Consider the following 72,089-nt stretch of genomic DNA (forward strand, 5'->3'; position numbering starts at 1 on the left):
AGATTTTATGGGGGGGAAAACACAAGCACTGAGACTCCCTCCCTCATTCAGCATTATTGGAATGAGAAACAGTTAATAACCTTCAGCTGTCTTTTTTAAAAAACCCTACCGATAAATGTGTCTGAAAGGTTACAGTTGGCCGTATCCATCACTACGTAATGCAGCAGCAAGAACTGTAATACAGCCCATTTTTTATTGTAGCCCAAGAATTCTGGATTGAGTTCATTAGGGACACCACAACAATAATAACACAAACATAAAGCAAAACCAAGCAAAACAGAAAGGCAGGTTGTAGCTTTTAAACCTCAGACTGCTGAGGAAAGTGCACGCTATTAGAAGAAGAAGAAAGTGCACACTATTAGCCCATACATTAATCTGCTCCTGCCAGCATTTGCAAAACTGACATGAAGCACTAATGCCATTTTGCCTGTGCAAAAACTGTGAATGTCATTGCCAAGGGATCATCTTAAATCACATCCTTTTGCTACACGCTGATCTGAACAACGTATGCTTCATTTTGAGGAATGGAATAGATGAGCCATAGCTTTAACTACCCTACATTAGTCAATCAGGTGACTATAAAGAAGAAACATCACCCTGTCTAAAACAACCCCTTTGGAAGGGGTTTAGGCTGTTGGCAGACTAAAACATGCAAATCTTGATCATGTACCAGGTCAGGCTAAGACAGAGAGAACTGAGAGGTTGCAGCTTTTTCTTGCTGTTACATTCTCTGAGTCGAGACAGGGTTAGGGTGGACAGAGAAAAAGCAACCAGATGACCACACGTAAGCCAAAGAGCTTCTCCAGCATAATTACAGTCAGTGCTTAATTTGTACAATGAGATGTGCTAGCATGTAAATCCTAGATTCATGGGGAGCAAGTTCTCATTCAGCAATGTACCCGCTTAAAGGCGGTACCCATTCCCATCTATCCTTCCAGCCAAAGATACAGGAAAGTTGGAGTCTACTCATCTACCAGTCTCTGGCAGCCTTGAATCTCTGAATTGTTTCAATTCAAACTTGAAAATAGCAAGGGATATCTGGAAAATTGTTCTTTAGCACTTAATGAAATAGAGGTTACAGTAGGGGCTGTGTAAGAGGCCATGGCTTCATGGAGCTCCATACACTCAAATTGTTTGGCAGTTTTTTAAAAATATAAGATTAAGAGGCATAATCTACACCTGTCCCACCTACCTGTGATTCCCATGCTTTCCCTTAGCTTCTTCCCTCTGGTATTCCACATCCCCATGTACATGCAATCCCCTCTTAGATGACAAGGCTGGAGCTGAGATAAACAGCCATTGTGTTTATATGACTCTGATGGAAACTCATGTGTGTGTTCTAAGTCTGAAACCTCTTTGAGAGAGCAAAGATTTCAAGGCACCATTTCATTGCTAGCTCACACCATTATCAAACAATATGCTGTGTGTGTGATGGGACATTATCCACAAGCATAAGGCGGATACATCAAGTGATGTCCATCTCTTACTTCATTTCTTAAGCTATAGATTATGTATGGTTTATATGCACAAGCCCTCTGACCCATCACCCCTGAGATTGCCAACTTAATTAATTGCTTGAACTGCTACAAAGTGACAGTGGTCCTGAATAGAATCCCTTCTTTATTTGGACATTTCACCAGAATAAGTAATATTTATACTTGAAGGAAAGACAATCCTTAATACAAGACAGCCCCCTTAAAAAGTCACACATACACACAAATGCTATTGGACATAACTGAAAGTTGTAAGGAAATACAAGACATACCCCTCTTTTATGGCATATGGGGGGGGGGGGGAGGGACTAGTCCTGAATTTGAATAAATACTATAAATGGACATAACTACACCCCTTTAGAGTACTGCCTTTTTCTAGATTTGCTTCTTTCCTAGTAAGGAAAACTGTACTTTTCTTCCAGGATAATAGTTTCCTGGCCCTGCAAAGTAAATTGTTAGCCTTAACTAAATATGCAATAAAACTTAAAAGTAGGGATAGAATTTTCTTTGAAAGGTGCTGTAATACTTGGTATAATAACCGCAAAAGCAAATGAATGACTGTTCGTGTTCTATATATTTTCACATAAAAGGGTGTTCCTTCCAAGGTCATTACAACACCTTCCCCATCAATCAGAGACATGTAGACCTGTGATTTTCATTTCTTGAGTTTTGATTAATGATCGCATCACACAGAAGCAGACTATAGTAGAAGGATAATGTTATGTGATTCAGCTGATTATGTATTAAGCTATTAACAGAGTTTTAATAGGTATTCGGAACAATATGGTTAAGCAGCTACTGACAACCACAGACAATTACCTAATTTTGTTACTCTTTGATTTTTACACACACAGAATAAAAGGTGAACATTTTTTAAACCTTCTCACTGCTAATAAAATATTGGACAGTAAGAAAACTATCCCATTTGTTATCTCGGAAGAATCCATTTGAATCATTTCGAAGATTCAACCACAATTGCACTCAGGTTGTTATTGAAAAAATACCTTCCTCCTACATATTCACTGTATTCACGATTTTTCAGGTCTTCCACCAAGTCCTTTTTTAGGTCCAGTGGGGCAGATTGACTAAAATGACAGGTTTCTGTCAAAAAATCGAGCATCAGCTCCCCCTTTTCGTTTCCTTCAGTAAAACAATCTGTTATGTCCATCGTAGATTGAAGGTCATATGATTGATACTTCAGTCCAGCTGCATCAAGTACCTCTTCAACATCCGCAGATGAAACATATAAGCAAAGATCATTAAGAGGTAAACGAGGGCCGTATTTCTTCCACAACTTAGACCAGCTACTGGTTCCTGGCAAATAAATCACATAACAAAGTTTTAAACAATGGTTCATGCCTTTCTGAATAGTTCTTGAAAAACAGAATCCCCAAATCCCGAGACACATTTGTTAGGGTTTTATGAATCATAGAATCATAGAGTTGAAAGGGACCTCATGGATCATCTAGTCCAACTCCCTGCACTATGCAGGACACTCACAACCCTATCGCTCATCCCCTGTAACCTGCCACCCCCTTAAGCTTTCATAGAATCAGCCTCTCTGTCCGATGGCTATCCAGCCACTGTTTAAAAATTTCCAAAGATGGAGAACCCACCACCTCCTGAAGAAGCCTGTTCCACTGAGAAACTGCTCTGTCAGGAACATTTTTCTGATGTTTAGATGGAATTTCTTTTGCATTAATTTCATCCATCTAGGGCAAGAGAGAACAACTCTGCTCCATCCTCTATATGGCAGCCTTTTAAATATTTGAAGATGGTTATCAAATTTCAGTCGTCTCCTCTCCAGGCTAAACAGACAAGCTCCCCCAACCTTTCCTTATACGTCTTTGTCTCCAAACCCCTCACCATCTTTGTTGCCCTCCTCTGGACATGCTCCAGCTTGTCTACATCCCTCTTCAACTGTGGTGTCCAAAAATGAACACAGTACTCTGTTTGATACAGCCCACAATCCCATTTGCCTTTTCAGCCACCGAGTCACATTGTTGACTCATGTTCAATGTATGGTCTACTAAGACTCCTAGATCTTTTTCGCACATGCTACTGCCAAGACAAGTATCCCCCATCCTATATTGGTGTGTTTGGTTTTTCCTACCTAAATGCAGAACTTTACACTTGTTCTTATTGAGATGTGAAGCAGCTAGAGATTACCCATTCACAGGGCAATATTAATCCCCACATTATCCCCTGGTGATGGAAGATCATCATAGAGTCCAGTGCTTCTCTCGTCTTTCCTTTTGCTTCTCTAGTTGATGCTGAACTGCCCACACCCAGAAGCATTCCAGCATGCTAGCCAACATTTGCAACAGAAAGCCAGCACATGCAATACATTTTCCCATACAGTTGAACCTTTCCTACCCAGAGCTACCCAGACCTCCTTGTCTCCGCCGTGATTCCAGTCTCCCCCTCCTCTACTGCTCCCACCCAGACACAACCCCCCCCAACCGTCCATTAGGTTGTCCTCCATTTCAAACAAACAGGAGAGGAAGTCTGCATTGGCCCCTTTTCAACCCAGCCCATGGACTACCTGGAAGGAGAAAGGAGAGAGGGACAAATACCATCACAATATTCTAGTATTACTATCCTTGGGTTGCCTGTCAAATAAAATTTCAGTGCCTCTACTGCCCAGAAGATGACCAATGCTTCACGCGCTATTGTAGAATATTTGGTTTTGGCTGGGGTAAGTTTACAACTCAAGAACCAGATAGGTTGCTCAATTCCATCAACCTCCTGGGCTAACACGGCTCCGATCCCAGAACCGGATGCGTCCATTTGCACAATAAAAGGTTTATCAAAATTGGGATTTTGCAACACTGCTTTTTTTGACAGACACCCATGAAGATCTTCAAAGGCCCTATTTCTTACCGGAGTCCACTGTACGATATTACGTTGTGTCTTGGCAAGAGTATCCATAAGGGCTGCTGCTGTCTTGGCAAATAATGGTATAAACCAATGATAATATCCTACGAATCCTAAAAATGTTCTTTTTGTTTTTGGTTTTACATACGTTTCTAAGTGTACTACATTCTCAGGTACGAGTTTTAATTGACCATTGCCAACGATGAAACCTAGATTCTTAAGTTGCTTAAATCCCAACTTGCTTTTTTTTTTTGGATTTACCACCAAGCCGGTTTTCTGTAAAGCGGTTTACATGGCTTCCAAATGTTGTAAGTAGGTGTTCCAATCCAGGCTGCAAATTATAATATCGTCTATATAGGTGAAGGCGAATGAGCTACAGTCCTTTAAAGTAGTATCTACCAATCTTTGAAACGTACCTGCCGCTCCATGGAGACCAAAAGGCATCACTGTAAATTGATATAAACCCCTCAGGGTGGCAAAGGCTGTTTTCTCTTTATCCTCTTCTCTCAACAGGACTTGCCAATATCCTTTAGTTAGATCCAATGCTGAAATTACCTGGGCTCTTCCTAACTGGTTCACTAAGTGTTCCGCACGAGGCATAGGGTAAGTTTCAAACTTAGCCTTAAGGTTTACAGCCCTGAAGTCCACACAAAACCTGACCGATCAATTTGGTTTTGGAACCATCACTATTGGACTCCTCCAACCACTCTGTGAGGACTCGATAATTCCTAAAGAAAGCATCTCTTCTACTTCTTTTTGCACCATGGGCTACTTTTTGAAAGGAATGGGTCTTCATGGAACCCTGACTACTTCGCCCGGTTCCATTCAAATGGTATGTTCTAACAAATGGGTCCTACCCGGAATTTTAGAAAACAGACTGGCATGTTTTTTTTACCAAAGTCTGTACGTCTCGTCTCTGTTGGTCTGTCAAAGATGAGTCAATGTGAGGGAAGGTCTCATTATCTGCTGAGGTATCTTGCCAAGGAGAGATCCCTTCTGATAAATGGCCGGCTATTTCCTCCATCTCACATTCTGCCTCGGGACAATTGTACCAGGCTTTTAAATGATTGATGTGGATACGTTGGGGTCCCCCTTTTCCTGACCCAGGTATTATCGCATAGGTTACAGGGCCTACTTCTTGGACTACTCTGTATGGTCCCCTCCACCTGTCTCCATTAGTCAAACCTAATCCACATCTCTGGATGAGCACTAAATCTCCTTTTACAAACTGTCTTTCCCAAGTTTTCTGGTCATAGTATATCTTCTGATATTTTGGGGCAGCTGCCAGGTTGTCTCTAGCCTTGGCTCTAAGCCAGTCCAAACATTCCCATAGCTCTCGAACATATCTTTGTGGCTCTTGTCCTCTCGGGGGTTTCTGCATCCATTTCTCCCCCACTAAATCTAGCACCCCTCTTGGTTGTCACCCATATATTAGTTCAAAAGGGGAAAATTCGGTGGAGGCTTGTCGAGTCTCCCGGATAGCAAAAAAACCTGGATCTACATATAGATCCCATGAGCCAGGTTTTTCATAGGCTACTGCTCTAAGTTTATTTTTTATTGTTTGATTCATCCTTGAGCAGTTCACCACGGGTTCTCCTGTGCTCACCCATTGCAAAGCCTCATGAAAACATGGGGCCTCCCTGCCTAATAGCATGGCATAAGGGAGGTGTGATACATTAGCAACGTCCAACTCCCAAATTCTTCTCAGATACGTCACTTGTACTCTGACTACTGGAAATTATTCCGTATGCCCATGGCCAATTATTACACTGCCCACAGGTAAAACAGGACCCTTTCACACCAGGTTCTTTGGTGCGGGTTTCCAACTTTGGATCTCCCACATGCACTGTTGGAGTCCCCAGGGTTGGTTTTGGTTCACCTCTTCCTTTGGTGGCCCACAGGGGTCTCAGGGAGGAGTACACCGGTACTCTGGCTCTTCCTGTCTTAGCCACTGTTGGGGAATTGTTGTTTGACCCTTTTGAATTCGAAAGAGATGTCCCCGGCTTGGAACTTTCCTTTCCTATCTCATGTGATTCAGCTGCCATGAAGGCTTCTAAGAGTTCCATAGCTTGCGCTAAAGTGTTGGGCTTTTGGCAAGCCACCAATGTCTTATGCATTCTGGCAAATTCTGGAATAGCTGTTCCAATATTAATGTGTCCATAATCTGTTTTTCTGCCTCTGTTTTGGGCACCAGCCACCTTTTCGCTGTGTCTCTTAACTTGTTCACGATGACTCGAGGTTGAGTGCCGGTTGCAAACGTGACAGCTCTGAATTTTTGACGATAGGTCTCGGGAGTAATCTCAATACTGCTTTCTTCAACACCTCATAATCTAAAGATTCCTCTTTGGGTAAATCTTTCAAAGCAGCTTGTGCTTCACCTATTAAATAGGGTCTTATGATGTATTGGGCAGCTGACCATTGGGCAGCTTCGGCTGTGCGCTCTAAACCTCCTCCAGCTCCTTCCGCTCCGCCTCCTTCAAAGCTCTCCGCATTTCCTGTACCACCCTCTCTTGGACAGCTGTCTGTTTTTCCAGGATGTCCTGCAACACCCTTGATTGATGCTCTATAAGCCATTTTCCAAATTGTGTGAAGTCCATTGGACTGTCTTCCGATATTCTCTCAATTACTGATCCAGTGGAAGAGGTTTCAGAGCTTTCCTCTTCCAAACTGTTGGTAGGGTAATCAATGTTTTTCTCTGCTCCAATGCGAAACTTCACAGGCGGGTTCCACCCCAGTGGCTTCGGTAATGAAGGGCGAGGCTTACTAACGGGCCTATCAGTGCTGGCATTCTCCACCACTTTGGGGTCTTTCATTGACCCTCATTGGGCCACACACCTCTCAGCTGTTGTGCCTGACTTCTCCGTCGCAACCAGGAAACCATGGGGGCCAGAAGACTGATATAAATGCTGTTTATTCTTCCACCAACTATCACAAGTGCTCTGCTGTCTTCCCCCCACCTACTTCCCCTCTGTGTCTTTTATTTCCCTCTTTGACTCCTCCCCTGCTTATTTAAGCTCCGTGGGTTATGCTCCTCCTTCCTGCTTGTATCTCCATGTTCTAGCTGGTAACTCTGTGGCTTTTTGGGCAGCTGCAGTTTCAGCCATGGCTTGACTTTCTCCTTCTTCTTGCCTGGGCTGAGTGGCTGCGGCTTGACTTCTTTGTAATTGGAGCTCCTTGTCACCTCCGTGATTCCCGTCTCCCCCTCCTCCATTGCTCCCGACCAGAAATGCACATAGTTTTGTATAGGTGTGGGAGGCATTGCCATATGATATTCCAGATGCCCTCTAGCGTTTTCATGGCAGACTCAATACATGGTGGTTTGCCATTCCTTTCCCCAGTCATGACCGTTTTACCCCCCAGCAAGCTGGGTACTCATTTTACCAACCTTGGAAGGATGGAAGGCTGAGTCAACCTTGAGCCGGCTGCTGGGATTGAACTCCCAGCCTCATGGTCAGAGCTTCAGACAGTATGTTTGCTGCCTTACCACCCTGCGCCACAAGAGACTCTCTTCTAAAAGACAGAAATCTTTAAAATGATCCATGAGGATAAGGACATTGAGGCTGGGTCATGTCATAGAGGGTTTTGTGAGTATAGGTAAATTGGCAGCTGAAGTCATTTGGTAAGAATTCTTGTAACTTGAGTCTTTTCTCCTCCTGCTGGTAACAAACAAGTGGCAACTTCTGAAAAGCTTTCACAAAGAACCTCAAGCATATAAGGGCAACCAGGCCGCCTCCCAGTCACCTTTACTGTGGAAAATTTATTGTACCACTGGAGAGATCAAACTTGGTGCCATGAAGAATATGCATCTGGTAGAGAAAGAACAACTCTAGTAATTTTAGGTCTTATTTGTTCATGCTCAAATCCTGCGATAACTAACTCAGAAAACAGGTTTACTCAGCAACCTGGCTATTAACCCTAGCTAGGGTGTCAGAAAAGTCTGGGTTTCTTCTAGCATTAAAATCTCCACATGGGGCAATGTGGAAACTAGGGAATTAGAGGGCTAAAGTTTCAAAGGTGGTAGACAGAAGTTCCCAGAAGTTCACCATACACTGAGATTTTAGGCATTTGGGGAGGAATATAGCCGACCTAAATAAGAGAACCTATTAGTTGACCTTGGAGCACTAGGACCTGGATGTAGTCTTTCCAGAACTGCACATTTGCATTTAAATTAATTACCAACCCCCTGCTATCTTGGCCTTGTGCATATGTTTTAACAATTCCAAAGACATGGTAGCCCTGAAAAATAGGAGGGGCAGACTCTGTCAACCCTATGCAGGAACAGAAAAAGATTCAGCGTCATGTAGTTTGTTCCTCCACATCAAATTCCATAACGTTAAATGTAAATGTCAATTGGATTTCTATATAGTTTCTAGCCATTTAGAACACAACAGGCGAATGCAACCGGAAATATCACAGCAGCTTAATATCTATTCTGTAGAAGTTTATGAAACATCATAGTTCTCTAATAAGGAATGCCCTTCTATCCAGTGTATCTGTGATGCTCTGAAATATGAGCTGCCTCACAGAACAGGGAACTTCTGGCAACTTTGGGCCCGTCAGATTGCATCCCATAGTGACAAGGAAAATATCCTTGTAAAGATCTACTAATCCAAGGTTCACTGATAAGACCCAGTAGAGAAAAATATATTAGCAGAAGCAGTGGGAAGGGCACCCAGGCTAATCCATTTCTTTGGTACCTTCAGTGGCACGATTCAGCATTTCAGATGTGAATCATTTACAAAAGGCCAAAGCTACCAACCCCATTAGGTAGGAAAGCGATAAATCTGAGTCTAATGAGGGCTTGCTGAGAAGTATGACCGCAAATCTCCTTTGCTAATAAAGCCATTTGCCTGCCTTTTTGGAACGCACTGTATCTTTAAACAATTTTCTTTCTCAAATGCAAACACAAACACAAACACAAACACTCCGCCCGTTTAAAATTGATGCAGCACTACAAATGCGTGCACCCCCCTCCCCCCAAACCGGGTGGAAAATGAATGCAGAAAACTAATTGCAGAAAATGTGCTGGTCTCAGTGTTCTGTGACTCAATGCCATTTCTGGACTGAAGCAATTATACACTACCTGACTGACAAATTATTATAATCACTCCCTGCAGATGCAACATATGGAGCTACTTTTTGTTTTCCAAGACTTTGTTGTAAATTGAATGAAGAAGTAAATGCGCGAGTGGAGGAGGTTATTATCTTAAAAATAACAGGACATAACTCTTCGTGGCTGGCCTGGTCTTGTTGACAAGGCATAGGTGGGAGGAACCGAAGCCCCTGTATGGTGGGCCATGTTGCATATCTGTTTTGGCCTTTTTAGGATCCACTCTCAATATTTTATTAACCATCCTTTTTTGTGTGTGCAGATGAAATTGCATTGATCACCACTCACTGGGAACTCCCACCTGGACAAGCACCACTGGAGGGGAAAAAATAGTACCAGCGACAAAAGTGCAACAAGGAATGCTTTGATGGATTGTGACTCTGGCTTTTATTTATTTCCTCAAGGGGAGGATTATTTCAAAACCTTGCTGCTTCCGTTCCCTTCCTGATTTTTGTGGTGCAGTTGTTTTTGATTCTTTCAGCCCCCCCCCTCAACTGTCTGCTTTCTTTAATAGGCTCTCTTTGTTATCCAACAGCTTGCCTTTAATTTCTGTTTTGCTCTTATTTTCTTCTTTATTATTCATCTTGGAGCTGCAAGCCTACATGGGGAATTTCTCCCTGGAAGTTGAATTAAAACAAATATTTTCTGAAGAATTTGAGATTTCTTTAAAAATAATCTGTTTTAATCCCTTATGGGAAAGTTTGCCCATCACTTATTTTTTGTGATGTCCCGTCCCTTTCTCTTCAGGACAATCGGGCTGGGAAGTGGGGTGGGGATGGAATCCTCTTTTTTGGCTCTACCCTATTTCGACATCACCTTCAGCCTGTGGGTAGCAGAGGACACGAAAAGGATGATGTGTGCGGTTTTAAATTGTGTTTATTGTACTTTTATTGTTATTTTATTCGGTTTATTGAATATTTTATTGTTGCGAACAACCCCGAGTCCATATGGGGAGGGGCAATATAGAAATTAAATATTACTGAGTTGTTATTATTTAAATCCCACTGATTTCAATGGGAAAGATTTAAGCAGGGACTGAACTCTCCCATTAAATTCAATGGGTCTTGAAAGTGTTTAAATTTGGCAGGTTTGTACTTTTCAGATTTACAATAGGCACTAACCCGATAATGTAATGTTCAGTTTTCTCTGCTCCCTTGGCACTGCATCCAAATGAATATATAAATATCACATCCTCTCTGAGACTGATGATCACACAAGTTCCTTTTTCAGGGTCTCAAATAACCAATGTATGATGGTATTCTAACATCAAGCAAAAAAAAGTCAGTCAGCAGAAAAAACTAGACTGCCAAACAGCACCACAGAACATCGCTGCAGCTCATAACATAATGCCATGTGTAGTCAGGTGTTACAGTATCTGCAGTTCTGAAAATGCATAGCAGATTAATGAGTCCATTAGTGGCAATTGAGCTCCATGCATGAGTTAGAATTTCAGGTCCTGTTTGTAGCATTTGTTGTGACATTTGTGTGCGCGTGTGTTTTATGAGGAAGCTACAGAATGAACAAAACATATAGGGTTCAATTTTACAAACTTCATAAAGCCATTTTGTTGCTTTGTTAATACTCTCAATGTTTATATAATTGATATAGCTAATTAGTTTGTCTTTGATCAAATCCCATTCATGAGACATCTGTGAAACCAGGGATGATCATCTCTTCCCTGACAGAAATGTTATCTTCCACAATTAATTACAGCTACAGAAAACTTGCAGCTAAGCACTAATATCGCAGCCTAATCAGATTATTGTACAGAGACCTCACTGCACCATGCTACTCTTCAGTTGCTATGAGATGTGAGATCTGGTTTTCCAACACAAATTAGAACTGCCCATGTTTTATGTCATAATTACGAAATGGCAAATCGTCTGCTAAAAGGCAGCTCAAATGTCAAAAGGACTTTAACTTTTAGGCCAAGAATTCAACCTATGATCTTGACAATCCCTTTGAGCAGGGGTAGTCAACTTGTGGTCCTCCAGATGTCCATGGACTACAATTCCCATTAGCCCCTGCCAGTGTTTTCTGGCAGGGGCTCATGGGAATTGTAGTCCATGGACATTTGGAGGACCACAAGTTGACTACCCCTGCCTTTGAGGATGAAATCACCAATGGTGACAAGAATGTACTTGGGCCAAGCCTATAGCTACAAGGGACATAAGGGGTAATGGCCCCTATGCCATTATACCCCTCTGAATCCCAACATTTGTTTTTTAAAGTAACTTATAAGTACTTTGGGGGGGGAAATATAAGGGGAAATGTGGAAAAGATTTTTGTTTGTATTACCTGGGAAGATATTGGAGGAGGGGGAGAGTTGCAAGAAGGTGGAAACTGATTTTCTTAATCCTTTACTGACCAAGTTGATTCTAGTCTATACCCTTTCCTTTCTGAGCCCTTTTATTCTTTCTTTCTATAGCTAAAATAATTATGTGTACTGTTGAGATCTTTGCTTACGCCTTTTGTGGAGAATCAGGATATTGAGTTGATGCTAGATACTGGGTCAGCAGTTTCTGTAATCATCTCAGACACTTTATTTGCAATCTTAGAAGGTGCCATTGGTGGAACCAAAATTGCAGTTGGTATGTTAGTCAAAGAGCCAAATACTTTAATGTGGTTGCTTACCTGCTAAAATGAGTTTTGGTGCATGTTATGTGCCGATAGAATTTTATAATATGCCTAGTGCTACTGTTGTCATTGGCAGGGATTTGTTTGCTGTGTTAAAACTGATGATAATGGATGAATGTATTATGGCTCCCCAATAAGATGTCGAATCAACACTGAGGGTCGTTTCTGCTGTGAGTGGGGATAATTCTATTCAGGAAGTTGTTTGTGCAAAGGAATTTGTTCATAAGGTGAAAGTGAGGTCTAATATGGTCCTTGTGCAACAGAAGTTAGGACACTTGCAATTAGCGGTGAGAGACACTTTGTCAGAGGAATGTAAGAAATTGGTGAAGAAGTATGTTATCCAATGGGTTACTTCATTGGCATGGGTTTCACCCATAGTTGTGATAAGGAAGAATGTGGGAAGCATAGAAATGAGGCTATTGTGATTGATAGCCACCCACTGCCACGTATAGAAGTGTTTTTTGAATTGGCCAAGTCAAAAATGTGTTCTACTCTTGATTTGCAGAGTGCATACCATCAAGCTGTATTGCATGAAGAGAGCAGAGATCTTGCAGCATTTATTACACATGACGGATTGTTTCAATTTAAACATGTTCCATATGGGTTGGCTTTGGCCCCTGCTGCTTTTCAAAGGGTGACATCTTTGATTCTTAAGGGTCAGAAAAGAGTTTGGTGTTATTTAGATGATACAGTATTTGAAAAAGCCCCTGAGGAACACGAGTTTTTGTAGTATTGAGGTGTGTTGGGGTGAAGCTTAAATTGTGAATTTAGGCAGATCCTTTTTAGGACAGATTGTCTCTTCAGCTGGGTTAAAACCTTATGGAGATCACCACCTCTAACTCACAAGTTTTGCGTTCTTTTTTGTGGTTGACTTTGTTGTAAAAAAGTAAAGGTATCCCCTGTGCAAGCACCGGGTCATGTCTGACCCTTGGGGTGATGCCCTCTAGCGTTTTCATGGCAGACTCAATACGTGGTGGTTTGCCAGTGCCTTCCCCAGTCATTACCATTTACCCCCCAGCAAGCTGGGTACTCATCTTACCGACCTCGGAAGGATGGAAGGCTGAGTCAACCTTGAGCCGGCTGCTGGGATCGAACTCCCAGCCTCATGGGCAAAGCTTTCAGGCTGCATGTCTGCTGCCTTACCACTCTGCGCCACAAGAGGCTCTAGACTTTGTTGTATGTGAAATGTAATCCAAATTTTGTTTCAGTTATTGAACCACTTAAATAGTTATTATGTGGGAGTGCAATTTTATTATGGTCACTCATGGCTCAGGCCAGTTTTGGTACTGTAAAAGATATATTTGTTCAACTTTGGCATTGTTCAATCTGACATTGCCTATAACTGTGACAACTGATGTTTCTGAATATGGATTAGGAATACCGATAGGCATGAACTGTATTTTTGCAGTTTTTGTTTATGGTTTGTGGCTGAACCGTGAACCCATTTGAACCAGGAGGTTGGTTTATGAACCAACCCAATTTGAAAGCTGCCTAAAGTGTAAACTCCTACTTTCTACTCCCCATCACCGTCTACGCACTGGGAACTTCACTGCCTCAGCTCCCATGCAGGAGCACAAATTGGTGGTGGATGAGGCGCACCAGGCCAAATGCTCCCCCGTGTGGATGCAGGAAGAGGTGGGACAACCTGCCATGACTAAAACTCCACCTTGCAGCCCGGCATGAAACCTCCAGTGCATGAACGGTCTCATGAAATGCTGAGGGGAGCAAAAAGCAGGGGGCCATTGAAGTCTATTCCCACCTGAGGTTTATTTTTTCCTTTATTGATTCCAGCCCCTGGGACAGAGTGACCTCCTGCTAGGTCTAGGTCTCAGTGGAAGCCATTATGGCTTGTGTCCCTTGTCAGTTACATGATGAATCAGAAGTAACACATCTAGCACCATTGAAGCCCATTCCATTTCCACGTTTCCATTTGGTACCCATTTATTCTAGTGTGAATGAAATTTGAATCCAAAATGAGGTTGGGCATGATCATGATGGAGGACAATTCAGGTCTTCGGTTGGCACCTTTAGATACATCCCAAGAGACATTACCACTATTGCCATCTCAAGATAGACCATCTGTTGTAGCACTCCAGAAAAAGAAGCAAGACTGAGACAACCATTTGTTTAGATCAAGGGAATAAATGATGTAGGTATGTGTATGTTTCTTTCAGAGAAATGCAGTTATTGGAAGATGTTTATATAAATTGGATGTAGGAAGTGGGAGTGAACGCAGATGCAGGAATATGTTTTAACTGTTTTTTGGATGAGATTTTAATAATCAACAGATTTTGGAATTTGACTTGGAGGCATTATTGAGCAGTCAAAGGAGACACTATGATCTAAGGATTTCCAAAATATCCTATCATAAACAGCCTTGCTCAGGTCTTGCAAACTGAAGGCTGTGGTTTCCTTGACTGAGTCCATTCATCTCATCTTGGATCTTCCCCTTGTTGCCTTCAAAGGTTCTTTGCTTTACTGTCTTTTCCAATGTTATCTTCTCTTAATGTGACCAAAGTGTAATAGCTTCAGTTTAGTCATTTTAGCTTCTAGTGAGATGTTGGGCTTGATTTGATCTATAACAAACTTATTTGTCTTTTTGGTAAACCATTGTATCCTTCAACACCACATCTCAAAAGAATCAGCTTTCTTCCTTGTCTACCTTTCACACTCATACATAATAATAGGGAATGCTATGGCAAGAATTTACTTGACCTTGGTCACCAGTGACATATATTTTCACTTCAGAATCTTTTCCAGTTCTTTCATAGCTGCCCATTTGTTCTTTTCCACACAAGGATTAAAAGCCAGGACAGTGCTCATCTAGTAGAGAGACTAATCCATGTTTCCACATGACATCAGCATGGGCCCGGGCCTCGCCTGAATCAGGCTTTCCATTGCTCAGCAGCAAGGGAATTGGGATACTTCCATGTTGCCTTTTTCATACCGGGTGCCAAAGGGGTCTATCTCAGGCCAGGCCCATGTGGAAGGAGAAGAGTTGGGCCTTCCAGGCTCAGCTCCTCCACAGCCTACAGTGCCCCAGTTGGCTCCGCAGTGGTGCAGTGGAGCATTTAAATTTTTTTAACGAAGCTGGGAATGTGTTGTTACACAATCCCACCATGAAAATAACACACACACCACTGCAAAATGCAGTTGAACCTCTCTGCTACTACCTCACGTGGAGGCAGTAATCCAGGGCGGACCGGGTTGAGCAGGGAAAATCTTCTCCTGTCTGGACCCAGGAGCAGTGCCACCCTTGCAGAATGGGCCTTTGTGCAACATTTTAATTTAATTTTTTAAACAATTCCGGTGAGCCATTTTGAAAGCTATATTTGGCTCAAAACCAGATCAACATTAGGATGGATACCTGTGAATTATATGGACAACCCTACACATATGTGCCTAAAGAATGTCAGTTATTCAGAATGCTTTTATCCAAGGATATGGTCAGGAGGCACATGATAAGACAAACTTGTTGAAGCTACAGAGCTTGTTGAAGCTAAAGAGATTTAAGTCTAGTTACTGCTTAGTGGGAAACCTTCTGGGGACCCCCTAAATTCACACCATGAGTTTCATGATAAATAAAGGTAGGGTTGTAAATACAAGTAATCCTAAAATAAAATTATTTAATGAACTCCATTAGGACCCAAATTATAATCACAGCTAGGGAAGAGGAGAGTGTGTTGTCTTCCTTGTAGGCACACTTATCATTAATAACCAGAGTGATGATTTGTGCAACTTCCACATCTGGGGAATACATGTCTCACTAAAGGGATGAGCTTGCTTTAGATCCCAGCTATAGGTATGAATACAGGATCTGTGGCTTTATTCAGCCTCTTAAATTGCTAATGGAGCTATAGCCCTATGCGCACTTACCTGGGAGTCATCCCCATTAAATTCAGTTGGGTTTACATTTAAGTAAACTCTCACAGGAATAGGATCAATCTGTAAGTATGGATTAACAGAAGATCGGAAAATAATCACCTTGTTTTTTTTTCCAAATGTCATATGCAGGTGTGTCTTTGATTTTTAATCACTGCCCCTTATATACATATATTTTCCTAATGATATGATACATGTTCCATCAAAGATTGGAGAGCTGAACGCTGCCTGGCAATGAATTCATTCACAGTTGCGGGAAGCCACAATCTCAGACAGCCCCCCGATTCAACTCTGTAGCCAGTGGGTGGAGAATTTTACTCAGAAACACCTACCTGAGACAAGAATAATAAGGAGCTTGGCGCCAGGTTCCAAAAGAGTGTGAAAGAAATTGATAGTAGCAGAGATGTCTTTTACATAATACAGCATCTAGGAGGGAAAGATTCATTGTGGAATTTTCCACTTAATAGGTGTTTTTTACGAGTGGGAACAGCCCAATACACACACAAACACACATCACGAGTATTGTACACTAGTGGCTCAATCCTCTTTGCTCAGAGATTGGTGTCTTGGCCTTGTGAGAATGTTTATTATTTCATTAGATTTCTAAGCCACCGCTCCCAGCTGGCTAGCTCACAGAGCTAACATCAATTCCAAATACATATATTTAATCAGCACAGTGTATTGCAATTAACAATCAAATCCTCCCGCCCAAAGCCTTCTTATCTGCCTGGCTGCCAATACCCAAAAGAAAATGTGACACAGATGGGGAATAATGGGGAACAGTTAAGAGGAGGGTCCTATGATGTCCCCTTCAGCCTGGCCTCAACCAAAGGCCTGGCAGAAGAGTCCTGTCTTACAGGCCCTGCAGGACTACATTAGTTCCTGCAGGGCTCACAGCTCTTCTGGAAGCTTATGCCATCAGCCTGCGGCCAGGGCTGAAAAGGCTCTGGTCCTAGACAAGGCCAGGCAACTCAAGTGGACCGGGGATCACCAATATGTTGGTATTTGCAGAGCGAAGCATCCTGCAAAGGGTGTAGGGAAAAAGACGGGTCCTTCAGATATGCTGGGCCCAGACTGTGGATGGCTTAAAGGTCAGAACCAAGACCTTGAACTTGATCCAGAAGTCAATTGGCAACCAATGCAGCTGCTTCAGTGCAGGCTGAATGTGGGCTCTCCAGGATGTTATAGTGAGAACCCTGGCAGCTGCATCCTGCACCCGCTGCAATTTCTGGGTTAAGAACAAGGGGAGGCCCACATAGAGCAAGTTACAGAAGTCCAATCATATGGATCACTGTGTCCAGGTGTTCCAGGCCAGGAATGGTGCTAGTAGCCTTGCGTGGTATGGATGGAAAAATGACAGCTGTACTACTTTTTTGACCTGGGCATCCAACGACAGGGAGGTAAGTCTTTAATTTCACATTGTCCAGACTGGGCAGACGTGCATCCTCCTCTGGTTCTTTCCTTTCCAGCCACAGGACCTCCATCTTGGAAGCCCTGAGTTTCAGCCAACTGTGCTTAAGCCAGACTATCACTGCTTCCAGACAGCTAGTAACTGATTCTGGGGGGAAATGGGGGTGGCTGTCCATCAAGAAATAGAGCTGGGTTCCATCAGTGTACTGATGTGTACTGATGACAATCCAGTCCATAACTCCAGACCAGCTGGGCCAGAGAGTGCATGAAGATGTTAAATAATGTGTGTGTGTGTGTGTGTGTGTGTGTGTGTGTGTGTGAGGGGGAAGTATAGCTTCTTGTGGGACCTTGCAAGGTAGTTGGCGAGGTCGCAATTGGTTTTCCTCCACTGCTGCCCTCTGTGTCCAGTGCTGAAGAAAGGAGACCAGCAATTGAAGGGTGGCCCCCCTAATCCCTACGTCAGACACAGCCAACAGGTTGAGCAGCATGAGAAGTGCCGAACTGTCTCTATCTGGCTGGTGCTGGAGGTCATCCATCAGGGCAACCAGCATTGTCTCCAACTCATGGCCAGGATGAAAGCCAGACTGGAATGGATAAGGTGGAAGAAGAAGAGGAAGAAGAAAAGTTGGTTCTTATATACTGCTTATTTATCTTGCAATCTGCTTAAACTCTAGTTCAGTGTGATGTCTGAATGCTGGCCATGCCATTAACTCTGGTTAGGAAGAGGGCCACAATCCAGGATTCTTAACTAGAGTTACATCCTGGTTTGTGAACCAGAGTGCAGGAATCCTGGATTAATCTCATCTCATTCAGTAGTGTTGTCAGCCAGGCATAGAGCCTCATCTGCAGAGTGTGAAAATCTTTGCTGTCCTGCTAAGTCAGGTCTCCCTGGCATACAATAGGCCTGGTTTTCCCAGGATACTGGTTAGTTTTGATCATCTGCAGCACTAATGGTGATGTTTATCCAACCACTTCTTAAATTAACCATACCTAATTGTGATGTCTGAGTGCCAGTTCCTTGGCAGAAATGTTTGTGGTCTTAACTTCTTATTCAGATTCCTGAAAGATTATGCTGTGTCTGGGCATAGGAAGATCATGGAGTACAAGCAGGCTACAGAAAATCTGAAACATTCCAGCAGTATGATAATGTCACGTGTAAAAGACAACATATAAGCCACATTTAGTTTCCCAGCCAGAACTCTGACGTAAAACACACCACAATGGATTACCTGAATCATATGGATGAAGCCCCAAGTCTTCATACTGCCACTTCCCTTTGTTCGACTTTCATATTCCAGTGACGTCTCCTTGTGCCAAGTAAACTTTATGTTCTCAAGGTTTGATGTTTTTGCTACACGTTCTGAAATACGATGAGAGCAGCACGGTTTATCTCAATTGCAAATACAGAATACATTTCCATTTCCCATTTTAAGGCAACTGAAAGCTATTTGGTTTTTTTTGGGTTTTTTTTAAACACCTCACATTTGTGTTTCTGGTGGGAGCCATCCTGAGCTGCTAACTGCCTCCCTCCCTCATCATAACTATAACCAAAGCTGTCAAGGGAAAACTTGCCCCCCACATAAGGCATGTGACAGTTTTGGAATGTGTTTCAAATCCGAGCCTTGCCAATGTCTTGATGAGCTTCAGTTTTGCTTTTATTCAGGCGTTCTCTCTAACCCTAACACGCCTCACAGGGTTATTACAAGGATCAAAAGCAAGAGGAGAAAACCATATATACCATTCTGAGGTTCTTGGAGGAAAGGTAAGGTAAAGTGCACCAAATAAATGATGCCATAATATTCACAAAAATGTCCTATATTTATGACAAGGACTTAGACCAGGGGTAGTCAAACTGCGGCCCTCCAGATGTCCATGGACTACAATTCCCAGGAGCCCCCTGCCAGCGAATGCTGGCAGGGGGGCTCCTGGGAATTGTAGTTCATGGACATCTGGAGGGCCGCAGTTTGACTACCCCTGACTTAGACTTTTGAGAGGGTATTCCTTGAATTTAAAATGAAGAAGGGGGGGGGGAATCTGGTGGGTCAGTGTGGGTGAGGTTGGGGGGGCGGGGGTTAAACTGTTATTTTACTGACTGTTGTCATCCACTGTAAACCAACTGTGGTGGGAATGGCAGAACATAAATGCAAAGAATAAATTAAAAAAATTAAAAAAACTGCAGAAGCTAGTAATGATCCTGCAATACAGTGGATCTAAGCCAAGTCCACCACAGACAACTGCCTCATAACATCCTTCAGCAATTAATGGCAGGTGTTGAGAAGGGTGGGCAGTGGCGGGTCATGTATTGTGATCACCTGGCAGGGTGGGTAGCAGGATAGCTCAAAACTGAGCCCACCTCAACCTGACTACTCCTGACCTGTGGCCACATTTGAGATAATAGGTTGTAACCAGAAGTGGTGGCTCTGAATGAAACCTGTCCACAATGTCCTGGCTCTGAAATAGAGCCCATGATAAGATTAAATAACAGGAACTATCCCTTGGTGAGCACCAGGTAGCACCCCGGGGCAGGACCCATATGATCTCTCACTTGCAAGAGGCACAAGTGAGGTGGGGCATGCCTATGAGGAAGGGAGATAGATGGAATAGAAGTTTAACATGACTGGTGAACCAGCACGGGTCACTGTTGGTGGTGAGGTTACTCACTATTGACATCTGACCCCTGCAGCTGTACCCTGAATGGAAGCTCAGCCTGCAGTGCAGTCTCACCCTTCCAGTGGGGACGCTGCCAAGTACTGACCCACATCACACCCAAGTGTCCCAAGTATGGGACAGGTTGCCCTGCAGTCACCTACCTTCCCAGTGGGGCAGGTAATGAGAATGTTCTGGAGTTAAGGAAGGACTCAAACCAGGGACCCCCTGAGACCACACCGCTGGGATTGGCTGTGCCCTACAATCACCTTCCCAGCCACACAAAGGAAATAGGATATCACCTCCCCAATTCCCAAATGTTCTTTGTTGTGTTCCTCACCCGGGCTCTGATTTGCAGCCAATATCAAGTGGCAGTGCCAGGGAGTCATAACCATGACCTAGAGAAATCACCCGGGAAGGAATGGCTGTGCATTATCATCCTGCCAGTGGTAGGACTGGAAGAGAGCAAATGTTATTCTGATCTTCAAAAAAGTGAGGAAGGATAACCCGGGAAACTACAGACCAGTGAGTCTGACCTCTGTTGTGGGGATGATAATGGAGCAGATGTTAAACGGAGCAATCTGCAAACATCTGGAGGACAATTTGGTGATCCAAGGAAGTCAGCATGGATTTGTCTCCAACAGGTCCTGTCAGACCAACCTGGTTTCCTTTTTTGACCAAGTAACAGGTTTGCTGGATTGTGGAAATTTGGTTGATGTCATTTACTTGGATTTTAGTAAAGCTTTTGACAAGGTTCCCCATGATGTTCTGATGGATAAGTTGAAGGACTGAAATCTGGATTTTCAGATAGGTGGATAGGGAATTGGTTAGAGAACCGCACACAAAGCGTTGTTGTCAATGGTATTTTTTCAGACTGGAGGGAGGTGAGTAGTGGGGTACCTCAGGGCTCGTTGCTCGGTCTGGTACTTTTTAACATATTTATTAATGATCTAGATGAGGGGGTGGAGGGACTACTCATCAAGTTTGCAGATGACACCAAATTGGGAGGACTGGCAAATACTCCGAAAGTTAGAGACAGAGTTCAACGAGATCTGAACACAATGGAAAAATGAGCAAATGGGCAGAGGAGAGGACACACAGTAATGGGTTTAAACTACAAGTACAACGATAAAGGCTAGATATCAGGAAAAAATTTTCACAGAGTAGTTCAGCAGTGGAATAGGCTGTCTAAGGATGTGGTGAGCTCCTCCTCACTGGCAGTCATCAAGCAAAGGTTGGATACACACTTTCCTTGGATGCTTTAGGATGCTTTGGGCTGATCCTGCGTTGAGCAAGGGGTTGGACTAGATGGCCTGTATGGCCCCTTCCAACTCTATGATTCTATGAGTGACAGGGGATGACTAGCTCTGGAGTTATGAGACAAGGGGAAACCAACAGATTCCTCATGGATACAATATGTTGTACCCCCCACTCAGGCTCTGGTTTGCATCCAGAAAAATCAGGAGGAAGCCACTGGGATCCACAGCAAGCAATCAGAAGGGCACGGCCTTGCCAGCGGTTTGAGAGATCTGGATCTGCAGCCATGCCTGGAACTAAGGAACCCCCCTCCTTCTGAGTCCCTTGTATGCCAGGGCTGACTCTGTTCAGCTTCCAAACACTGACAAGCAACTAGCTACTCTAGACTATTCAGGCTTCTAGATAAATTTATATCTTACTCATTCTCCTTACCAAACTCATGGTGTTACAGATCTAGTTCCTGTATGCTAGTCTGCCATCCAAACACTGTCTAGCTCAAGACCTGTTTAGCTCGAACAAGATTTCCATGCTTTCTCAACTTTTTTGCTTGTGAGAAATCCCTGAAACATTCTTCATGCTTCAAAGTGGTGCAATCATGCAGAATATGGTTGGGTAGCATAGCTGCACCAGGACCCCTCCCATTCCCGCCCCCTCCAGGCCCTTTATTGGCCATCTTAGGAGAGGTGGGTAGGTCAATATGACCATATATGGTCATATCACCTGATAAATGTTTAACAAAACTGTAGCTGAGAAAGCCTGTCATAGCACATGCCCTCTAAGGATTGTGAAGAACTTGAGACATTACCTATATTTTGAGAATAGTACCTCGTTTTACTGCTACCCCTCTTCATTAACCTGGCTTTGATTTCAGTGCTTCTTTGAGGGGCAACCCTTGTGGGACAGGAAGGCATAGCATCCCTCTGCAATCTCTCATTTCCTGCTGCAAGTCAGTACTTGAAGCTTTGAGCTGAATGCCGACATCTCTATTGAGCAGAAGAGAAACTTTCCACTTGTCCTTATCTTCCTTCTCTCGCATTCCTCTATTGGACATGGGCTCCCGCTTCTGAATGCTGCAGCAGTTCCTCAGCTCTCTTCATTTATCAGTCTGGAGCCTCTATAGTTCTGATCTAATTTGCTATTTTAACCGCAGACATCATTGAGCAATAATCCATATCTCCATTGAAAATAATCTGGCTCAGTCTGCTTCTATTTAATCACTAGACAGTCTGTGAGGAGACACTGGGAAGACAAGGAACAGGAAAGAAAGCTAATGCCTGTCAATGTACCTTCGGTATGTCAACTATCAGAATTGGGCAAACTGGTTCGCATGCCAAAAGGGCTTTGAGAGTCTGCATGACACTATCCCTCACACATACTCGCTTTCGAAAACGGAAATCTGCCAGTGTCACTGTCTGCATACCAATCAAGATTTCCCAGCATGAATGCTAGTCCACAATGGATGTGCAGGGCAGGGCAGGGCAGGGCAGGGCATGGTATTTATTTATTTATTTGTTTGTTTATTTATTTATTGGACTTGCATACCACCGATCCCAGCAAGCTGGCTCGCGGTGTTTCACAGAAAAGAGACAATGTACAAGTCATATCTAAACCATAATTTAGAACAATCTTAAAAACAGTCCTCAACATCATAAAAGGTGGTATACTCTATATACTAATAAAACCTCTGCTCATATATTGGACCATCGGGCCGGTGCTAATGGTAATACTGACAGGCAATACAAATAGATGACACAGGATCCCTAATGCTGCCTAATATTGCGCACAGGAACCAAAAGGTGGGGGACCAGATTGTACACCCCGGGGTTACCACCCAGCTCTAAGCAAATGCCTGGTGGAAGAGCTCCATTTTGCACGCCCTGTGGAACTCAAGGAGTCTCAGCAGGGCCTGCAGCTCACTCGAGAGCTCATTCCACCAGGTAGGGGCCAGGACCAAAAAGGCCCTGACCCTGGTCGAGGCCAGGTGTGCATCCTGGAGGCCCGGGACTTCCAGCAGATTCATAGCCACAGAGTGAAGTGCCCTGCAGGGGGCATAAGGATGTAGGTGGTCCCTTAGATAAAACAGGTCCCAAGCCATGTAAAGCCTTAAAGGTCAAAACCAATATTTTGAACCTGATCCGGAAGCGAACTGGCAACCACTGGAGATGTTTCAGCAAAGGCTGAACATGGACCCTCCAAGGTGATCTGGTCAGGAACTGCACAGCTGCATTCTGCACTAGTTGTAATTTCCAGGTCAGAGACAGGGATAGGCCTGCGTAGAGCGAGTTCCAGAAGTCTAATCTGGAAGTGATCATTGCATGGATCACAGTGGCCAAGTGTTCTGGGGACAGGAAGGGCGCTAGTAGCCAGACCTGATGTAGATGGAAAAACGCTGTCCGAGCTACTTAGTGACCTAAGGGAGGCATCAAAGGTCACTCTCAGATTCCTGGCTAGTGGTACAGATGTCAGATGCACCCCATCCAGGCAGAGAAGATGCACTTCCAGCTCCTGTCCCCTTCGACCCAGCCACAGGACCTCTGTATTGGAGGGGTTGAGTTTCAGGTGACTCTTCCTGATCCATCCAGCTACCACTTCCAAACAATTAACAAATAACTAATCCGGCCGGCTATTCATCAGGAAATAGAGCTGGGTGTCATCCGCATATCCCAGCCCATAACTCCAGACCAACTGGGCAAGAGGGTGCATGTAGATGTTAAACAAGGTGGGGAAGAGTACCACCCCTTGTGGCACCCCACATGGGAGTGCAAAGGGGTCGGAAAACTCACTGCCCACCACAACCCTCTGTGACCTGTTCTCAAAGAAGGAGGTCAGCACTTAAGGGACGTTCCCCCTATCCCCATGTCAGCGAGGCGGTGGGCCAAATGCTCATGGTCGACCACATCAAATGCAGATGAAAGATCTAAAAGCACGGGAATGACCGATCCGTCTCAATCCAGTTATGATCATTGGTACTGGTATATAGCATATGTACTTGTGTAGGGAGAGGGGGTGATGCATGTAAAAATGCCCTCTTTTTTTCAGGATGTCAAAGTAGTCTTTGGCCCAAGGGTGCACTTGAACCAAACTTTTCAAACAACCATACAGTGCCATTCCAAGTGGAGTTACACCTACCGGACGGCTCAGATACATGATAGATGTTACACAAATCACTGGTTGGTGCTTGACCCAACTTGTAGTCACCCCTATGATTAGTGGAACTCACCGCAAAGTATTCTGTCACTCTGTTCAGCTCAAAAGCACTGCAAAGTGGGAGAAGGGAGCTTCAGGCTTCCCTCCTAGGATGTTGTTCTCAGTGGAAATGGCCATAGTGGGCTGTTTGCCCCATGCTCAGGTTCCATGATGAAGGGGTAAGCAGTTTTCCATGGCCATTTCCACCAACAAACCAGTGCAGAAAGGAAGCTTGAAGGCTCCTCCTCTCAATTTGCACTATACCCTAGCCAAGAAGAGCAAAAATTGATTTCTCTCAAATTGATTTCTCTCAATCTATCTTTCTGCATGAGTTCAGTGTCCTCTTCCCTTAACAACAACAAAGATTTATTCAAGGTGTGAGCTTCCTCAGACAATGGAACAGAGATCGTAAGTACAAGTATAAGGAGAAAGTAAATTAGTAGCAAATTGGTAAACAGCATCACAACATCCTAAATATGCTAGAAACATCATACTGTATATTTAGGATGTTGTGATGCTGTTTACTAATTTGCTAATTTCTCCTTATATCCTCTTATGATCCCTGTTCCATCATCTGAGGAAGTGTGCCTGCACAGGAAAGCTCGCACCTTGAATAAGACTTTGATGGTCTTAAAAATGCCATTGGACTCAAATTTTGTTGTGCTACTTCAAACCAACATGGCCATCTGCTTGAATCTACCATTGGCTCGCAAGTTCTTCTTATTATTATGCCACTGCTCACCACCAAGTGGTCTCAAGGTGGCTAGCAACAGCTAAAATATTAACAGATCTCAATTAAAAACATAATACAAATAAACCTAAAAAGGAGCCCACACAAACAGACCCAGGCTCTTCAGGGAACACATATTGTCTGTGGCAAAATGCCCCCCCCCCCCCATTTTAGGTTATTTCAAAATGAACCCTGGGAAACAGGGTTTTTTTTTCCTTTTGAGCTTTTGAGAGAGGGAGGGGGTGACATTAGCCCACCTGCTCATCATCATTTGAATGCAGATTGCCCTAGCCAGAAAGCAGCTATCTGAAGTTGGTTTTATACCCCTCTTTTTCACTACCCAAAGGCTTATAATCACCTTCCCTCCCTCTCCCCACAAAAGAGATTCTGTGAATTAGGTGGGGCTAAGTGAGCTCATACAGGACTGCTATGTGAGAACAGCTCTAACAGGACTGTGATTAGCACCAGGTCACCCATGTGGTGGGTTAAGAGCGGCATGTAGAGGAAGGGAGAATCAAACCTGGCTCTCCAGATTAGAGGTTGCTGCTCTTAACCACTATACCAAGCCAGCTCAGAAATGCTAGTCCAGAGCAAGGGGAAACCCCAGAGTCAAGGGAAGGAAGGGAGCTGGGAGTGTGACTTGCAGTTCACTGACCCAGTTGCAGCCAGGGCACTAGACAGTGAGTGGTCTAGAGGCCTTGACCTCAGTGTAAGGGAAGGGAAGCTGGGAGCCTGATCATCTCGGTGGGGAAATCGAGTCTAATAACCAGGATCATTTCCATCGTTGTCTTTGTTCTCCAGGTTTCCTTCATATTGATCTCTGTAAGTGGACTTTGAATTTGCGCCTCACTTCCACATATGCTGTCTCCAAATGGCAGTAGTGAAGATTGATCTCACCTTGACCCCATCTTGATTCCTCCCCTGCAATGAGTTTACCAAAGTCTCTAAAGTCCCAGGTTTCATTTTATTAAAAAGTTGCCCCTTTTTATTTTGGAAATATCCATTTGGTGCCTCTTAATAACTGTGAAACAACCTTGGGAGATGAACAGTCCAGCCTCTCCAGGGCCAATCAAGGTGCAGCTGGCTGCACCCTGATTGACCCTGCCCCAACAGCTCCCGCCCTCCCTCACCAAGCCCTCACCCCTTGCCTCACAGATGTGCCTGGCTGTTAGAGCCAGGCACGTTTGTGACTCTACCGCTCCACTTGCACGTCCCCAGGTAAGAGGCCCGGCCGCGGGGTGTGTGTGTGTATTGAGCGCTTCCCAAAGGCCTCTGCGAGGCCTCCGGGAAGCGCTCCCTCTCCCCCACCCCCCCACCCCCCTAGCCCTCACCGCTTCCCAGCTAGTAAGGCATATCTCTACAACAAAAGGGGCTAGAATTCAGAGAACTTGATTCATATATTCTTATATCTATACAACTATATTATCACAATATTATTTCCAAGGAAAAAAAAAGACCTGGTGGCCCAGAGGAGAGGAGGTGGCTACTGTCAAGGGACTGGGGCAGTGAAAATTCATGGGAACCTATCAATCGGCAGCTCCATTGTCATTGTGCTGTACTAACAGCTGCAGTACTAACACGGAAATCATAGAGGCCTGTCCCCATGTAGCAAATGCCTCATTTACAGAGGTCCCTGCACAACTGGTGGAAGCATTACATGAAATAATCCCGGAAATTTAAATAAACCACATTATATGCTATAGGGCGTAATCCCAAGGGTCAGACATGACTGACTCGGTGCTTGCACAGGGGATACCTTTACCGTTATCTTTTTATGCTATAGGAAAAATCAAAGGAGAAAAAACACCACCAAGGTCACTTCATCGAAATATCAGAAATATCAGAAAGATATTGAATATGAAATGTTACCCATCAGATGCTGCAATTGACTTGCATTCTATGGGCAGCCTTTATAAAGGACAGGAGATGAAGATACTAAGTCTACTGAATATAATATCTACTGCATTGCTGACAATGCCTGTTCCTGGTGAACCGTTCCATGAACATTGTATATAGTCAAGGGTGAAGCCAAGGAGAGGTAGACTCAAAATGAAAACTTTTCTCTTGCTCAGCTTCTTAAAATAGCTTTTAAAACCCCCACCAACTTGAAGTGCCAACAAAATACAACATTAAAATATACCTTTGTAATTGGTAATTTGTTCAGCACTTGGTTCTATCACATCATTATGAATGACAGCTCCAGGATATTTGGCCTGCACTTTTGCAAGAATCTGAAGGTCAATTTCTCCTAGAACACAAACCAGAGAAAGTGGTAAAAAATTTGTATACGTTCCTAGTCTGTCATTCACTCACTCGCTCCTTATTGAAAGCATGGCTTTGAGATAAAGAAAGAGCTTTCAAGTGAAACCACTACAGATGTACACTATGTTCGATTCCGTACACACACACACACACACACACACAGGGGGAGAGAGAGAATGTACTTTTGTACATTTTTCCATCCCATTTGTTTTTATTTTATTCAAAATGTTTAGATTTCCCATTTTCATGAAGCTGAGAATGGCTCACATTCAAAAGCTAATAAGCCTTTAAAACCAATGAAAAGGGAAACAAACACAGTTGTGATGTCAACCAAATCTATCGACCATATCAGCAGACCCATAATCAACAGCAGTTCTCAAAAACCAAACACCTTCCTAAACAGTTGCTCTTGTGTGATCCACAAAATAAATATATAACAAGACACAAAGAATGGAAAGCTAGTAGCTGGAGGGATATGCATGCCATCAAGGGAAAGAAGTAGTCAAAGGAGGGCTGTATTCCATGAAATATATGCAAACGTTTGAGCAAAGCCTTGGACCTTACTGGCTGCCCCTGAGAGGGTATGATGGGTACAGGTATGGAGTTAGGAGGCAGTGGAAAGTGAGGTCAGAATACATTCAAAAGCAAGTCTGAGGGGAAATTTAACAGGAGAGGAATGCTGTCTGACCAACTGAAAAGGGAAAGTAAAGTATTCATCTAAGAGATGACTAAGTAAGAGGTGCAGAAATCAGTCTACACATAATGATATGGGCATATGAGGATATTTTCCCATGCAATTAGGTAAACAGAAAAAATTGTGAGTCGTGATCGTGTGTACAGAGCAAACAAACATACCTGTACATATGGCATATGTTTCGCTGAACACACAGAGGTGGGGGGGGGCAGGCCCAAGGAGTGTGAACCCTTTTCCCACTGTACCACTCAGTATATTTAAATTGAATGTATGACCTTGTAATTATGGGTGACTTCAATTTCCCTGATGTGTGCTGGGAAATAAACTCTGCTAAGCATCCAGAGTTGTGCAACTTTCTGACCTGCCTGGCCAACAATTTCATTTATCAAAAGGTAGAAGAACCTACAAGAGACCTGGCCATACTCAACTTAATACTGACCAAATGGTAGATGGGGTGAAGGAAGTGAGGACCCACCAGGGGGAGGGGGCGGGGTGACCATATCCTCCTAGAATTCAAGCCAAGGAAGTTCATAGTCAGAATTTTGTAGGGCGGACTTTAAGAAACTCAGAGACATGATAAGAGTCATCCCATGGGCAAGAATGCTGGAAGAGAAAGGATCAAGTGATGGATGGGCTCTCCTTAAACAAGAGCTATTATATACTCAAGCCATTACTATTCCAGCAAAATAGAAACATGGTAGGGGATCCAAGAAGCCTGTCTGGGTGACAGAGAACTTCAGGGAGAGCTAAAAAAACAGAAAAGGGCCATGTTTTGCCTGCCTGATCCCAAAAAGACCATGGACACTTTAAAGAAGCTTTTATTTTAACTTTGACAATGTAGGTTTGCAGTTGTGCTGGAACATGGACCACCATTTTGAAAAATTTACTCGGAGCAGGATATGGAGAGTGGAGGGTGGGTGCAAGGGCAGGACAAAACTGCCAAGACTATCGCACATTTCTCCCTCCATACGGGCTTATCCCTGGTTGCTCACTAATGGGACAACGGGCTTATCCCAATGGGATATGGGCTTATCCCTGGTTGCTTACCAATGGGAAAAATCCAGGGCCATTTCGCACGGCTTCAAAATAGCACAATGGTTGCTAATTGGAAACGCTACTAATTTGCCATAACCCACGACGTCGTAGACAATCTGCAACAATCCTGAAACCGACCCGCAAAAAGCGCTTCGTTGTAGCGCTTTCAGGGGAATCCAGAAAAGTGGATTCACCCTCCGGATAGCGATACACTCCTGCAACCAATCTGCAACAGTAGCGCTAAAGACCTGTGCGTTACCATTGTTGCTGGTTCTTCAAAGTCCCTCCTCCTGAGCCTGTCCTCCAAACTTCCGGCGAAGCGATCGCCATTTTTTTTTCTCCGAGCGAGCGGGGATAAACGCACCAACGAGCCTCTTTCTGTTTAGAGGCTTCCCTGGCTTCAGTCCTTCACCTTTAGTCACTAACCACAAACCACATAAAAGCCCGTTTGCTGAAATAAAGTCCCTTTATTTTTTACACATAAATTCAGCCGAAAATCGGGCCCGTGAGAGGGGGGGGGATTTTTTTTTATCACTCGAGGCAGCGTGCCAACGATCATACAATCAAACGACAGCTCACATTAGGCAGCTGGATGGGTCTCTCCGTAGCAACGAATCTACCTAGATTCGTTGCTATGGGTCTGTTTTTTTTTTAAAAACCTTTCTTAAAGGGAAAGGGGCTGTTTGGGAGCATGCTAACGGCTGCCCATTGGCTGCTTGACGGCCAGGGGCGGGACGAGCTTGGCAATAGCGCTTCCTTTCTAGCGATTTCTGCCGAGACCGGAAGCCTGTGGGAAACGCTAAAAAACGCAACTGATTCCACTACAAAGGCAGGTATGCATAACGACGAATTCCACTATTTTAAATGGCGATTTTTCATTCCGCAAACAATTTGCAACAAAGATCCCCGTGCGAAAAGGCCCCCAGTTTTGGCAATTCCCGAAATCGTGAGTTAAAAATGGCCAAAACTCAACCCAGCTACTGGACAGCCTTGGGATGCAGGTGACATCATGTGGAGGGGGCTCTAATACCCGCCAACATTCAAACGCTGTCCAGGAACAGATTCCTCATGTGGAAATGGTTTACAGTCTAGAAGGGAAGAGGGAAAACATAAAAGCCAAGGCCTTGAACCTTTGTGCTGCCGCAAAGCTTGACAATGAGTGTCTGAATGGACTCAAGAGAAGAAATGAAATTATTAAGGCCATGGGAAAGAAAGATGACATTAGCACAAGCAATCTGAATGGACTAGAAACTTAGCAGGAGGGAAGGCAACCAAGATGGAAGGCTACTGAAGCATGGTTCAAGGTTAGAAATAAAGTGAGGAGAAAGGAATTTTCAGTGCCTAACAATGCATTCCTGTGCAGAGTTACTCCAGACTAAGTCCACTGAATTAAATAAAAAAAACCTTAAACAGGCATCACTGCATAATTCCTTTTGGAAATATATAATTAAGAATTGAATAGCAGCTTGTTCAGCTAAAGATAAACCAATTAAAATCAGCTGGGCTTTACATAGTATAGATGAGTGCATGCTTTCAAGACTGAAAACTGAATTTCAAATGGAACATCAATAGCTGTCTTTTGCTATAACAACAAAGTTGTTTTCATGCTGAAATATCCAAACAAGTTGATTTTGCTCATTCAAACCCAGCCATGCTAAAATTTGGAGATGTGAAATTGGTAATTCACTGCTGGGTAGATTTTGATGCCTTTTGCAGTATGCATGGTTACTGGACAAGGAAAAAATGTGACAAACAACTCCTCTCTGCTTCTGCAAATTAAAAAAAGAAGAAAAAAATCACATTTCCATACGTTGAGCTGTTAATGTAGTCCTCCCATCCGAAAGTAGCCAAACTACTAAAAACGTGAGTTTTCAATGGCCTCTTCCTCCCCACCAGCCCCTTTGATTTGTAGCTCAATCTGTAGCTGTAATTGATTTCCATTAGTTGTTTATATGCAAACAAGTGTTTGGGGGCATTTTAGAGCCGGATATGTAGCACCCTGCCTTATCAACAACTTGCAATTTAAGCTATAGGAAATATTTAAGCTTTCCAATACAATTACCTTTAAAAGGCTATCATTGTGTTCACCATTAAGTTTCCAATTAAACTTTTCAAGGAAATGGATTGTTTATAGCACATTTGCTACTTTATAGCACAGTTAATGCCATTTGTGGTGTGTGCGTGGGGGGGGGACTTACAGCAACATTAATAAGACACTGTGTATAAACAAGGCACACTTTCTGGATGGACTGGCATAACATATTCTCTGCATTAGTTATGGTCACTTACAGTCAGACTGTAGACAACCTCAATTTTGCTCACACAGCATTTAATGGGCTTCCCACAACAAGAAAATGATCATTGCAAGAGATTGCTGAAGGCTGGTATTTACCAGCACACCTGAGTTTTTTTAAAAGATGAGTTCACAGAGAATAGGTTTATCAGAGGCTCTACTAACCTCTACTCACACAACACTGTTCTTTTAACAGCTGCAACTACATGACAGTAAATTTGCAGCCTCTCAAGACACCAAGGCTTCCCAATCAGGGACTCTAGCAACAGAGTCCAAGAACCTTACTACTATACCAGGGACACTGGAGCAGCTTGCCAGTAGCATGAACAGCAGGCCTGCGGCCTGAACCATTGTAGTGCTCCCACTGGAGATGAGTGGTATTGCAGCTACCAGAACTCTAGGAATGAGATGTTATAAGGAGTGGACAGGATGATATCCAGACCTAGGAAGTTGTTAATTGTTGACTTTAGGTAATCAAGCTGTTCATGACTCCCTTTTCTGGTCTGACTACTTGTTTGCAGTCAAGCTACATAACAGGTCGTAAGTTGCCAAACTTGTGAGTCTGTGGACACTTTTGGAATTCTAAGGAAAGATAGTGGGCACCACCATAAAATGGCTGCCGTTTGGATATGGGCAGTCACAGAATGCTGTTATGTTCCAAACCAAATAACCTCCTATAATGACAGCAATGGTTTTAGAACGAGCATTACTTTGGATTAGGCCACATTACCTTTCTGAGTTGCTATTTGTCTTCCCACTTTCTCACACATGTCAAATGTGTGTCCTTAGGTTCCTACTCACCTGCACCACCGCCAACACTAAGAATATTGATTGCAGATTTTCCATTACCAATGCTAAGGAAGGATAATTACATATTTTAGAATAGTCAAGGAGCATTAAAAAGGCACATTAACTGTTTGGAACTACAACATATCATTTCTAGTAAGACTGAACAAATTGTAAAATGACCTGCAAACAAGTATACATTTAAGGAAAAACCGGCTTCCCAATATTGGGACTAACTCTATGACCAATAAACCAAACTGTGATAGAATAATGCAAATGAAGATTGAAGCAGACTTGGCTCTTACCAGTTGGGTCAAGAGTGGCAGGGAACAGGTTTAGTTCCTAACTTAGAGACGTTCTTGTTTTCCCATGTAAATGAATGGTTGCCATTCACTGCTATAGCAGTGGTCTCCAACCTTTTTATCACCGAGGACCAGCCAATGATTGACAATTTTACTGAGGCCCCGGGGGGGGGGTGTAGTCTTTTGCCGGGGGACGTCACCACCGCCTGAGCCCCTGCTCCACTTGCTTTCTCGCTGGCGGTTGCTGGAGAGCACCAAAGGTGAGCCGGCGGCAGAGTGGCAGGGCAGCCCCCGAGGCAGCAGCCAGGGAGGAGGATGAGGAGGAGCAGCCCAGTACCGACTTATCCACGGACTGGTACCAGTCTTCAAACTGGGGGTTGGGGACCACTGCTATAGGATACCAATGAACCCATATATTTTAGTCAACCATTGCAAGGGTAAAAGCATCTCTTCAGATTAGCTGTGGAGAAGGACACTTTAGGTAGATACAATTGCTCCTGTGTACTGAGCCCACAAAAATGCACAGCACCTTCTGGAAGTTCTTACAATATACAAATAATCCTTCTAAGCTCACCCCATCCATCATAATGACGGGCAATTTACTAGTTAATAATAAACAGCAAATGTATGCAGAAGCTGTCAAGATAATCAGCAAACACAGTATGCTCCCCCCTCCCTTGCAATGGGCTTTATTACTGAGGTCAATTTTCTATTCACACTTCTAACATGATGATTTCTTCTCCATTTGTATTCTAACGTAACAATAGGTTCAAATGTTTGTCCATGTTCCCTAATAACTAGTAGAAGGGAAGAATATTTCAACAGAAAACTAGAAGAAAGTCATTTCATCTTTATACTCGGGACAAATCTTAGTAAGTTGATTTATTTCATTTTTCTAGTCTGCTTTTCTCACTGAGACTCAAGGTGGATTACAGGCCAGGACCATCATCTTTATTCATCCTGGAGTGTAAGCTACTAGGGTCTTCTTACATTTTAGGATCCCTGCAATGTGTCTGGAACTGCTAAGCCAGGCATATTGTTCATCATTCTGTAGGCTCTGAGGTTTGCCGTTTAATCCTATGTAGAAATGCTCCATTGTAAACCTATTGAAAACATGGGCAGACTCAACTGACTGCATAGGATTGCATTGGTAAACTGCATTAGCTTGATGTAAGTTGTGCAGGCATGCTATCGGCAGAGCAAGCAGGAGTCCGTTCTGTCTAGAGATTTGCTTATACAATTAGGCCAAGGTTGCACCCTCAAATTTTTTTTAATACACTTCATCACAAGTATGGAATCAGCTGAGGTGCTCAATGACTAGTCAAATAATTGCAACATCAAACAGCCTAGCTACACTACATAGCCAACCTTCCATTTGACAACAGCAAATTTTTGGATGTGTAGATAGGCCCTAAGTTCAGCTGCTGTTGGATCTTCAGTCCCTGAGGCCCTGCTGTCACATATATCCATGAGCATTTCTTTTACGTTTGGATGTGCAACTGTTTCTTCAACTCAATATCTATTTACATATAAAAGAAATCTTTGACTTCTGCCATACAAACACGATCACAAAGAACAGCTTTTCCCTGGATGGTATGACTGAAATCTCTACTTAAAGAGCTATCATAGATGTGGAGAAGAAAGGGGGAAAAAAGAAATGGCCATCTATAGTGCTTCAGCAGCCTTTGCAAAGCTAACCTACCTGTACACATACATCGTATATGCCAGAGAGTACCAAAGGCTTGTCCTTCTGATGCAATTCCTCATGCTTTTACCTTGATATTATGCCTGGCAGATTCTTCTCAATGAATTCCAGCATACACTGATGCTCCGTTGAATTCTTGAGGAACAGGCAAAAACATTCCACATAACGACTGTGGTCAGACAGCAAGCTTCTCATGGAAGAAGACATGGCTGCTTCCCAGACCACTCTGAAAATAACAAAAAGGGTTCTTAAAAAAAAAAAACAATGCCAAGATAGAGAAGAAAGTCAGCAGCACCCCTCTTGCATCATCAAGGACTGCGTAGTCACATATTAAACACACAGGGATAATTTCTCATCCCCTGAGGAAGCAACATATCAGCATTTCTTATCAGACATTGTAATGAGACTTTGACTGCAGAAAAGATTGCTTTTCAGCTGGAAGAAAACTGTGCAGTTTGCTTCCTTTGCAAGCACAAAGCCTTGAATATAGGAGCTATGTGATTTATGCCAGAACCAAATTAGGAGACTCTTTCTGACCTCCCAAAGTGAAATCTAGTATATGCTTGATGCTTAGCTGGGATTCTGCCCATAAATGTGTCTCCCTCCCCATCTCCTTAGATTGGGGCTGTGAAAAATTTCTTCCATTAGATTAAAAATAGGGCTCTCTCCATTAGAATTCTGGTAGATTTTAAAATTATTTTTAAAAATTATGTATTTACTCTCTGTTTTAAATTATGTTCACATCCATAATTTAACTAAACTGGAGCTTGAAAGTTTGTGCCCATCCCTGTTTGCTTATACTGTCTGAAGAAACTCCGCAAGCGCAAAGACAAGGACCTTTTGTACACTGGGAATTTGCACCTCGTCTGGTGTTGGGGCAAATTCCCAGTTCTGCTCGACATCAGCAGTGAGTTAGGTACATCCCAGACACTCTGTTGCCCTACGGCAAGGGAACTTGGATATATCCAAGTTCCTTTTTTTTGCCCTGGAAGGCAAAGGGGCCTATGTTGGGGCAAGTCCATGTGGCAGGGGAACAGTTGGGTCATCCAGGCCTGGCTCCTCCACAGCTATTCCCAGATTACGGCATCCTGAAAGGGACAAATAATGTCCCAGGAGGCTCTAATGCTATTATTTATTCTATTTTTCATATTGGGGGAAGTGCTGGAAAAAATTAAAATGTCTTTCCGTCAGTACTTTACTTGAACCATGTGAGGAGGACAGAAAGCCTTGAATCTGGATTTCAGTAATCCCATGCATTCTGAACACAGTCAGGACTTTCTTCTAGGGAAATGTTTGTTTGCTTATAATTCCATTTATAGCCCACCACTCCCAGACAGTGGCTCATGGTGGATAACAACAATAGCCCTCAATAAAACCCCCCTAAAACAATAAAACCCTCCCCCAACTCTACAGGCTTCATTGTGATGCCTCATGGGGCATATCAGCAGCAGTAGCCTGATGGCCTGGCTGGCTCAGGGAGGGGCCCAGATCTTAACTGCACTGGACTCAGCCAAAGACCTGGCAGAAGAACTCCATTTTACAGGCCCTTTTGAACTGAGAAAATTCCATCAGGTTCTGAACTGTCCTGGGAGCTCATTCCACCAGGTCGGGGCCAGGACTGAAAAGGCCCTGGCTCTTTTCAAAGCAAGGTGTGCTTCCCTTGGGCCAGGAACCTCCAACAGAGTTGTACTTGCAGTGTGAAGCACCCTGATGGGGACATAAAGAGATAGGCAGTCCCCTAGATATGATGGGCCCAGACAGCAGATGGCCTTAAAGGTTAACACTAAACCCTTAAACTTGATCTGGACTGCAAAGGCAATCAATGCGGTGGCCTCAGCACAGGCTGGATATGGGTCCTCCAAGATGTGCCTGTGAGGGCCCTAGCAGCCGCATTCTGCACCAGCTGCAATTTCCAGGTCAGGGACAAGGATCGGCCCATATAGAACAAGTTACAAAAGTCCAATCTGGATATGACCGTTGCATGGATAATTGTAGCCAAGCAATCCAAGGACAGAAAAGGCCCCAGTAGCTTCATCTGGCATAGACGGAAGAATGTCACGTGGGCTGCTCCTATGACCTGGGCCTCCATTGAAAGGGAGGCACCCAGGATCACACCCAGATTTCTGGCAGAGGGCAAGATGTTAGGCTACACCCCAGCCAACATGGGTAGGTGTGCTTCCTGATCTGTTGTCTTCCTGCCCAACCACATGACCTCCATCCTGGAAGGGTCAAGTTTCAGGTGACTCTGCTCTTACCATCCAGCTATGGCTTCCAAACAACTGGCAAATGTAACTGGGGGGAATCCAGGCATCTATCTATCAGGAGACAGAGCTGGGTGCCATTCCCATATTGGTGACAACCCAGCCCATAACTCTGGACCAGCTGAGCCAGAGGGCACATAAAGATGTTGAACAGTGTGGGGGAGAGGACTGCTCCCTGCAGAACTCCACAAGGGAGTTGATAGAGATGCAACATCTCCTCCCCCACAGCCACCCTCTGTGCAGATGTGCTAAGACTGTGTAAGACAAGAACTTTTGGAGCTGTTTCCAGGTTCCACAAACTGCAAGAAGTCAAAAGTAGTATCTTAAAAATAGATTGAATAAGGATTTCATGCTTCAGTGGACCTTTACCATTCCTTGTCCTCTTTAATTCTTTGACCACAAGAATTCATGGATTTGAGATTTGCTCCTCCTGTCCTAGGTGATTCTTTAATTTGTAGCTTGCCACTACTGCTTACAATAATGAGGAAAGCTGACCCTATAGGAATTAAAAGAGGGATTGTGATCATCACCCCCATCAACCATCATCTTGTTCATCACTACTGATATTTTTGTGGAAGAAATGGGTGTGGGTTTCTGTTCTCACTAAACAGGAAGGAACTGGTCAGTTTCCAGGTTAAAGTTATTAATCACCTAGGATTATCAACAAATCAGCTTGATTTATCACCAGATAATCCTACATATCTATCCCTGTTCAACCCTGCTTTCCTTAGCATTACTTCTTGTGTGTGTATTTTTTGGTGTGTTTGTAAATTACCTCTAAAATTCTTCTTAATAAGACAACTTTCCAGTTACTTCAGACTGGTTTATTCAAGAGTTTCTTAAAGGCTTAATCTGATATACATAAGTAGAGATCCCATTGTTACCTCCTCTCATGAATACTCCAATCCAGTGGTTCCCAACCCGCGGGCTGCGGCCCGGTGCCGGGCCGTGAAGGCCTTGGTGCCAGGCCACGGCTCCTTCTTCCCTCCCCCCCCCGAAGCGAGAAGCTCGCCAGGCTGCGAGCAAATCGGCCGCCAAAGCAGCCGATTAGCTCGCGGCCCGGCAAGCTTCTTGTTTCGGGAGGGGAGAGAAGAGAAGCTTGCCAAGCTGCAAGCTAATCGGCCACTTTAGCGGCCGATTTGCTGGCGGCCCAGAGGGAGGGAGAGCCACGGCCGCTGGGTGCAAATGCGCGTGCGCGGCAGTCCACGCGTGCGTGTTTGCGCTGGGGCTGCCGCGCGTGCGCGGGCCCCCGGACCGCCCTCTCCCCCCAATGCGGAGCAGCGGTCCGCAGCGGCCAAAAGCTTGCGGACCGCTGCTCCAATCCATTTGCTAATTTTCTCAACCAAATTCAATTACTTCCAAATTTGGGTAAGAGATGATGAACTGGTCCATTCCTACACTGGACAATATAGGCAGCCACCTTTAACCCCATGAAATTTGGCACAAACAGTCTCATCAAATGAAATATTTAACAGAATAATTAAGATATCTAGATATCATTTTACCCTAATGGTTTATCCAAAATTGAAAACCCAGTAAAGGGCAAAGTTTTGGAAGATTACAGCAGACTTCCCCTGCACAGAGAATAGTGGTATTGCCCATGTTTACACATTCTTTGCTAAAGTGCCTCTTCTATGTAGTGGAAAGTGGGGAGATTTCTACCACTGGACATTCAAAACATTTCAAATTGTCTGGCAGTTCTGGCACAAACATACACACAAAAAATCTTGCCTGGTTTACAATAGCTTAGTGAAAGCTAAGTATGCACTCTAAGACTACAATCCGGTCTGCATTTGTGATACAATAAGTCCCAAGGACCCATATACCACCAGGTCATTGGCATCCTACATTTTAGAAACGTAGCATAAAATTAAAATAAAAACATGTTTGTGACTGGAGTGAGTGGCTAAGCTTAAGACTGTGGCCAAAAGAGTAATGCTATTACAGGAAAGGATTAAGTCCCCGTGAATGTAATTCTTAGTTAACATACATAGGACTGAGCTGACTTTACAGTGATTTTATGCATCAGTTTACTTATTCACGTTTGTTTCCAGGTTTCAATGACAAATTTCCTTCCCACATAAAAGCAGGCAAAATAATTATTCAAAAACATTGCATTTGCAAGAAGGGTGCTATTTTTTGCTAATACAAATGTAGACATTATATAGATTATAGGATTTTATACAAGCCTGATTTTAAATACATTTACTCAGGTGTATGTTTCACTGTGTTCTGTGGGCCTCACTCCAAAGCAAGAGAGCACTGGATTTCAACACTGATTTCTTATTACTATTACAAATTCAAGGTCTGATCATTCTTTAACTCAGTTTTGCAGCCGTAAAAATACACAGAAACTGCTTCATTCTCCCCTCCAACAGAACTAGGCCTTCAAATGACCCCCACAGCAGAAATCCTTAAACACTATGACTAAGATCAGATTTCAAAACAAATCCCCCTGTGGCAGCTTGGGGCCGACTGCAGCAGAAAACAGTCATTTTATTCAAGAAGAAGATGATTTCCTGATTACTTCAAAACCCAGATGACTTTACATTTTCCATTCAAGGAAGTCAAGGAGAGAATTTAAGCCTGAAATCATTCATACTTACATGCCAAAGACTCTTTAAGGAACAGATAAAGTCACTGCGTGGGAATGTTGCAACAGTGTGCAGGAAATGGATTCTGTTTCGGACCAAGTACATTTTTATAGGCTGAATCTATCTCCACCCACAAAATCAGTAACTTGGCAAGCAGTGTACTCCTGGGCACGAGAGAAAAGAGTGTGATTCTGATCAACAGAGCAGTCTGGAAGGGGATTGAGGGCCCAGAGCAATATTCTTCCCTTTGCTTTCACTGGTACAAATCTGAAACGGTCACACTTTCTACTACTATATAAAGGGAACTCAGCTGCAAAGCATTTAATTTCAAACAGAATGTGCCCAGGACAATATGATATTTTTCACTAGGTGCTATTCTGCTGTTGACGCTGAAATTGTTGAGCACATCAGGTCTTTTAAATCAGTTATAAAGGGGGGGGGGGGAGGAAATCTCTATAGAAAAAGCTATGAAGAGTCATCTTTATAGCACTTAGCAAGATTCCATAGTAACAGCTACTCAGTTAGCAAATCGCTTATGTTCTCACTTGGGGTCACTTCCTAAATAAAGTTAAGACTGCCAGATGCCTCTTGCATTAAGGAAAGCTCTTTGTTGTAGTGATCCATCAAAACTATGTACCCTTCCTTTCTTTTATGAATACAATGCTGTTAGAATGGGCCCAAATCTAGTTACAGTCACAGAGATGAACTGCATGTAACAAATGCTGGCCTGCCTTCAGACTCAGATCTGCATGGGAGAAAAGAACTGCTCAGAGGAGCATCACAGACAGAAGAAGAAGAAGAAAAAGGGAGAGCTTTTATTTTTTCTCTTTTTTTTTTGGTACTCTGCTTTTTACTCCCCAAAGGAGTCTCAAAGCAGCTTACAATCCCTGGCCTTCCTCTCCCCACAACAGATACCCTGTGAGATAGGTGTGGTTGAGAGAACTCTGAGACAGGGCCATTCCGCACGACTTAAATGTAGCAGAAGTCTTACCTTTGGGAAACGTTACAAATTCAACATTCCACATGACGTCGCACACAATCTGCAACACTCCTGCAACACTCCCGCAAAAAGCGCTTTGTTGTAGCGCTTTTTGGGGAATCGGGAAAAGTGCGCACAAGCTGCAACAAACCAGCGAAAGACAGGTGAGTTCTCAATGTAGCGGTAGAAAGAAAGTCCCTCCCCCGCTCTTGCCCCGAACTTCCGGAGAAGCGATTGCCATTTTTCCCCCCTTAGACCTGCGAAAGCAACGAACGAGCGAGGCTTCACTGGCTAAAGTCCCTCCACAGAAGTGATTTAAAGTAAAACAAAGCTCCCTAAGTTCCCAAGCACAACACTGCCCCCTGTTTGGCACTGCCCGTAATTTCGGCCACAAATCGCGCCCGTGGGGTGGGGATTTTTTCCCCTACTAGATAGATAATTTATCAACATGGATAGTTTTTTAAGTGTGATTCTCAGACAATTTCAAAGAAGCATTTAAAAATTTCATTTATTTATGCTATTTGTAATTCACATTTTCCACTGAGATTTAAGACAGATTACAGAGCTGAAACTAAGCACAGGCATTTAAACATGACACATTCACTGATATAGAAATTAGATAGTAAGAAAATAGAGTATTAGACTTGCACATTGTCCTTATTACTTTACCAAAGCAGTCAGACAGTCTTAGGATATCCAGGCTATATTTCCACCTATGTTACATGATAAACAAAATAAGTACATAATAACTATATTTAAATGCCTTGACACTTTTTTTTTTTGCACAGAAGGAGGGAAGTATTACACAGTAGCTATAATAACATTTGAGGGTATTTGTGGGTGGTCGGAGGGAAATCAAAAACCCCAAACTTGCATTGACCCTCCCGTGTTCACAAACCTTTGAGTTCACTTGAGTTCATTAACTGTTTAGCTGTTTCCTGGGGTGCTATACATGTGAAATTTACTTTGGAGCCCCCTGACTGTATTGCCTCATTGTGGACATGGTTTCTGGGTTTTGTCCAATGTCCACCCTTCTCCTCTCTGGCCCTGGGAGGTGGTCATCCACCCACCTATGTTCCCGTGTCATAGTAAGGCTGTAGGTGCTCCTCTCTAGAGCCACTCTATCCCACCAAATTCTCTCCCTCCAAATAGCAATATGCCTCTCTCTCTCTCTCTCTCTGCCACCCAGTCCAGCCGAGGATAAAAGAAAGTAATGCTCTCTTACATGGCCTCAGGGACTATATATACCAAGGCATTCCTATTGAAACCAAGGGGAGCACTACTGTTGGCTTGTGGGAAAAGATGGTGGCGAGGACGGACACCGGGGGGCTAGGGTTCCGCCCTTCCTTAGAATTTGGGGCGCCAGTTATCGGAGGCGTCCTTTTAACATTGTTTTTAGGGGGAGGATTATTAGGTCTATCTTTGTCCCCTCATATGCAGAGCCTAGTCTGGAATGGAGCAACGGAGAGGCAGAGAGAACAAAGGGAAGACACGAGATCAAGAACGAATGCAGGGGTGAGGACCAAGGGTACAGAGAGCACGGAGAGCAGGCAGCCTGAGTTTAAAGAACTTACCCAGCTGAGCATTGGGGGGGGGGGGGCTGGAGTCCTCCTCGGCTGCTGCGGAGGAGCCCCGCGGGTCATCTGGCACCCTGCTCCAGTGAGGCCCTAACAAGAACGTGGGAGGGCTTGAGCTTCCCTCCTCTACTTGGGAGAACAACAGGAGCTCCCCTCCGGTGTGAATATCAACGGAGGAGGGAAGGGCTTTGCAGGTCGGAGCAGCCCTTACCATTCCGGGGGATTAGTTGGAGGCTTTTCCAGCAAGACCATCTACTGCAGGGAAAAGACCTTGGTCTATTCAGTTCCCAGCCCGGGCAAAGATTCAGCAAGATCGCCAAAATGGTTAAGCAGCCCTCCCCCCCCCCCCTGCACGTTATTGCTCAAGAACTCTCCTATCCTGGAGTTTCCTGAGTCCCTCCTGGGCTTCTCCCCCGCAGTTGTGTGTGTGTGTGTGTGGGGGAGAGATCGATTCAGTCAGCTGCCCAGGTTCTGGGAAGTGGTAGCACGTTTACTGGTGTGTTTGCAGTCTCTGGGGGCATGGAGCAGACTCTGAGGCTTTTGGGCAGCCCTGTGGCAGAACGCTGCCTTTGGTCACAGGGCGGCTTGGGTGGCCCAGAACTTAGCAGCCTTATAGCCCTCCACTTTCCCAGCGTGTGGCCCCTACCTCGCTGCCTGGCTGATCCAGCAGGCAGGGGGGTTTCTGGACCCTCCTTGAGAGAGAGAAGATCAGAGGGACCTCAAGAGTTAATATCAGCTGCTTGCCTGTGGAACGATGGCCTGGAGAGAAGGGGTGGAGCCCCTTCTTTTTTGACTCAGGAACAAAAGGAAGAAGACACTGTTCTTCAGTGCCTCCTTTAGGCAGCTGGGTTATTCCGGCGTGTCAAACCATCACAGGGGACTGAAAGCTCCCTACGCCATCTGGTGGCAATATGGAGAATCTGTTCAATTCTGGAACCTTTTTTTCTATGTCTTCCAGGGGACAGGCAAAGATGTATGGGGGGGGGGAGGAGTGCTTGGGGGAATTAGTGAGAGGGTCCTAGGAGTAGAAGGAGGGGATGCAGGGGGGGAGAGAGAACAGCCTTAGAACTCCAGTAGGCGGGATCGGTGCTGGCTTTCTCTCCCTGCTGTTAGTCCCTCCAGCTGTTAGGTGCGGGGAGGGTGGTTATGGGGGTTAGGGTGGGTATTTCTGTGGCAGGAGGGAGTGGGTTGAGTGGGTTAGAGTGGGATTAGGACAGCTGGGAGGGTTAGAGAGTGAGGTTAGTTAGTAGGACTAGTTAGGGGGTCGTTTCTCCCAGGCATGGGTGAGGTGGGACGGCTGCTGAGGGGGGTCCAAGAGGGGGCTGGGATCCACATCATCACTGGCCAGGGGCATTATGGCTGGGGGAGGAGGTTGGACAAGAGAAGGACAGTGAGAATTGGAGGTTTTTGCGCTCGCTGCCCTTCTAACCTCCGTCCCATCCCCAAGCATGTGAGGGTGGAGGCTAGGGTTAGGGATCCAACTGGCCCTCTGCATTGGAAGGTCGATCAAAAACAAGGCCTCCACTCTGTGGTAATTTTTCGCAGAGATCGGGGCTGACCTTGGTTACGTGACCTAAAGGTGGGTGCGGGACAGCGAAACTGTCACCTTGAAAAAACTTGCCCCCCCTCCAAGATTCTCAGTCGTGCACCAATCTTGGTCCCACAGTAGGGGAGGGGGGGTGGCTATCTTGGTCCGGGAGGCTTTCTCCTATGGGGCTCTCCCTGCGCCAGACATCGGGGGAGTGGAATGTGCCGGTATTAGCATGGGCTTGGTCGAAAGCTTGGCCATCTGGCTGGTTTACCGTCCGTCCAACGTGTCTCCAGATGTCCTGTTGAGCCTGCTGGAGGCGGTGGCCACCTGGACGTTGTAGTATGGATAATAAGCCTCGGGGTATAGTAAGCCTTGGGGACTTCAATGTTCACGTGGACACGCCGCCCCCAGGACTTGGTTCAGACCTGGTGTCGGCCATGGCAACACTAGGGCTTTCACATTTTTTTGCCGAGCCCATGCATCAGGCCGGCCATACCTCGACCTAATCTTCGGTGCAGGGATAGAGGTGAGTCTGGATGCAGCTTTACCCATTCCGTGGTCAGACCACTATGCCATGCAGGCCCAGCTCAAGTCCCCACCCCTCTCTCAGTTGGGCGGCAGATGTATTTTTGTCCGCCCACGGAGATTAATGGATCTGATTGGATTCCGGAATGCTCTGTGGGACCCGATGCCTCCTGGCGTGTGAACGCCATGGTGGAGGACTGGCAGTCCCGCCTGGCTGACACCATCAACACGATTACCCCTAGACATCCTCTCTGCCATGGTATACCGGGGTGTTCTGGAAGAAGAAGAGGGAACTGAGATGACTAGAGCAAGTGTGGTGGAAGTCTTGCAATGAGGCTGCAAGAACATCTCATCACACGCTTATGAGGTCACCTGAGATGGCAGTGAAAGCGGAAAAACGAGAGTTTTTGGCCGCAGAAATTACGTCCTCAAGCTGTTGCCCAGCCCAGTTGTTTAGGGTAGTTCAATCCTTGACTGCCCTGGAGGAATGTATGTGCCAGTGTTTGACTCTTGTGACCCTTCCTTGCATACCCAGGGAATTGTTAATTGCCACTGTGGGATGGTAGGTGAATTCCCTCCAGGCCAAGCTGGATTCTGAAGATTTTTGGTGGAGGGGTCACTTGCACATGTAATTGGGGTCACTGTGGGTTGGCAGGTAGTTGTGAGTTCCTGCACTGTGCAGGGGGTTGGACTAGATGACCCTGGAGGTACCTTCCAATTCTTTGATTCTATAAAAGCAATAGTCTGTACACATTCTAGATAAAAAATACAGATTACTGTTGTGCATAACCCATACAATAAATTTGGGCTACAAAAACATTGTCTTTTTTCCTCCATCTGTACTTTATTTCTTTTTAAAATCTTCATAGCTCATGCTTCTGTTTTCCATTTGATCTATGCAGTCGGGAAAATAAATGCAAGCCTTTCCATTACTGAATAGGTTTAGCCAAAAGTTTTTACTTTGATTCCTCTCCAAAATGCTAGTGAAGTGGGTCTCTCAATCTGCAGGTTTAGTTGGTTTGTTTCATGCAGGTGGCATATGGTTATTGCCAGTCTTCCTACTGGTCAGCACTCTGGGGCACCCCCTTCTGTCTTTTCTGCTTCCATTCCAGCTGCTTTTGGGTTCGTTCCCAAAACACTGCGAGAGGCAACATGCTGAGGACTCCCCTCGTGTCCACATATGGCTCATCCCATAACTTGCTGGTGCCTAAACTCTTCCCAGAAAAGACCAAGATGTTGATTAAAAGAATCACGATTGTGTTAAATCCACCAATATCCCTTCAAATAAAAAGCCAATAGCATAGTTTTAATAAAAAGCATTATTGATTAGTTTTGGTAATATGAAACACTACAGAAATCACCAGCTATTTAGTCCTGCTCAGGATTATTTGGAACCAAGGAACTGTACCCCAGAATATAGTCATAATGGGTGACAGATATGCCCTTATTCTTTTCTCTTGTTTTTGTACATTTTCGTTGTGAACAATTCATTTGTTTTATGCATGCTTTATGGATTTTTGACAGCATTTATTTGTATTATTTATCGGATTGACACTGAAAATGTGTGCATTTGAGGGGCGGAGAATAACACAAAAATGAAAGACAGGTTTGATCCCCATTAGGGAGAAGTAACTGAAAGGGAGTCATATTTAAATCAAACCAGCGAAGGAAATATATTTTAAATTATACCCAGTATTTGAAAACAAGATCAGAGTTCAGGTGATATTGGAAAGGCATCTTTGCATGTTCCAAATATTTTTCTCTTGCAACTGGAACCCAATTCTTACATTACCTAATGGCATTTTGCCATCCCCCGCATACATCAGGAGAACATTCACCAGTCATTGGGAGGAAAGCCACACCACTGTGATTAAAATAAGCCTGCCCAATATTTTATTAATTTATTGATTAGGCTTCATATTCCACCCTTTCCCAAAGGGAAGATAACAATAAGGCAATTAAATATAAATATACATGATATATAAGATAATACAATCAGACACTGTCTATTCAGAAATAATCAAGAAAATATAAAGAAGTAGATGGGTAGATGAGTTCTAGGAGGGCCAACAAGTCAGAAGAAGGCCTCCCTGAACATGACTGACTTGCAAGCCCTGCAGAAGCTCAGAAAGTTGCACATGCATATAATCTCATCCAGCAAGGCATTCCACCAGGGTGGAGCCAAAGTGGAAAGGGCCCTTGTCCTGATGGTAGCTAAGCAGACCTCTTGGGGCTGCACTGTTAGCAGACAGAATCCTCCTCTCACTGAGGGGTGCCTCATAATTCATTAATCATAGACACCCCTCATACTATGTCCACACAAATATTAAATATTAAATGGAATACATTGCCTGGCCAAAAATGACACAGAAATACATGGCAGCTCATAAGTGCAAATACAGTGCCTGGCCCAGCAGGACGCAAAAATGTGTGCCAGCCAAAGACAAGCCTCCACAAACAAGTCTGGGCATATGTGTGTGTTGCACCTCCTTATTTTCCCTTATTAAAAGCCTTTTCAGTCAAACATTTGACTAGTTTACTGTGAACATTCTCCCGTGGGAACAATCCCTATATACATAGGTGGAAAATCCCAGTTTTGTCTGGTTTTGTCTCCTTATGCTAATTTCTTCCAGTAATTAGGAAACTGGCTATTTGGGTAACACTGGCAACACCAACAAGTTGCATGATAATGAGCTCTTCATACAAAGGAGATTGTAGTGAGAGAGCTGGTCCCTCAGATATAATGGTCCCAAGCCCTTTAGGGCTTCAAAAGAGAGTTCCAGCTCCTTGAACTTGATCCAGAAATAGATAGACAGCCAGCACAGGTGTCGCAGCACAGATACCTGCACCCCAGGTTACATCAGCCAATGATCTGGCAGCTGCATTCTGAACTACCGGGAGCTTCCAGAGCAGCCTCAAGAGCAAATTCCAGTCCTTTAAGTGAGAGGTGATTGTGGTATGGATCCCTGTAGCAAGATTGGAACAAGACAGGTAGTGAACTAATTGGCAGGCTTGCCGTAGGTGATGAAAGGCTGTCCAAGCAGAAAATAACAAACAGAAAACAAGAAAGGGAAGGAGGCAATGCATGGCAATTTAAGAACTATATATGTTTTTAAAAAGGATAAAGATAAGCATCCAAATTCTCCTCCTCCGCAAATTGTTAACATAGTTCTCCCCATCTTCTTCTCATCTAATCTAAATCTTAATATTTGATATTTAACACAGGTTTACTGCTATGTTGCCATAGCAGCAATACTTTCATTACCACTGCTTGTTCCATTATACATCTTATTATCTCTAAAAATCCACATTAACATTGAGACAAAAACACTATCATACCTTAATTCAAAATAATAATTCAACATACATCAGGTATCAAGAAGACAGCAAAAAAGAGGGTAATAATACATAATCATATAGATATGATGTTTCTCATAAGATTAACTTCTGCTTTCAGAGTAGACTCTCCATTTTTCCTCAATCGGCCAAGTTGTTCTATTTTTCAATTATTACATTAATTTTGCCATTACAATACATTCAGCCATTTTAGCATTCCAGTCTTTGAAGCCTGGACAAACGACGCTTTTCTATTTCACTGCATAAATAATCCTAGCTGTAGTCACCATGCATTCTAATATCTATTCCAAAACTTATGGTAATTTATTAAGGTAGCACATTCTTAGACCGTTTCTGTTCTGAGGACTCACCCAGCCATCCTTTCACAACGATTTCTATTGTTAAAGTTTGCAATCGCACCCTGGACTGTTTTTGAGTTCCCCATTGGGAACCTTTGCCCCCTTTTTGCCCCCTGAATTGTGTGCCAGAATTATTTCTGCACTGAAGCCCAAGTTTGATGTAGTGGTTAGGAGTGTGGACTTCTAATCTGGCATGCCAGGTTCGATTCCGCGCTCCCCCACATGCAGCCAGCTGGGTGACCTTGGGCCAGTCACAGCACTGATAAAGCTGTTCTGACCGGGCAGTGATATCAGCGCTCTCTCAGCCTCACCCACCCCACAGGGTGTCTGTTGTGGGGAGAGGAAAGGGAAGGCGACTGTAAGCCACTTTGAGCCTCCTTCGGGTAGGGAAAAGCAGCATATAAGAACCAACTCTTCTTCTTCTTCAAGGGACAGGAAGTGGAAACTTCCTGGCAGCTTTTTTTTTTTCTCTTGCCCATCTTTGTCATGTGACAAAAACACCAATCATCCATCAGCACTATTTTTTCCTGCTTTTGAATGCCTCCCCTTCCAAGTCTGTTTTCTAATCACACCAAGCTCTCTAAGAATTCCAGTGGGATCATGACAAACAATGCACAACACAGGCAAGATTTACGAATCCAACTGGTTCATTAACCAGCACATTATTCTAATTACAGCATGCAAAGTATATTCACAAGTTATATAATCTCACCTATAATGGGTCATATGGTACTTCTGAGAATCTCCTTAGAAGCCAGCTGTTCAGCTTCAATGGCAGACAGCTTTGATTTCCCCCCCCCCCAAAGACAGCAAGGAGGAAAGAGATACCCATCATCAAAGGTCCTGCTGTGCACCTGAGTTCTTGGTGGTTGACTTTCTGTCTCTGAATTTATCACACTAGCACATGCCCTGAGCTCAAGTTGACAACTCACTTCCTACCTGATTGGCCCTCCCTGGGGGTGTGCTGACAATAGAGAGAGAGAGAGAGTACTCTGTCAATGAGGGCCAATCAGTTCAAACTGCACTCTGCTAATGAGGTTCAGTTCTCCAACTTCCTGTCAGATTCAGAAGTTTTCTGGGTTGAAGAGTAGCCATGCTGCCAGTAAGTTGCCCTGGCCTCTTTCCGCTTGGAGCATATTGGGAGGGGGGAGCAAGATGCCTTCCTGGCACAGCCTCTGCACACCTTCTGCAGCGGGATGCTGTGGGAGGCCCAGAAACAGTTGCCTTGACACCCCTCTGAGGACCCAAGAGAGCCAGAAAAAGCCTTTGCCCTGGAAATTTTGCTCATGAGTAAAATGAATAAAATGAGTAAAGTTTTACTCATGAGCATGTCATGTGAGGTTTGCAATAACTCCCTGCCTGATCAGCCCTCCCTGGAGGTGTGATCCCAATAGAGTGAGAGCACTCTGCCAATGAGGGTCAATCAGTTCAAATTGCATGAAGGGGAGCAAGCCACCTCCTGATGCAGTCACTGCACTTTTGGAGTTGGGGTGGGGGGCTGTGGGAAGTCTAGAAGCAACCCCCTACCAGCCCTCTAGAACTGAGGGCAGCCAGGAAAAGCCTCTGCCCTGGGAATGTTTACTCATGATTAAGTCATGCGAGGTTTGCAATTTGCAATGTGAGTAGGGAGGAATACTTTGGGGGTAGCCATCACAGGCAATTGCAGCAGGGGAAATAATGCTGATGTGGGTGGGAATGGGAAGATGTAGACTTTCCTTTTCCATATGGATACCACCTTGGTCTTGATGCAATCTTTCCAAGACTTTCACAACACAGCAAATTTAAGAGCAATAGCATGGAAGATGGGGAAACTGTAGAGGGAGCACAGAAGCACCATGGGGACATGGGGGGGAGGGGAGAGACTGTTTTTCAGTAGCACCTTCTCAATAGAAGAAGAGTTGGTTTTTATACCCTGCTTTTCACTGCCCAAAGGAGTCTCGGCGTGGTTCATAATGGCCTTCCCTTTCTCTCCCCACAACACACACCATCTGAGGTAGATGAGGCTGAGATAGCTCTGAGAGAAACTGCTCTGTGAGAACAGTTTCAAACAGGGCTGTGACTAGCCCAAGATCAACTAGCTGGTCCAAGGTCACCCAGCATGTGGAGGAGCAGAGATTCAAATCCAACTTGCCACGTTAGAAGCTGCTGCTCTACACCAAGCTGTATAAATTGCCATTGCCATAAAGAGATGTATCTAGAGCACAGGCAGAAGAAGTTGTTACAGGATGATGGTGTAAGTCTTTCTTGACTTGCTCATTGATTGTTGTGGGATGCTTTCCCTTTAAATTAGGACATCCAGGCCAATGGATTTCAGAGTAATCCGAAAAGAAGAGTGAGTTGGTTCTTGTATGCCGTTTTTCTGTACCAGCAGGAGTTTCAAAGTGGCTTACATTCGCCTTTAGAATCTAGTCATCGCAGTTGTATGTAGATGGCTGTAGGAGCTGTAATTCCATGTTCATATAAGGCAGGTGTTGACTGAGGTGGTAAGCTTGGATCTGGGCTGTAGTCATGAGTGAATCTCAAAATGCAGAAGTTCAAAAACCCCAGAAGCAGGTTAGAATTTGGCTAAATGGAAAACAAGAAGTAAGCTGTGACCAAACTGGACGTTACCTGAAGTCCCATTCCAGGGAATGATTCTCAAACATCCACTAATTCAGCTTGCTTCTTGTTTGTCAATTGTGATCAGACAACTGATTTACTTGGGTGTCTCCATCTTGTTTCTCATGAACAAGCCAGGTGCAGCAGGCTTTCAAGTGGCAACTTTTGGCTAATCCCCCATCAACTGGGAGTCAGTTTCTGATATCCTGCTGGCAAAACTTTAAGAGGTCTCAGTTTCTCTAGGAGTGACTGAAGTTTGAGGGAGAGAATCAAAATTCTATACATAGCTGTTCACAGTTTGCTGTGAATTTGTGGATGTTATTATTCTGGCACTGAGTTTAAACTTCCTGCCCCCTAACAATATGTTACAATGTAAAAATGGTAGGGAGATCAGCCTAGGGCACACACAAAGCTTCAGGGTATTGCATCCTGATTAATTTGTATATGTTCACCAAAGAGATGAAGGCAAACCTTGCCTCTCCTTGTGTATATAGACATCTGAAACCTATTTATAGTTATTTTCAAGATGGTGTGCCACTTTAGGGCACAATATGTGCATGCCTTGCCTTCAGGGACACTAATGTTTAGATGCCTTAAGATATGTGGCAGTCTGTTGTCCATCTGCTGTGCTCTTTTCTTCTATATTTATCAAAAGTGAGTAAACTTTACAAGCACGTGTTTAATAGGTATTAAAGAGACACTTGAAGAAATACCCTGGAGGTCTGAACAGAAAACGAAACAAGCTTTCGGAGGGGGCTTCCCCTGGAAGATTTGCTCCCATGCCAGTCCATCTATTGGTGTGGCTGGTTGTCACACCCCTCCCCTACCCACCCAGCTTTTAGTGTGGGTTGTTACGATGGATTGTTATTGTTTCCAACATACGGGTTTGTATTTTAATAATTTTATGGGGTTTTAATGGGAGTTTTAATTGAGGATTGTATTGTTGTATGGAATTTTGTACGTAACCCGCCATGAGCTGGCATGCTGAGAGAGCTCTGTAGGTCAAGATCAGAAACAAACTGAGAGACAGCGTAGATGGGTCAGTACTGGATATGGTCCCTATAGCTTGACCCTATACTTTGGCCTTATCATGCGATCCAACTCATTGGAGAAAGCAATTATGCCAGGATTGGCTAGTAGAAACAGGAAACCATGCCAACAAAGAATGTAGTGGTTATATATGATAAAAATGGACACAGGCCAGAACATTACACAACTAAAAGAAGAGGTGCAAGATCGGAAATCATGGCAGCACTTGTGCCATAGGATTGCCAAGAGTCAGACTCCACTGAAGGGCTAACATCATCATCATCACAGCCTCCCTTGGATCAGCTGAAAGTTCAAGATAGAGCTATCATCTGCATTTTGGTGTCAACCCACCTTCAGTCTCCAGATGATCTAATCCAGCAGTTTCATGTAGATGTTAAAAAGTATAAGGGACAATATGGAACCTTTTGGGGTGCCAAAGGCCAAGAGTCTGAGCAACAGTTTCCCAGCACCACCTTCTGAAACCTACCCTCCAGGTAGGACTAGGACCACTCCAAAATAGTGTCTCCCAAGCTCAACCCAGATAGGCAGTTCAGAAAGATACTATGATCAATGTTATCAAAAACTGTTGAGAGTCCAGGAGAATCAACAGTTATGTTCCGTTTGTCCATCTCCCGGTGCATGGCACTCACCTGGGTGATGAAGGCTGTTTCAGCCCCATAACCAAGCCTTAACCCAGCATAGAAGGGAACTAAAGAATTTGCCTCATCCAGAAATTTTCTATAGATAAGTAACAGCAGGACGATTGTAACAATTCCCTGTGCTGTTCCTACTAGTTCAAACATACAGCTTGATTTATTTTTCCTGAATGGTACAAACAGCAGCACTAAAGATTAGAATTAGGAAATAAAGAAGATCCTACCAACTGCTGAGCCACAGTTGAGGGAGATCTGACTCTTTCTTCTGTGTCCCCAGGTATTTAAGGTCCAGGTATGACCAGGATTGTCAGAAAGATTTGTTTACAGAGAAAGAGATCAGCTCTATATTTTAAGTCTTTTCTTTCCCTTTCTCCTGTGTTGTTTTTTTTCTGTTGTGCTTTTGTGCTGTAAACCATTTGGTCCCATTGAAGAGGAAAACAGGAATGGGTCCACCACCCCCATGGTGTTTTTTTCAATAGAAATCAGGAGTCACTATGATTTCTATTTTGCACTAAAGATCACACTGGAGGTCTGATTGTGGATCTCCTAGGTCTTGCCCAATTGAATCTGCATGTAGATTCACAAATTTCATTGCTTTTCAGACCACAGAAGTTGTATTGCTAATCCCTAGTGAAAGAAAGTTCACAGAATACAATCCATTGCCACATTTAGGAAGAAAGGACATCTACAGCCTATAGTACTACAAAACATCATAATGTTGACACAGATAATGTTCAGGACAAGAGTGGCAATTTGAAAAAGAATAACTCATTCTTATGAATATGGGAACATTTCTGTAGCATTCATTATCAGCAGGTGCTGATCTGAAAAGCAAAGTACTTCACAATCTGTTTAAGAGAAGCAGTTACTTGAGGCTCAAATAAACCAAGCCATTTCAGGTAATGAAATGCAGTTCCATCATCAAATCCATGAATTAGGGTTTTGTGCAAGAGGTATGGGGGGGGGGGAGATTTGTCTATAAATCTGTAGGATCTCCAGGTAGGTAGAAAAATCTTACATAGTAAAACAATGGCAGGGGGAGAATTTTTAAGATATTTTAAAATGCAGAGTTCTCCCTGGATTTCCTAATGAGATCTTAGCATGCATTCTGAATTGTTTAGCCAACTCTGGTATTGCAAAATGGCAGCTGCAGCTTCTTTTCAGTTCTGGAGTTGGATTGGGGAATGAAGGTGAGGGCAGGTAGAAGAAGAAGAAGAAAAGTTGGTTCTTCTATGCCACTTTTCTCTACCCAAAGGAGTCTCAAAGCGGCGTACATTCACTTTCCCTTTCCTCTCCCCACAACAGACACCCTGTGAAGTGGGTGAGGCTGAGAGAGCCCTGATATCACTGCTCGGTCAGAACAGCTTTATCAGTGCCATGGTGAGCCCAAGGTCACCCAGGTGGCTGCATGTAGGGGAGTGCAGAATCGAACCCGCATGCCAGATTAGAAGTCCGCATTCCTAACCACTACACCAAACTGGTGTAGGCAAGGTAAAAAGGCAAATGAGACTTGGCGGAAGGAATGAAAAATGGAACAATGAGGAAAATGGGGACTGGAGGAAGTCAGGAAAGGAAGACATAATAGGGAAGCTGCAAGGAAGGAAAGAAAGTGACATATGAGATGAGACTGGAAGGTGGTTGGGAACTAAAGAACCTGGGGAAAGTTGCAAAGCAGTAGGTACTGTGATGAGGAGAGGAGGAGGAGGAAGAAATGGAGATAGATTGGGGTGAATGATCAGCTGGGAGAGATGATTCGTCCCCCCCACGTGACCCCACAGATTCCTCACTTGTCACAGACTACATTATGACCTGTTTTTATTAAGTGATCCATTTCTTTTTAATGTGTTACTTCCATGCCTTGTGCCATTTTTGTAGTAATTCCTGTCCATATTTGACAGGCGTGAGTTGTTATGATTATCTGGTCAGTCCTTACCTTCAGGTGGGTGCCCAAGCTCTTTGTTCAGGATCCCTGCAACTCCTGTACTGCTCAGGAATGTCTTGATTATTCCCGTTTTTGTGAAAAGGCGCTTAATCAGTATGCTTGGCCATCTCTCATGAAAGTCTTCTAACTCTTTCTTGGTCTTCTGCCCTGGAGGCTTGCAAATGCTACTCAGAGAGTTTTCCCCATAACCTTTCTGCTTCTCATTTCAACCTGCTTCTGTGCCAGTGTAGGCAGGCACCCTTCCATGTATCATTAGTTCTTTCAAGCACCATCTCCTCCTCCTCCTCCACAAAGCTGCCCGAACTATCTCATCCTGTTCAAGTACTCCTTTGGGAAAGCCTTGAATCGCTGCTTTTCTTCTCTATGTACTTCTTATTAAATAAGGCAATTACCCCCAAGTTGTCATTATTTCATTATAACATTTTCCTTGCTATCTATATCCTTTGCACCTTATTTAATTTGAATAGTATGTGAAACACAATAATCTCTATTTGTGTTTTCTTTTAATGAGATTCATCATCAGTCTTTGGGGAGAGACTGTGGCTTGTTCCTTAGCAGTGCCCTCCTGGCATATGGAGGAAGGCCATGAAATCAACACTTGACAAGGTACCCCAGGATTTGTGTGCCAGCCTATGCATGGAATCCTGGCTTCCCTGGGAGTCTGAACTGAACCTCTGATTTAATGTGAAGTATTGGCGTGGTGAGCAAGCCTATTAGAACTGCAGGCGATTTTAGCTGTCTAAGGGAGAGAATGTATGGATGACTGGTGCAATTCTGGCCATAAACCGGAAAAGAATAAAATATTCCATAGCATCTAGGAACTCCAGAATCTGGCATAGGTGACAAAAAAATGACTGGTGTTTTCCTCTCTTGTCTTTGTCATGGAAATGTCTAATAGTTATGGGGATTTTCTTTTGCTTTCTTTATGAAATTCCAATGAGACAGACTAGCTGCTAGTTCCCCCCCCCCCCAGGTAATCTATAATTGTATTTATTTTTATGTTTAACTGTTCCTCTCTTGATATCTCAAATCATGTGCCCCTCCTTTGATACACACTTTTTCTATATATAATCTAAATCTGGTTTCCATTTGCATTCAAACTGTAGAAGCTCTTCAGGGTATTCTAGCATTCGCTTGACACTTTCCTCTAGTCATCAGCTTTCTGTATATTCTTCTGCTTTGCTGTTATCTTTCTCAAACCTGGTATGATATTTTTGGAAAGATCATTATCAAAGCCTGTCTATGTGCTTTGTGGAAAGGAAGGTGCACAGTTTTGCAGGTCCTCTCCAAATTGACGACATTTACCTTCCCTCAATACCACTCCAAGATATCTTTAAAAAATTTCATACCACTGTAGTGTTATAATATTATAATAGTCTATCTGCAATGTCTTTTGATTCCCAGATTCCATTTTTTAAAATAAAAGACTCTAGTCCCTTTCATTGAGGAAATATAAGAGACTAGGGACCAAGCCCGTTGCGTTCAGAAATACAATGGACGCTAGATTGGGGGGGGGTAGAAGAACTCTGCGAATGGCCTCTCCCTCCCCCACAGGACCTGGAAAGGCTGCAGGCTGCTGCTAGGGAACTCACCGGCAGGGACAGCTCTCATGCAGCAGGGATATATGCCTACGGTCACCACTCTTCGCTATTATATAACTCTGTGCTGAGCAGAATTATATAATAGCGAAGAGTGGTGACCCTTGGCATATATCATAGGAGGTGGTCTCCAAAACGTCTAAAATTTACCTATATTGGTTGGAGCCATAATTTACAGATCCCATTCAACCACTCAGCTACACTTTATAATGAGTTTAATATAAATATTTTATATAGAGTGTATTATCACAGTTCTGACCACTGAGGAAGACCCAGTAGGGTCGAAACACGTTTGGTCTTATGTGCAGTTAGTTCTGTAGGAAGTTTTTATTCTGTTTTTAATTCTGCACTATAATAAATAATCAACATTTTTACATTATTTTATTGTGCCGCTCAAGTTCTGAGTTCCTACCTGTTAAGGTTGGGTTGTGTTCCTTTTTTGGTTTTGGTTTTTCATTTTAAACCTCCCATCTCAATGATACCTTCTTAGAGACGGGGGAGCTAGGTCAAATAGCATTCTAATCCTGAACCACTGGGCCTCTCCCCCTTCCCTTCCAAAGATCAGGAGGAAAATGGTCACCTTGAAATCTTTCCTGCAGAAAGGCCCTTCACCTCAGATGGAGCTATATTGGCAATATCCTGTCAAAGTGGCCTCAGAGTGCTTTTCCTCATTGTAAAAAATTCAAAAGGAAAATCATCTCTGCTCTCACAAATATATTTGTAGAAAGTGGATGGTAAATCAGCAATAAAAATTTATAAGAAGACTCTACACATTATAGGTTTTATTTCTCTCTTCTTGGACGTAAGGCATTCCCAGATATGCAGAAGAAAGTGCCATTCAGTCAGGCTTGCTTCCTATCTTTCTTGGCTTGCAATATTTATCTCCTGCTACCATTTCCTCCAAGGGAGGCATATTCAAGTCCCATCCTTCTCCATGTTATATATATATTACTAGGGGCAAAGCCTGTTGTATTCAACGATACAACGATCGCTAGAGCTTGGCGGTAGGAAGAAGGAAAGGAGGAGTTGTCCAGTCTGACAGGGAAGGCGCGGGAGGGGGGGCTTTTCTTCACATCTATCCCTTAGTGGCCTCATCTTTCATTCCTTGGTTCTCATATTCCGTTTTATAAAGACTGTCAGACAGAGATTCAGACAGAGAGGTAGGCAGAAAGGCAGAGAAAACCACAAAGGCAGAAAGACAGAAAGAAATACAGACAGGGAAGGCAGACAGACAGGCAAGCAGAAAGACAGAAAGACAGACAGAAAGGCAGACAAAAAGACATATAGACAGAGAGGCCGACAAAAAGGCAGACAAAAAGACAAATGGACAGGCAGGCAGGAAGAAAGACAGAAAGAGATACAGACAGGGAAGGCAGACAGGCAGGCAGAAAGACAGACAAAAAGACATAAAGACAGACAGAACGGCAGACAAAAAAACATAAAGATAGAGAGACAGAGAAGCAGAGAAAAACACAGAAGGACAAAGCAGTCAGTTAAAGCCACACTGCCCCCCTACCAGGCTGCCTACCATCCTGGGCACAGAGGCTTCCCCCCCCCCCCACTCCGGACTGTACATTCATTTAAAAATGGCGGGAAAGTGTGAGTGGGAGGAGAAGAGGCTTCTCTCCCCCCGGACTTCACTTTCATTTTAAAATTGCAGCGCTGCAGAGGATGGGTTCCCAGCAGTGGGTCCATTTAAAAAGGACCGTAAAGAGTGAGTGGGAGGTTTCTCTCCCTCCCTCCCCCCTGAATGTTACCTTCATTTTAAAATAGCACTGCCACCGTGAATGGGTTCCCAGCGGTGGGGCAATTCTTAAATGACAGTAAAGTCCAAGTGGGAGGAGGGAGGCTTCCCTCCCCCTCCCTGGCCTTCCCAAGGGACTGAAGCCTTTCGCTCCTGGCCCCTTTGCAGCACTTCCCAATGGTGCTGTCAGCAGCCAGGGCAAACTGGCGGCGATGCTGCAAGATTGCTCCTGGCCAGCTGGGTGGGTGGGATTGGGCATGTCCTGTCCAAGGCAGGGCCCAATCAGAACAAGCTTCACACATCCCGATTGGGCCCTGCTTTGGACAGGCGACGCCCACTCTCCGACCACTTAGCCCTTAGCGAGTTATTTTAACAGTGAAGTGCTGTTAACAGATATATACATATATATCTTTATCCATGGTTCCTCTATGGGGGGTGGAACTGGGGGGTGGAAGCCTGGGGGGTGGAACGTGTCCGGCTGTCTGAGTTGGAATAGGGCCAATCAGGGAGCAGCCAGCAATGCAGAAACGCTGGCTGCACCCTGATTGGCCCTGCCCCTACAGCTCCCGTCCTCCCTCCCTGGATATGCTAGCCACATTCCTTTCAGACAGGCCAGAGACAGAGAGACACACACAGAGCCCTGCCAGACCAAACATGAGCCCTCATTCCCTCCTATCGCTCCTGCTGCAAGGGAGGCAGAGAGAGACAGAGAGAACTGCCCCAAACTGCACACCAGTCCTGCTTCCCTCCTAAGAACAAGCCCGAATTACCCGCTATGCCTCCTTCTGCGAAGCACAATGAGAGACACGCAGCGACAGGGAGAGGGACACAGAGATCTGTACCTTCGAGTGTTCCCTGGGTCCTAGCACCCATTGCATTCCTGGTTGCAATGGGCTTTCTTGCTTGTGTGTGTGTGTTTATATTTATATTTATATTTATATTTATATTTAAATTTAAATTTAAATTTAAATTTAAATTTAAATTTAAATTTAAATTTAAATTTATATTTATATTTATATTTATATTTATATTTATATTTATATTTATATTTATATTTATATACCGCCCGTTTCTTTGCAGCTCTGGGCGGTTTACATTGAACGTTATATAACTTACATGGAACAATATATAGACTGTAACATCAACAACTCAAATAAGGCATCAAAAGATTTCAAAACCACATTTATAATATAAAAATAACAATTAACAGTAACAAAAAAAGAAAAAAGAAAAAAAGAACAGTAACATTGGGGATTGGTTCTTTCAGTCTGGGGGCCCAGTTGGCGTCAAGTGAATGCCTGGTGGAAGAGCTCCCTCTTGCAGGCCCTGCGGAACTGTGGAAGTTTGGGCAGGGCTCTGATCTCCTCAGGGAGCTCGTTCCACCAGGTGGGGGCCAGGACCAAGAAGGCTCTGGCCCTTGTTGAGGACTGACATGCTTCTCTGGGGCCAGGGATCCGCAGCCAGTTGGAGGTGGCAGAGCATAGGACTCTTTTAGGAGTATAGGCAGGGAGGTGGTTTCTCAAATACACTGGGCCCAAACAGCCACGTATGTATGTATGTATGTATGTATGTATGTATGTATGTATGTATGTATGTATAGTAAGGCTAGGTTGAGAGAAAGTGAGAGAAAGTGACAGGACCAATGTCACCCAGGAAGCTTCATGACTGAGTGATTTGAACCCAGAATCCCTTGTCCAACATTCTGATCGGCACACCAGCTTTCTTCTGAGTAAACATGCATAGATCAAACTGAAATAATACTGCACACCAAAGTAATTTCTGGTAATGATGGTAGACCAGCTGGCCATTTGTGATAGGAAAAGTACTCATTTATATTAGCTGCCTTTTTTTTTTCTTTTGAGTACAACCTGAACATGAACTGGATCATATACTTCTGGGGAGATTTATTTATTGCACTCAGTAAATGTTTCTGGGACTGGGAAAACTCTGCTACATTAGCCAAATATTCAAGTGCCCTTAACATTTAAAATTTTTCTGTGTATTCCTAAACAAGGAGTTAAAAGTCTCCTTCTGTATCTATCACTGTGTGACAAATGTGGTGTGTTAGTTCTTCCGGATTTATTAGTGCAGAGTTTTCTAAAGAAACAGAAATTTGATGTCTGATGGTTTTTTAAAAGGTAGGTTTGTGAAGAACTCTTAAGGCATGATTCACCCCTTTGATCACCCCTTTAATATCTACACCGCACTGGTTTTCAATATTATCAGTGGAACATGCTGCTTTACTGCTGTCCTCTGTCCTGGGGCGAAGGAGGGAGTGAAGGCAAAAGGAAATGAATAAGGCAGAACCACCAGTTGAAAGCTAAAACATGGCACAGTTTTTATTAAATGTGACCACAAGAAGTTTGGGCACAGCATAGGATGCAGAATTGGGTGACCTGCCTGTCAGCTGATGAAACCAACTATCCCCCCAGCTCACCTGCTCAGGAAGCACTGTGGGATGGCCAACCCTGGGACCCAAAGGGATACATACCACTGCATGGTTCCCTTGCCAGTACAGAGTCAGAGCACAGCACCAGCCCTTGAAATGGGCATTTTTCTGAACAGCCTATACCCAAGACCTCCTATGGGAGTCCCAGTACCAGGGGAGGCAGGCTCAGTGTTTCTAAAAATGACACGTCACAGAAACGTGGCCAATGTGGAATGACTTGTGGGAGGTTGGTAACATAGTGAAAGGATCAACTGCCTATCGAAGGCTGCCGCCACCGGGGGGGAGGGGGGGAAGCAGGGCTTCCCACTGGGCCCAGAAATGTCGCACCCGGGGGCAATGCCACCTCTATGTGTCTTCTGAGCAGCCACAGCGGGAGGGGGGACCTTTCAAAGCCATTCTCATGAATGAGCTTTGAATCTAGTAGTAAAATAATAATCGTTATTTATTTATAAGAAATTAATAAAAGGAAATAGATAAACATATATCAGGCACACTAACAGTCAATTGGATAGAAAATTCAAGAGAGAAAAGAGTTGAAATAAGTATATTGCAGTATAAGTATATTAAATATATTGTAGTCCTGGGGAGTGGAGAGGCAGAGAGACAACACAGCCAGCCAGCAACGTGAAGGATGATCTGAGTGGATCCGGATCAGAAGCACATTTGCTTGGCAGAGCCAGAGTTTTTATATCATTTTGAGAAGAGGGGTCATGATGGGGGCGTGATCAAGGCATGGTAGAGGCATGGTGGAATTTTCCAGGAGTGAGGCATTGGGAAATTGCTTGGCTGGGTTTGGATATGGGTGCTGATGGGCTTAAAGAAAGGAAACCATCATGTCTCAATAGATCTAGCTTTGGGGTAGGGGAGTGATTCCCCTGGCAGATTGGCTTAGACTTAATTGGAGGTGAGAAGACAAAGGGGCCTGCCTAGAAGCCTTTAGGCAAACTTGATTCTGCTGGCCACTTGACCAGCAATACAATGGGGCAGGGGGAGGAGAGGAAGGCAGGATGTGTCTCAGGCTGCAGCTGTCATGTTGAATCTGTGGCTTGGAACAAACTGAAGAGAAAATCGAGTCTGGCCAAGCTGGGTCTTGGCAGACTATGGACACGGTGTCTGGCTAGACTGTTAAGGGTTGCCACCGGTTCTTGGGGACTGTATGCCAGTCTATTGAACAGGGTCCAGCCACACATACCATCAGCCTCCTCTCAAAATCGGATTTGAGCTAAGGACCAAACTGTCACAAGAAATGTGCAACTACCCTATGACTGCATCCAAGAAATCAAGCCCTCAGGAAGCCAAATGTCCTTGCCCCATTACAAGAGGTGCATGTCATTGGTCTGAAAAGGGGCGCCATTCAAAAGGAAATGAGCAGGGGCCATATAAGAAAACCACCTGCAGATATCACAAATTTCCCAGTAACCATGCCTCTTTTGTATCATTTGGGCTTCTTTTGGGCCAGGGATCGTTAGCTGGTTGGTGGTAGCAGATCACAAGGCTCTTTGAGGGGCATAGGCAGAAAGGCTGGTGTTATTCTCTAATAGTTCCGAGAGCTAGCTTCATGTAGTAGTTAAGAGCAGCAGCCTCTAATCTGGAGAATCAGATTTGATTCCCCATTTCTCCTCCACATTCAGTTGACTGAGTGACCTTGGGCCATTCATAGTTCTCTCACTCAGGCCCACCTTCCTCATAGGGTGTCAGTTGTGGGGAAAGGAAGAAAAGGTGACTGTAAGGGAAATGACACTGAAGTGTGACAGTTGAATAAACAAGGCAAGACAAACTTTGTTTCAGTAGCATTGTTGAGTTAGAAAAGGGAAAATGAAATCCTAACTAGCTGGAGATGTGTGTAAATAAATGTCCTTGATCGGTTTCTGTGTAATTTTGTATGTAAGAGAGAAAGCAGAATCCCATTACTAAAACTACCTAATTTGCCGACACTGTAAACCTTATTAAGAAAAAATAAAATGGTCTCTGCTAAAGAATTGAAAAATGCCGTTATAGATCACAAACAGAAACTTGGTCTGAGTGCTAGAGGGAAAGCAAATTAAGTTAGATTTTTTTCAGAGAAAGAGTCTGAAATAAAGAACAGCCACCAAGGACTCACTCTTGTCAGTTAATTGCCTCACACATACAGACACATATGTATATACAAACCTAGCACATGCCACCTGGGTTACAAAAGAAACAGACAGTGAAATAATTTATTTAAAAATATATGGTCAGGATACAATAGAATAAGCCATCCATTTTAAACCTCAAAAAAGAGGGAGGAATACGTATCTTTCTTATGAAGTTCAAAAGAAAGCTGACCATTTTCAATGGTCAACATCCCTTCTGCAGCTTGAAACAACATGTTTCCAGTTAAATCAGTGGACAGGCAAAATTCTTTTACCCTCCCAGCTGTCACTTGGAGAAAATAGTACCGTATTAGTAAAAAAAAGAAGAAATTGCAGCAATATTAAACAGAAGAATTTCAGTTGGAAGACTGTACATTTCCTCAGTAACTAAGTAACAGCACATAGGAAGGAATTCTTTGTGGCTGCTGAGTTTCAGAATCCAATTTGAAAAGGACTTCATTGTACAGAGCATTTTGATTAGATTAAATCAAGGGATGAATGTAAAGTAGATCCCAAAAGGATTCAGCGATCTCATTTGTATCATCTTCTCTCCAGCTTCCTCTTAAGATATATTACCTGTTGTCAATGGTATTTTATTCATTGCTGGAGGCAAATGCTTCCATCTGTTGTGCTCTTGTTTAAATGAAAGGTAAGCTGAACACCTGCAGTCATGAAAAATTGGATGGAATCCCGAAATTATTTCGAAAGAGAATCATCATGGGAGGCTTTGTTCCTGTTCTTCATTTTTTCAATGGCTTTGCCTATTAAGAATGTAAGAATTGCGTTGCAAGATCTTTCTGATCAAGGTAGTCCAGCCAGATGCCCCTGGAAGGCTGCAAGCACAGCATGCTGGAGACAGCTATTCTCTATAAGATTGCCCCAATGCCTCTTATGGATAAATTACAATGCCACATGATCAGTCATAGGGAATCTTCATTTTTTTGTTTGTCTGTTTGTTCATTCATTAATTATCTATCTATCTATCTATCTATCTATCTATCTATCTATCTATCTATCTATCTATCTATCTATCTATCTAATATACCACCTTCCCAGATGGGTTTAGGACAGTGTACAACATACAAATATAATAGCATTAATTAAATATATACAACAAAATAAGATTTAAATTAAAATTAAATTGTGCAACAATGTCAACATCAACCAGATGAATATTATATCATTCATTTCTCTTAGAACTAGATTGCAGTCTGGAGATCTCCATTCAGCTATATCGGGTCCCCCCCCCCACCAGCATAACAGGGTGATGTTACAAATATGAGGTTTAATTTCTGTTGTGTATGGTATATATCAGTGGTCCCCAACCTTTTTTTTTTTACCAGGGACCGGTCAATGCTTGACAATTTTACTGAAGCCTGTTGGGAGGGGGGTAGTCTATTCACTGACTCTGGTCGCTATGGTGACGTTTAAATATCCCTTCAAAATAAGATAGATATGCCACAAAAACGAATATAAAGAACATTTAATTTTCATGACATTTCAACTCACAACAACAACAAATCAATGTTAGCCCTGAACTTGTTTCTATCCAACAAGACAGTCCCATCTGGGAGTGATGGGAGACAATGACACCCAAAGTGTGTTGCTTATGTCCAGTCAGCTCTGTTGTTTTGTTTTGGTTGCTGTCACTGCAGAAAACCCTGCTTCACACTGATATGAAGTCAGAAATGGCAACAGGGTTTTCAGTGCTGTGGTGGCGATCTCAGGGTATTCTGCCATGACTTTAATCCAGAACACCAGCAGAGTTGTTGTCTCAAACATACTTTTAAGGCCACCGTCATTTGCAATCTCCAGCAGCTGATCTTCTTCCTGTACAGTACAGGCTAGATTCACCTGGTTTGTTGACAAATGGGTCGTGGATCCATTCCTTGCCAGTTCGTGGGTCTTTTGTGGTTGGGAAGTAGCGCTCAAACTCCTTTAAAAGCAAAGACAGGTGATCGTGCACCAGCTGGGAGAATGAAGGCGCAGGCTCAGGCTCACCCAAAATCCCCGCAAATGTAGGAAACATGTCCAATATGCCTCTGTGCACGTGCCGTCCCCACAAATCCAGTTTGGCTTTAAATGCAGCAACTTTATCTGCCAACTTGAAGACAGTTGTCATTTTCCCTTGAAGTGACAGATTGAGTTCATTGAGCAGGTTGAATATGTCACACAGGTAAGCCAGTTTGGCAACCCATTCTTCATCACTGAAATGTGCTGCCAGCGGTGACTTCTTTTCCGAGAGAAATCTTTGCAGAGGCTCTCGTAATTCAGACACTCTGGCCAGCAATTTCCCTCGGGATAACCATCTTATTTCTGTGTATAAGAGAAGGCGTGTGTGCTCTGCATCTATCTCATCACAAAGTTGCTCAAACAGGCGTGAGTTAAGGGCTTGTGCTTTAACGTGGTTAATGACTTTAACAATATCATTCAACACGCTGTTCAATTCTGGTGGCATTTTTCGGCTTGCCAGCATTTCCCTGTGAATGATACAATATGTAGATTCGTGTTCAGGTCCAACTTCCTTAATCCGAGCCATTAAACCAGACAGCCGTCCATTCATGGCAGCAGCTCTGTCTGTGCAGATGCCAACACAAGAGGACAATTTCAGTTTTTCTGATATAAAACCATCCAGCGACTTGAACAGTTCTGCAGTGGTGGAGTTGGTTGTCAAGGATAGTGCACATAACATATCCTCATGCACATCCTCATGAAAAAGATATAGCACATATGCAAGTAGTATTGCATTGTTGTCAACATCTGTAGATTCATCAACCTGGAGGGCGTACCACGGTGATTTATTAATCCTCTCCAACAATTGTGTCTCAATGTCTTCGGCTATTTCTGCAATGAGGCGAGTCACGGTGCTAGCTGACAGAGGCACCTGTGTGATCTTTTTAACAACAGCCTCTCCTAGAGGTTCACGGCAAATGTCTACAGTGGAGGGCAAGATCAATTCCTCACCAATAGTGAAGGGCTTTTTCACCTTAGCAATACGGTGGGCCACCAAAAATGACGCTCTCAGTGCATTCACATTTACTGATGTGGTGGCCCCTCAGTAATTTCTTCTGTCCGTCGTGTTCCTGTTTTTTTCTTTCAAAATACTCCAGGAGCTTGTCTTTTAATCCAGGGTGCTTGGTCTCCAGCCGTTCGCCATATATAATGCAGAGCGGGCTTGGTATGTGGGAATCACCAACCGGGATAAATCCATATTTCAAGTAGGACTCATGGTATTGTCTATTAAAAGCTTTCCTTTTCTTGGAAGTGGACTATTCTTTGGTGTCTTCTTCTGTGTCTTCACTCGGCCTTTTACCCTTTGCAAAGAAATCTTGCAAAGACATCTGTTTCTTACTCATTTTGTTTGCTTGTGCTGCCTCAATATTTCTACAGCTGGGTTGAAGAAAATTGATTCAGTACGGTAGCTGTGTTGTCCTGAAACACCAAAAAAAAAAAGTTTGAATCCAGTGGAACCTTTAGGACTAAAAAAATTAAATCATGAGAATAAGCTTCTGCATGCTGTTTAACACAGAGGTTATACCCAGAATTAAAGGTGCCACTGGACTCAAATTTTGTTTTCTTGCCTGTAAGGTTTGGCAACCTACAAGATATTTGTGAAAGTCTTCTATTTGAAGTATCTGGAAAATTATAAACTCCACCATGCTGCTTAGAAATTATTTTTTTTAAGCAAAGGCACAATTTTATGTTTTTGTTTTTGCTCAGGTCCTGCTGAGGCAAAATATCCAGAAATGTGCTCAGTTAGAAGTACCTGATCATTTTTCATTGGATTTTCATGGGCAAATGGGAAACCAAATTAGCCAGACTTGGACTCTTTTAACAATAGAAGAAGAAGAAGAAGAAGAGTTGGTTCTTATATGCCGCTTTTCCCTACCCGAAGGAGGCTCAAAGCGGCTTACAGTCGCCTTCACATTCCTCTCCCCACAACAGACACCCTGTGGGGTGGGTGAGGCTGAGAGAGCCCTGATATCACTGCTCGGTCAGAACAATTTTATCAGTGCCATGGCGAGCCCAAGGTCTTCCCCCTCCCCAATACCAATCCCCACCCCTTCATACAGCTGCATCTGGCTCAATGAGAATGAGGGTTTCTGAGCTAGAAAGGGCACACAAATGTGAAATGGTCACACTGGTGTTGGCACGTCCCACTCCCAGTAGCCATTGCAAAGTATGCCCCCCCCCCATTCTTCCCCTCCCCCCTTGGTCTTGGTTACCTGCTGGGAGCAGTGGAGTGTATACTGGCAGCAATACAGACTGCTGCTGGATTCCCAGCAGCAGGAGTTGCCTCCAGCCAAGGATGAAAAGCTATTTTCATTTGAAGAAATAATATTTAGAAAGGCGAGCAAGAGAGATAAGGCTTCCTGCAAAGAGTATTAACCTTCTGCTCTCCTTGCTCCTCTGGCGTTAAATCTGTGCCATTGGTTATCCTTGGTGGAAACAAACCCCACCTGGATCACTCACCAACCTGGCTCTCAGCCTCTCTCCTCCCTCAGAGCCTTGCCTGGAGCCTCCCATCGCCTGCAGCCTCAGCTAGCCTTGCTCGCCTCCCTTCCACATGCTGCCTTCCCGCTGAAGAAAGAAAGAAAGAAAGAAAGAAAGAAAGAAAGAAAGAAAGAAAGAAAGAAAGAAAGAAAGAAAGAAAGAAAGAAAGAAAGAAAGAAAGAAAGAAAGAAAGAAAGAAAGAAAGAAAGAAAGAAAGCGGAGTCCGGGCGGCAGCGTGTCATGGGGTGGCGCTTGAGCTGGGAGGCAGGGCAGCTGGGGCAGGGATCGCATGAGATGGAGAGGGAAAATGGAAAGGTGGGAAGGCGAGGCTTGTAGGAAAGGGGCATTGGCGGTCCATGCAGGGGCGAAGTGGGGAAGGGCTGGGATGCAGCTGTCATTGGGGAGGAAGGGGGGATCATGAGATGGAGAGGGAAAATGGAAAGGTGGGGAGGGGGAAGAGACCCCAGTCTAGACAGAGTCAGGCCCCAGGGGGTGGAACTGGAGTTCACAATCCACGGTGATGGGCGGGAGGAAGAAGGTCGGGCAGCAGGCTCAACGAAAAACAAAATGGTGGCTGCCAAGGGGGGGGGGTTGCGGCCCAGCACCAATTGATCCACGGACTGGCACTGGGCCATGGCCCGTAGGTTGGGGACCACTGGTATATATGGTGTATTTAAAAAAATCACTGTAATCTGTCTCAAATAGCAGAAAGCAGACTAAATTTTTCTTAAATAAACAAGTTAGTAGAGGTGCTGTATCAAAGTGATGTGGAAACAGGTAGTTTTCAACAATTGTCCATACACATGTTTTCTCTGTTGTGGTCCTCACCATATGGAATTATCTGCCCGAGGAGGTCAGGAAGACTGCAGTTCTCCTGGCTTTATGCAAAACCAAATTATTCAAGAATGTTTTTTTACACAGGGAATTTGTAGCAAAGTTACTCTGATGAAGCCTTGGGGACTGTGGTCTACCCTGCTATGTATAATTTGTCAAAAGTTGGGTCCTACAATACAATTTTGCATCTGTTTATATGCCATGTAAACTCTTAAGCTTTATTTCAGTTCTGTTTTTTAGATTACTTGTTGGTTCTACGACCCAAATCCCATTTCACTGTTCATTGAATGTCTCATCCTGTGATTGCATCAACTCACTCTGTGAAATGCTCCTAGAGTGCCAGTGAAAAAGTGCTATCACATATCTGGGTGTGTGAGCATCCTTATAATGGTCTACTTTACTTTTACTCCATCCTTTCACCAAGGAGCTCAGGGTACCATAAATTACTCTGTCCGCTTCTGCTTTACTCATGCCACAACTCTATAAGATAGGCTATGCAAAGAAAGGAAGCTTGATTCAATGCAAGATTTGTACCTCGATCTTCCCAATCCTTTTTTAACATGCTAAGCACACTGGATCACCTCAAGAAACCACCAGAATATGAATAAATGCATAATATATGTTTCTCACCATATTATCTAGTTCTTCCACTTTTCCAACAAATGTATGAAATTAGGCTGACCTGAGATGAGTTTCATGATGATAGAGGAAACTGAAGTAGGTTCTCTCCAGTCAAAGCACTACACTGCACTGGCTTAAAAAGAAAACAGAGAACAATAATTTAGCATGTCTTATTTCCTTTCTGATCTTTTTCTTACTACTAAATTGGACTTTGATAGACGGTCATTATGAGTGAAACAAGATAAAGGCCGGGCACCCACATAGAGCTGCAAAATGTTTTGCAGTGAGAAAATGCATTTTTAACCTCTGTCGTTTAAAAAATTCTCTCTAAAATGTCCTCATAACAAGATTGTTTCAATGGTGAGATTATCTGATTTCTTGCTGACCATACCTCAGAGCATTTTGGACCAGCTATTCTTCACTGTTAATTTTGGTGACTCCCTGGCACAAACAGAGAAAGTGATGTTGGCAGGGCGGACAAAAACCTACAGTAAATATTCCCCAGGTAGAAGTGCCATGTCTCATCAGGCTCTCTGGATACAATCATGATCTGATAAAATTAATGTCTTCAGTAGAGTGTACACTGTAGGTATATTGGTAAAGGGAAGGTAAATGCTTTTAAAAAATGAAGAAACTGCCTTTTTGTCTGCCTCTGGTATCCGGCTCAGTTCCCATTTGTGTAGGATGTGCTGGTGCTATTGGAAAAAAAAAAAACCTAGCCTGTCAAGTGTCATAATGTTAGATGTTTAATTTTCCTAAAAATGAACCTTGAAAATGTCTATAATTACACGTCTCCTTTAGCATCCCAGCTTTCGTGATGGAGTGAGAGAAGGCAGCCTGGTACTTATGGGTATTGATTATTTAAAGTAATGGGCTGAGACGGATTTAATCTGGCTGCAACTTGTAAATGGGATTTCTTTTCTGAGCAGCAAAAGGTAGAGACATTCCCTGGGTACGCTGCAAGCTGCTAGGCACCCACATTGTCACAAGGGATCTGCAGACCTTTGCACACTGAAGAACAAACATTCACGGCTTTAAAGACACTTCGACTAGTTGCTAACGGCATGATCCAACCCACCTCAGAAGGTATATTCCTACTGATTTCAATGGCTCCAGCACAGGGAAAGCCTGCTATGACGACATCCCACAGAAAGCAATGGTCACGACTAACTTGCTTGTTGACTGATTTATTCATGACTAACTTTAGATGGCCTGTGGGCTGGGACAATCGGATTTAATTTAGCTTTTGCACAAGAATAGGAGGGTAATTACTTAATTAACGGTTTAAGACCAAACTGTCATTCAAGACAGGTAACCACTTCACGAGTAGGACTGCCAGTGTGGTAAGGTAAAGGTAAAGGTATCCCCTGTGCAAGCACCGAGTCATGTCTGACCCTTGGGGTGACGCCCTCTAGCGTTTTCATGGCAGACTCAATACGGGGTGGTTTGCCAGTGCCTTCCCCAGTCATTACCGTTTACCCCCCAGCAAGCTGGGTACTCATTTTACCGACCTCGGGAGGATGGAAGGCTGAGTCAACCTTGAGCCGGCTGCTGGGATTGAACTCCCAGCCTCATGGGCAAAGCTTTCAGACAGCTGCCTTACCACTCTGCGCCACAAGAGGCCAGTGTGGTATAGTAGTCAATATGTCAAACAAGAACTAGGGGAAACACAGTTCTAATCCCCATTCCACCCTAAACTTCAGTGAATAACTATCATCTGTCAGTGTCCAGCTATTATATGGATATATGGAAAAAATGAGAAAGAGAAAAGCATGTGTGGTGACATGGGTTGCACTGACAGAAGTAGCAGAAAGGCCATTTCACCCTCTTTTCTCCTGCAACCTCCCAAATGACATAGCTATTATTCCAAAAAGATCCCACAATCCCAGGAATAAACTTTCCCATGCTAAAACAGCAGAATGCAGAGAAGATCCACACCTTTCAGTACCTTCTGCTGACAGGTTGCTGGATCTGACCATCTACCTTCATTTCTGATGGATACTTCCATGGTATAATATACTAGTACTCCTGGAATGCCACTTCGTATTGCCTTTGATGGAGGAATATTTCCAAGCGAGACAGTTGCTGCCAAAATCACGTTGACTGCCCTCTCCATTGGCATTTGGAAAGCGCAGGACTTTATCAAGTGGGACATGGGAAAAGGAATCACTTGTGTGTTGCATTTTCAAATACTTTGTGGACCATGGTAGCATTATATGCTGCTAATTAATAGATGTGGAAGAACAAATAGCTATGGTCAAAGGGAACCAAGGGTAAGGGGCTTCAGATGCCTATATATCAGTGCCTGAAGCATGAGGGTAAGGGGCTTCAGATGCCTATATATCAGTGCCTGAAGCATGAGCGATAAAAAGGAAGAACTTGAGCATCTCATACACAGAGAGAGAGAGAGATGATTTAGTAGGCATTACAAAGATGTGGTGGGATAATTCCTGTGACTGGAATACAGTAGTGGATGGATATGAGTTGTTCATTCCAGTCATGGGAATGATTCCACCACATCTTTGTAAGCATCCAGAGTTGTAGCAGTGTATGTGAATGAGATCTTGGGGTACTTGTGGACTCTAAGCTAAATATGAGCATCAGTGTGAGGTGGTGATAAAGAAGGTCAATGCAGTCTCAAGATGTCAGACCACTGTTCTGGAGGCCTCACTTCAAGAAGTGTGGACAGAATTGAGAGGAGGCAGAGGAGAGTGAGGGTCTGGGGACCAAGCCCTATGAGGAAAGTTGGGTGGATTTGGGAATATTCAGTAACTAGTAATCAAGCCCGCTGTAAAATATATACAGCGGGCGCTAGGCAAGGGAGCCCCCGGCAGTCGCGTGGAGCGCAGCTGGCGGGGGCTCCCTTGGGTCCAGCCTACCTCAAGCTGCATTGTGTGATTCTGTACCTGAGTGCTCAAACGGCTAAAACTCAGCATCTGGCTTTCAAGAACACACGAATTAGCCTTCAGTTATGCAGAAGCCAAATCAGCAGTGCTGAACTGGGCTGTGAAAAGGTGTTCAAGTCTTCATGCTCTGACAAACAGGCTGAAGGTGGGAAAGAGGCTGAAGGGGAGAACACTGCCTATTTAAAGGGGGGCAATGCCAGCTCTGCATATGTGTGTGTATGACTGAGAGAGAGACAGAGAGAGACAGAGTTTAGACTAACTGCTCTTGTTGGCTTTATGAATGAAGGAGGGGAGTAGGTTTCCCTAGGTTTCAGCGACATCAAAAGCATTTTTAGGGCATTGTCTTACTCCTATATTCTTTCAATGACAAACAAGTTTTGATTTCAAGAATGGGCTACAAGAGGGAGCTTTCTTCTACCTCCCTTCCTCTAAATATTGCTAATCCCAGCTCCCACTTTCAGCTCATTTAAAGAGCCAATGCCAGAGAGCTTGCGATGCCAGAGCCAGGTTGCCCATTCTCAGGAGTGAGAGGTGGGTCAGAGAGACAGTGGTTCACCTGTCCCCCTCCTTTGTGCACAACCTGCCCCGGGAAGGTTAGTCTCCTGCACCCGGCCTTGCCCCCCCCCTATTCCTGCCAGCTCCTCCATCCTTGCAAAAAGTGCAATCCAAGCAGAGATCCAGGGCTCAAGCTCCGGCAGGGCTTGCAGATGCTTCCCATGCTCCTGCAGCCTCTCTCATTAAGCTGGAGAGAGCAACCTGTCTAAACTCTCTCTCTCTCTCTCATGCCCTGCTTTGGCATTGGTCTTTTGAATGGGCTGCACAAGGGAACCCTTGGGGACTTGGTACCCCCCCCCGAGCTAAGTTTGCCTGGTGATACCCACTTAATCATCCCAACTGTGAACAGAAGACTCAAGGTGTTGAGGGGTCAGCAGAGGATAAATTTGTCACGGCCATCCTTTGCATCCATTGTATAATTATGTCAGCAGGATGATATAGTCTAGCCGGTGGTGTGGGGATATTGTGTTTTTATTGTTAAAACCTCACCCACCCCACAGGGTGTCTGTTGTGGGGAGAGGAATGGGAAGGCGACTGTAAGCCGCTTTGAGCCTCCTTCGGGTAGAGAAAAGTGGCATATAAAAACCAACTCTTCTTATTATTATTATTATGTTTTTATTGTAAACCACCATGAGCTGGCTGACCTGAGAGTGGCAGGAGCTGAACCCATTTTCCAAGATTCCAAAGAGAAAAATAAAATGTGTGGTGTGCAGTCAGTCACAGGATCTGTATTAAAGCTATACCAACTCCAATTCAGTGACAATATGAAGCCATGAGTGCAGAAAGAGTCAGTGGCCATCACAGTCTTCCTTAGAGGTTTATATATACTTCTTTATATGGTATACCTGAATGGTTTTTTTTAAGGTAGTTCAAAGAGTGGTATATTATGGTGAAATTTAACCACTTAGGAGGATAAACCTGTACATGTACCATCTCTCTGAAAGTGCCCTCATCTAAATTACTGTTGACCTCACATCCCAGAAGGTCTCTTCTCAGTCTTCATCTTCCCATTTTTGGGGATACAGTTGGTCAGCATCTCCTGCTTGACTCACTTCATAGCCTAGATTTCATTCTCCTTCATT

At 44.0% G+C, this 72,089-nt stretch overlaps 1 protein-coding gene and 1 pseudogene across 2 annotated transcripts; both read right to left on the reverse strand.

The window, feature by feature from the left end:
• Positions 1-2,229: 2,229 nt before the first annotated feature.
• Positions 2,230-39,334, reverse strand: LOC143829390 (histamine N-methyltransferase-like). Of its 2 annotated transcripts, XM_077320185.1 has the most exons (7): positions 39,173-39,334; positions 34,376-34,531; positions 32,314-32,366; positions 27,369-27,476; positions 18,639-18,769; positions 16,332-16,425; positions 2,230-2,807 (listed from the first exon to the last, which is right to left on the reverse strand). In XM_077320185.1, the coding sequence occupies exons 2-7, from the start codon at positions 34,510-34,512 to the stop codon at positions 2,446-2,448; spliced, it is 885 nt and encodes a 294-aa protein (XP_077176300.1). In that variant the 5' UTR covers positions 34,513-34,531; positions 39,173-39,334; the 3' UTR covers positions 2,230-2,445. The 2 variants fall into 2 exon arrangements, with proteins under 2 accessions (XP_077176300.1, XP_077176301.1); XM_077320186.1 differs by lacking the exon at positions 16,332-16,425 and having other exon boundaries at positions 2,488-2,807.
• A 24,061-nt stretch (positions 39,335-63,395) lies between these two features.
• On the reverse strand, positions 63,396-68,612 carry LOC143828877 (SCAN domain-containing protein 3 pseudogene; annotated as a pseudogene).
• Positions 68,613-72,089: the final 3,477 nt, after the last annotated feature.

The sequence above is a fragment of the Paroedura picta genome, chromosome 2 (genome assembly GCF_049243985.1).
Source record: "Paroedura picta isolate Pp20150507F chromosome 2, Ppicta_v3.0, whole genome shotgun sequence".
In the NCBI taxonomy this organism is placed as follows: domain Eukaryota; kingdom Metazoa; phylum Chordata; class Lepidosauria; order Squamata; family Gekkonidae; genus Paroedura; species Paroedura picta.

Excerpts from the sequence above, each read along its gene's own strand:
- LOC143829390 (XM_077320185.1), bottom strand. The coding sequence starts at position 34,512 with ATGTCTTCTTCCATGAGAAGCTTGCTGTCTGACCACAGTCGTTATGTG. Across the intron at positions 16,426-18,638 it reads GCTTCATCCATATGATTCAG|ATGCTGTATTATGTAAAAGA; the intron begins GTAATCCATTGT and ends TTTCCCTCCTAG. Across the intron at positions 2,808-16,331 it reads CCTTATTATTCTTGTCTCAG|GAACCAGTAGCTGGTCTAAG; the intron begins GTAGGTGTTTCT and ends TTTATTTGCCAG.